This window comes from Leucoraja erinacea, chromosome 4 (genome assembly GCF_028641065.1).
Source record: "Leucoraja erinacea ecotype New England chromosome 4, Leri_hhj_1, whole genome shotgun sequence".
Taxonomy (NCBI): Eukaryota; Metazoa; Chordata; class Chondrichthyes; order Rajiformes; family Rajidae; genus Leucoraja; species Leucoraja erinaceus.
Window position 1 is genome coordinate 62,064,745 of NC_073380.1, and position 72,089 is coordinate 62,136,833.

At 41.6% G+C, this 72,089-nt stretch overlaps 1 protein-coding gene across 4 annotated transcripts; it reads left to right on the forward strand.

Moving 5' to 3' along the window:
• The first annotated feature begins 10,466 nt into the window (after positions 1 to 10,466).
• On the forward strand, positions 10,467 to 48,693 carry LOC129696487 (uncharacterized protein C8orf34 homolog). 4 transcript variants are annotated; one of them, XM_055634436.1, is made up of 4 exons: positions 10,467 to 10,921; positions 12,054 to 12,532; positions 30,913 to 30,992; positions 48,446 to 48,693. In XM_055634436.1, the coding sequence occupies exons 2-4, from the start codon at positions 12,101 to 12,103 to the stop codon at positions 48,456 to 48,458; spliced, it is 525 nt and encodes a 174-aa protein (XP_055490411.1). In that variant the 5' UTR covers positions 10,467 to 10,921; positions 12,054 to 12,100; the 3' UTR covers positions 48,459 to 48,693. The 4 variants fall into 4 exon arrangements, with proteins under 4 accessions (XP_055490411.1, XP_055490412.1, XP_055490409.1 ...); XM_055634437.1 differs by having other exon boundaries at positions 10,475 to 10,921; positions 30,913 to 30,988; XM_055634434.1 differs by having other exon boundaries at positions 10,478 to 10,921; positions 30,895 to 30,992.
• Positions 48,694 to 72,089: the final 23,396 nt, after the last annotated feature.

Genomic DNA, 72,089 nt, shown 5'->3' on the forward strand with positions numbered 1-72,089 from the left:
ACTGCCCAGAATTCTCCACATACATCATCCCAATTTGGTGTTTTCAACAAACATAGACATTGTATTTTTGATTTCAAAGTTAAAATTCCTAATGTACATATAAGTTAGTATTTAGTCAGCACTGATAATTGGGGGAACAAACATCTCTAACTTTAGCTAAATTATGTGACAACTACTGCTACTGTTTTCTATTTTCAGACGGTCATTTTGTTACTTGGCTCTTGACTCCAATGCCTCTGATCTTTCACTTTTGATTATTATGTAATGTTATTAAAGACCTTTTAAAAATGTACATTTGTAGATAGGCACAAAATGCTGGAGAAACTCTGCGGGGCAGGCAGCATCTCTGGATAGAAGGCATAGGTGACGTTTTGGGTCAAGACCCTTCTTCACACTGAAGAAGGGTGTCGACCCAAAACGTCACCCATTCCTTCTATCCAGAGATGCTGCCTGCCCCACTGAGTTACTCCAGTGGTTCATGTCTATCTACAATACACAAAACTACTTGTGCTATTGCCTCTAGTGAACTTGGTGAGATTGATCAAACAAACCTTTCTGAAGTGAATCTTTGAAAATACTGAATTATTTGAAACATGTGTTGGGGAAATAAAAGTGGACTGAATACAAACCATAGCAAATTTGTATTTTCTCTTTATGTAACCACTTTTGTCAACCGCGTTAATGAACTGTGAGATTTCTGCTGTTAGATGCAGAATGTTTTTGATAATGTAGAACTTAATATGAGTAATTGAGGATGAAGAGGAAACCAGTCATGTGGTAAGGATCTTTTATCTTTCTTTTCAATTTTGTTTTGAATTTGTAATGAATTATATAACCATATAACCATATAACATTACAGCACGGAAACAGGCCATCTCGACCCTTCTAGTCCGTGCCGAACACGTATTCTCCCCTAGTCCCATACACCTGTGTTCAGACCATAACCCTCCATACCTTTCCCGTCCATATAACTATCCAATTTATTTTTAAATGATAAAAACGAACCTGCCTCCACCACCTTCACTGGAAGCTCATTCCACACAGCCACCACTCTCTGAGTAAAGAAGTTCCCCCTCATGTTACCCCTAAACTTCTGTCCCTTGGTTCTCAAGTCATGTCCCCTTGTTTGAATCTTCCCTACTCTCAGGGGGAAAAGCTTATCCACGTCAACTCTGTCTATCCCTCTCATCTTTTTAAAGACCTCTATCAAGTCCCCCCTTAACCTTCTGCGCTCCAAAGAATAAAGCCCTAACTTGTTCAACCTTTCTCTGTAACTTAGTTGCTGAAACCCAGGCAACATTCTAGTAAATCTCCTCTGTACTATCTCTATTTTGTTGACATCCTTCTTATAATTAGCCGACCAAAATTGTACCACCATACTCCAGAATTGGCCTCACCAATGCCTTGTACAATTTTAACATTACATCCCAACTTCTATATTCAATGCTCTGATTTATAAAGGCCAGCACACCAAAAGCTTTCTTTACCACCCTATCTACATGAGATTCCACTTTCAGGGAACTGTGCACAGTTATTCCCAGATCCCTCTGTTCACCTGCATTCTTCAATTCCCTACCATTTACCATGTACGTCCTGTTTTGATTTGTCCTGCCAAGATGTAGCACCTCACACTTATCAGCATTAAACTCCATCTGCCATCTTTCAGCCCACTCTTCCAACTGGCATAAATCTCTCTGTAGACTTTGAAAATCTACTTCATTATCCACAACCCCACCTATCTTAGTATCATCTGCATACTTACTAATCCAATTTACCACACCATCATCCAGATCATTGATGTGCATGACAAACAACTGTGGACCCAACACAGATCCCTGTGGCACCCCACTTATCATTGGCCTCCAACCTGACAAACAACCATCCACCATTACTCTCTGGCATCTCCCATTCAGCCACTGTTGAATCCATCTTGCTACTCCTCCATTAATCCCCAACCATTGAACCTTCTTAACCAACCTTCCGTGAGGAACCTTGTCAAAGGCCTTACTGAAGTCCATGTATACAACATCCACTGCTTTACCCTCATCAATTTCCCGAGTAACCTCTTCAAAAAATTCAAGAAGATTAGTCAAATATGACCTTCCAGGCACAAATCCATGTTGACTGTTCCTAATCAGACCCTGTTTATCCAGATGCTTATATATATTATCTCTAAGTATCCTTTCCATTAATTTGCCCACCACTGACGTCCTTTCGTCAATTACAGCCTCCTTTTCCAGCTCCCCACTGATTTGCTGCTTCTCTTCCTCTCCCTCCTGGGAAGAGAGCTTATTCAGAAGAAAATGCAGCAGAATGTTCAATAATTTTGAATAATTATAACCTCAGTATTGGTATCAACCTTCTAATCTTTTTGGCACTTTCTCTGTAATCATTTTAAAGCTGGCGGCTAACCTATAGATTGGGGTCCAAGATATTGGCAAATTTAACAAAACCTTTATTTTTTTCACTTCTATTCATCTAGAATTAGACACTTACTTTGTATTCATTTTTAAGGCTTAATTAACCTGTTGTTTATAATAATTTAATAATTAATCCTTACTTCTAATTTCATAGCAGCACTATGAAATTGTAATTTTCAAAGACTAATTCTTATTTTTACCAAACTGTGCCATCTTGCTCATCATTAAATAATTGAATGCTTGTCGCAAATTGAGGGCATTCAGCCTATCATGCCTATTCTGGTCAAAATAATGCTATTTTATTCCAACTCCCCAGCTCACTCTCTTGTAGGTTATGGCTTTTCAAGTGCACACTTGGGTATCTTTGACATGTGAACGAGTTCCAGACTTGTCTATTGTCTATTGACTTGTATTGCTCTGTGTGACGGATCTGTAGGCGCGTGGATGCCGCAGATTATTGACAAACAACATAGGTAGAACCATCAACAAAATCTCTTTTATCGAAGGCAGTAAATTCTCAACAACAGTCACTGACATAACAATATATGGTAATATACAAAATCTCATACCGCATGGCGACTTTAGTTCTCAAAGACACAGTTATAACCCATTAGTTGAAAATATTTTATTCCTCAATTCTCATCGACCCTATAAATGAACTGTTCTTAACTATAAACATAAATGCCATAAGGAAATAAATCCTTCATATTTGCCATGTCGGCCTTCATTATATTGACCACTCTAATGTCTCTCCACCTCTCTTTCTTTTGTTCTAAAGAAAAGAGCATATCTGAGTTGAGCTCTCCCCATGACTAAAATTCTTCAACTTTGGCAGCATACGTTTCAATCTGCCCTGTATCCTCACTAGTCTAGCAAATCCTTCCTCCAAACAGAACTACATAAAGCACTCTAGATTCAGCTTCATCAGTGTTTGTGTTTAGATTGTTTTTCCATTGGAACACCCACACTGTAAATTTATATATATTTTTTGTTTTTGCCTCAATTGCAGTTGTACAAGTTATTTGTAAGTCTGCACTTAGAGTATTATGTTTAGTTTTGTTCAACTTGCTATAGGAAAGATGCCAATAACCTGGAAAGTGTGCAGAGAAGATCGATGCGGATGTTGCTTAAGTTATATAGGTTGGGCAGTCTCTAACTTTATTCCTTGAAGTTACAATTTTATTATTTGGAGCATAGGTGGCTGACGGTTGATATTATTGAGATGTATACAATTGTGAGGGGAATAGATAGGATGAATACACATATGCGTTTTCTCAGGATAGGGGAATTCAAGGTTTCAATATCATTTTATTGTCACCTGTAACAATTAAGTTACAGTGAAATTGGAATTAGGATAGTTTTACAGACCTGTTGTGCTGCTGCAATAGGAATTTCATTGTTCTGTTACTACAATTGACAATTAAACACTCTTGAATCTTGACATAAGAATGAGAGGTGCAAGTGGAAATATTTACTAGGAACTTGAGGGGAAACCTATACCCACAGTCAGAGAGTGGTGGGTGTATGGAACAAGCTGCCTGAGGAAGTCATTGAGGCAGATACTGTAACAACATTTAAAAGGCATTTGGACAGGTATGTGGAGCAGAAAGATTTCGAGGAATATGTGGCAAATATACGGGAATATGGAACAAGCTTACATGACACATCTTGGTTGACATAGATGGGTTTCCATGCTGTATGACGTATCCAATCATTTTTTGGAGGAATTTTGCTGGTAACATTCTACAGTAGGATCTGGAAGGAGGCAGAAAATGGCAGTCCTACTTTAAGATGAGAAAGCATAAATGTATTGCTTACAGTATATTTGCCATTCCCTGGATATTCTCACGGGTTCTCTGTGTGAACTACTTTAACCCTACTACAATGACGGTGTACCTTCCAGGTAGTTGAATAAGATCCCTGTTGGGATGTGTTTGTGAAGAAATTTTATATGAACACTGACCAGACTTTATGGAGCTATGACAGTTTAGTATTCCTTTAGTATTCTGTCCAAAAGAATTCCATAGTTTTGATTTTATTCCTCTACTTTATTTGCTTTCTGTGGGAGTATCTCAAGTTCCCCATGTGAAATATGGTAGACGACTCGGTTGTAACTCGGCAGGTAGTGCAGGAGTCCCCTGTGGTCATCTCCCTCCTAAACAGATATACCATTTTGGATGCTGTTGGGGGAGATGGCTCATCAGGAGAAGGCAGCAGCAGCCAAATTCATGGCACTGTGGGTGGCTCAGCGGCACAGGAGATGAGGAAAAAGAATGGAAGGGCTATAGTAATAGGGGATTCAATTGTAAGGGGAATAGATAGGCATTTCTGCGGCAGGAAACGAGACTCCAGGATGGTATGTTGCCTCCCTGGTGCAAGGGTCAGGGATGTCTCTGAGTGGCTGCAGAACCTTCTGGAGGGGGAGGGTGAACAGCCAGTTGTCGTGGTGCACATTGGCACTAACGATATAGGTAAAAAAATGGATGAGGTCCTACAAGGTGAATTTAGGGAGCTAGGAGATAAATTTAAAAGTAGGATCTCAAAGATAATAATCTCTGGATTATCTCTGAATTACTACCAGTGCCACGTGCTAGTCAGAGAAGAAATAGGAAGATATTTCAGATGAATATGTGGCTTGAAAAATGGTGCAAGGGGGAGGGATTCAAATTTCTAGGGCATTGGAACCAGTTCTGGGGGAGGTGGGACCAGTACAAACAGGACTGTCTGCACCTGGGCTGGAATGGAACCAATGTCCTTGGGGGAGTGTTTGCTAGTGCTGTCGGGGAGGATTTAAACTAATGTGGCAGGGGGATGGGAGCATGAGCAGAGAGACAGAGGGGTGTAAAATGAGGGTAGAAGCAATAGGTAGCAAGGTGAAAAGTAAAATTGGCAGGCAGCCAAATCCAGGGCAAAAATCAAAAAGGGCCACTTTTCAACATAATTGTATAAGGGGTAAGAGTGTTGTAAAAACAAGCCTGAAGGCTTTGTGTCTCAATGCAAGGAGCATTTGTAATAAGATGGATGAGTTGAATGTGCAGATAGTTATTAATGAATATGATATAGTTGGGATCACGGAGACATGGCTCCAGGGTGATCAAGGCTGGGAGCTGAACATCCAGGGATGTTCAATATTCAGGAGGGAAAAGGAGGTGGGGTAGCGTTGCTGGTTAGAGAGGAGATTAACGCAATAGAAAGGAAGGACATTTACTTGGAGGATGTGGATTCGATATGGGTTGAGCTACGAAACACTAAGGGATAGAAAATGGTAGTGGGAGTTGTGTTCAGGCCACCTAACAGTAGTAGTGGAGTTGGGGATGGCATCAAACAGGAAATTAGAAATGTGCAACAAAGTTTAAACAGTTATAATGGGTGACTTCAATCTACATATAGATTGGGTTAATCAAATTGGCAGGGGTGCTGAGGAAGAGGATTTCTTGGAATGTATGCGGGATAGTTTTCTAAACGAACATGTAGAGGAACCAACGAGAGAGCACGCTATTCTAGAATGGGTATTGAGTAATGAGGAAGGGTTAGTTAGCAGTCTTGTTGTGCGTGGCCCCTTGGGCAAGAGTGACCATAATGTGGTTGTTCTTCATTGGGATGGAGAGTGACATAGTTAATTCAGAAACAAAGGTTCTGAACTTAAAGAAAGGTAACTTTGAGGGTATGAGACGTGAATTGGCCAAGATAGACTGGCAATTGATTCTTAAACGGTTGACGGTGGCTATGCAATGGAAGGCATTTAAAGACTGCATGGATGAACTACAACAATTGTTCATCCCAGTTTGGCAAAATAATAAATCCGGGAAGGTAGTGCTTCCATGGATAACAAGGGAAATTAGGGATAGTATGAAAACAAAAGATGAAGCATACAAATTAGCCAGAAAAAGCAGCCTACCAGAGGACTGGGAGAAATTCAGTCCAGCAGAGGAGGACAAAGGGCTTAATTAGGAAAGGGGAAATAGATTATGAAAGAAAACTGGCAGGGCACATAAAAACTGACTGCAAAAGCTTTTATAGCTATGTGAAGAGAAAAAGATTAGTTAAAACAAATGTAGGTCCCTTGCAGTCAGAAACAGGTGAATTGATCATGGGGAACAAGGACATGGCAGACCAATTGAATAACTACTTTGGTTCTGTCTTCACTAAGGAAGACATAAATAATCTGCTGGAAATAGCAGGGGACCACGGGTCAAATGAGATGGAGGAACTGAGTGAAATCCAGGTTAGTCGGGAAGTGGTGTTAGGTAAATTGAATGGATTAAAGGACAATAAATCCCCAGGGCCAGATAGGCTGCATCCCAGAGTGATTAAGGAAGTAGCCCCAGAAATAGTGGATGCATTAGTGATAATTTTTCAAAACTCTTTAGATTCTGGAGTAGTTCCTGAGGATTGGAGGGTAGCTAATGTAACCCCACTTTTTAAAAAGGGAGGGAGAGAGAAAACAGGGAATTAACTAGTAGAGTGGATAAGGGAGAACCAGTGGATGTGTTCTATCTGGACTTTCAGAAGGCTTTCGACAAGGTCCCACATAAGAGATTAGTATGCAAACATAAAGCACACGGTATTGGGGGTTTAGTATTGATGTGGATAGAGAACTGGCTGGCAGACAGGAAGAAAAGAGTAGGAGTAAACGGGGCCTTTTCAGAATGGCAGGCAGTGACGAGTGGGGTATCGCAAGGCTCAGTGCTGGGACCCCAGCTATTTACAATATATATTAATGATTTGGACGAGGGAATTGAATGCAACATCTACAAGTTTGCGGATGACACGAAGCTGGGGGGCAATGTTAGCTGTGAGAAGGATGCTAGGAGGCTGCAAGGTGACTTGGATAGGTTGGGTGAGTGGGCAAATGCATGGCAGATGCAGTACAATGTGGATAAATGTGAGGTTATTGTATTGTATTGTATTCAAATTTATTGCCATTGTCTCAATTTGAGACAACAAAATGAATAGTTTCTTTAGTGTCATTGTAACATGAACCATGTACAACGAAATTTAAAATGTCAGCCAGTCAGTGCAGCATTCAAACATTTCTAAAAGCTAACGATACATACAAGGTAAAATATTAAAAGATAAACAACTAAATAAATATCACGAACAAAGCACGCATACAAACCCAACCCTCCATCCTTCTGTCGATTTCACAGTTACCACAGTCCCTTAGTCTGTATCGCCCCTGCGTTCCTTGGCGGCTACATTTAGTGCTTTTATAGCAGTGGGGTAAAAACTGTTTTTTAGTCTATTTGTCCTTGTCCTTGTAGATCTGTACCGTCTGCCTGACGGCAACAGTTCAAACAGGGAGTGTCCGGGGTGGGAAATGTCCTTTATGATATTCTGGGATTTTTTGGTGCAGCGGGAACTGTGTAAGTCCTCCAGGGTAAGGAGAGGGCAGCCAACAATCCTCTGGGCGTTGTCAATGGCCCTCTGGAGCGCTTTCCTCTGAGCCGCTGTGCAGCTGGTGTACCACACGCATACACAGTATGTTAGTATGCTCTCAATGGAGCACCGATAAAAGGACAGCAGCAGTCTCTGAGTGATGTTATTCTTCCTGAGCACCCTCAGGAAGTGCAGTCTCTGCTGGACCTTTTTCAGCAGCGCAGTGGTGTTCACGCTCCACGTCAGGTCCTCCTCAATATGGATTCCCAGGAAGCGGAAATCCGCCACCCTCTCTACACAGTCCCCTCTGATAGTCAATGGTACCATGTCCGTTTTATTCTTCCTGAAGTCTATTATTACTTCCTTTGTCTTTAAGGTGTTAAGGAGCAGGTTATTTTCTTCACACCACACTGTCAGCTGCTCCACCTCATCCCGGTAGGCGTACTCGTCCCCCCCGGAGATGAGTCCCACCACCGTAGTGTCATCCGCAAATTTGACAATGGTGTTGCTGTGGTGGGCGGGGGTGCAGTCATGTGTGTAGATGGTGTAGAGCAGGGGGCTCAGTACGCAGCCCTGTGGAGAGCCGGTACTGAGGCTGAGGGCCGTGGATGTGTGATGGCCCACTCTGACTCTCTGGCTGCGACCCGACAGGAAGCTATTGATCCACGTACAGGTGGAGTGTGGTAGTCCCAAGTCCCCCAGTTTGTCCACCAGTCTGTGGGGAAGGATGGTATTAAAAGCAGAGCTGTAGTCCACAAAGAGCATCCGCACGTAGCTCCCCCGCTGCTCCAGGTGAGACAGTGCAGCATGGAGAGCTGTGGCTACAGCGTCCTCTGTAGATCTATTTGCTCTGTACGCAAACTGGTGGGGGTCAAAGCTTCGGGGCAGAAGTGATGTGATATGACCCCGGACCAGTTTTTCAAAACACTTCATCACCACTGGTGTGAGTGCGACTGGCCGGTAGTCGTTGAGGCTGGAGATGTTGGTTTTTTTGGGCAAGGGGACTATGGTGGAGGACTTCAGACAGGGTGGGACAGTGGACTGGGCCAGAGACTGGTTAAAAATCCTTGTAAAGACTCCAGCCAGCTGGTCTGCGCAGTCCTTCAACACGCGTCCAAAAAGACAACAAAATGAATTTCCCTTACAGGCAGTATCATAAAAAAATAAAAATAAAAATAATAAAAATAAATAAAAAAAATAATAAAACATTAAGAATAAAATTGAAATTGAATTAAAAAAAAGCACAAACACAGAAAGTCCACGACACAACATAACATAAATGGCACCAAGGTGAGGATGACACCATAGTCCAGCCAGCCTCTCCTCCGTGTTCATCCGTGGTCGGGGCCTTCCGAGCACCCGCAGTCGCCGCCCCGGTTGGCCCGATGTTCAGGCCCTCACGCCGGGCTGGTGGAACGCCGACGCCGAACCCTGACGGTGAACATCCTCCTCCTCAGCGGCCCGGACCTCCTGATCAGCCGCCTCCCGCTGCCGGAGTCTGCAGCTCCTGAGTCCACAGGCCGAACCGGGCAGAGTCACAGGACCCCGCGCTGTCCATCAGCGCCGCCCGCGTTGGGAGCTCCGCAAACCGCAGCTCCAGGTGCAGTAGGTCCAGGTCCACTCCGGGCTCCAGACGGCGAGCCCCGGTAAGGCATCGCCAGCCCCGCGATGTTCCAGTACTGTCCCGCCGCTGCTGGAGCTCTGGTCGATCCCGGCAGGAAAGGCCGCGCCAATCCAGGTAGGTAGGCCACTGTGGGGGGACGGTGGGGGACGAGGACGCGACTCGAATAATAGTCGCGTCCTCACCAGGAAGCGGCTGAAGGACGGTATCCCCCGCACCGTGCCCTCTTCCCCCACATAAAAACACCAAAAAAACACAAGAAAAAAACACACTTTTTCATAACTAAATAAACAAAAAAACAAAAAGATACAGTTTATCCACTTTGGTGGCAAGAACAGGAAAGTAGACTGAATGATGGCCGATTAGGAAAAGGGGAGATGCAACGAGACCTGGGTGTCATGGTACACCAATCAAATTGAAAGTAGGCATGCAGGTGCAGCAGGCAGTGAAGAAAGCAAATGGTAGGTTAGCATTCATAGCAAAGGATATGAGTATAGGAGCAGGGAGGTTCTACTGCAGTTACTACAGGGCCTTGGTGAGATCACACCTGGAGTATTGCGTATAGTTTTGGTATCCTAATCTGAGGAAAGACATTCTTGCCATAGATGTAGTACAGAGAAGGTTTACCAGACTGATTCCTGGGATGGAAGGACTTTCATATGAAGAAAGACTGGATAGACTCGGCTTGTACTCGCTAGAATTTAGAAGATTGATGGGGGATCTTATAGAAGCTTACAAAATTCTTAAGGGGTTGGACAGGCTAGATGCAGGGGGATTATTCCTGATGTTGGGGAAGTCCAGGACAAGGGGTCACAGTTTAAGGATAAGGGGGAAGTCTTTTAGGACCGAGATGATAAAAAAAAAATTCACACAGAGAGTTGTGAATCTGTGGAATTCTCTGCTACAGAAAGTAGTTGAGGCCAGTTCATTGGCTATATTTAAGAGGGAGTTAGATGTGGCCCTTGTGGCTAAAGGGATCAGGGATTATGGAGAGAAGGCAGGTACAGGATACTGAGTTGGAAGATCAGCCATGATCATATTGAATGGCGGTGCAGGCTTCAAGGGCCGAATGGCCTACTCCTGCACCTATATTTCTATGTTTCTATGTTTCTAAATGTGTGGGACTTCAGTGTGGCACCGAAGATAGACACAAAAAGCTGGAGTAACTCAGCGGGACATACAGCATATCTGGGGAAAAGGAATAGGTCAGTGTGGCACTGTCTAGCCTCATGTATAGGTAATGTGTCATGTGGCATGGTTTTGTATTCCCAAGGTAAATCTGTTCTGTTATGGGCAGATGATGAAGTAAATTCTCTGAATATTTAAGGGAACGTAGTAAACTTCCAGTTAAAACATGTTCACTATTTTTTGCACATGTAGCGCCAACCATTCTGGGAGTCCAGCGTATTGTCCAGCCAAAGTGGAGGTTCCTTGAACCAAAAACAACCAAAAGATTATTTGGCCTCAAAGGAACTGTTAACAGTGGAGAATCATCTCAATGGTAAGTTTCCCCTTACTTAGCTCCTTTAAGAGAATACCTTTATAAGAATGTTAAATTTGCACCATGAATGCTGGATGTTTGTACAAAAACAGGAGGATTTAGAAACCGCTCAATCAGCAATGAGGTGGAACAGAATGTGGTGGTGTACGTTGACATACATTATCATGATGGCACAAACACTCTGATATGATTGTGTTAACTCCCCAAGTGGGTAAAGTTTCCTCCACTGGGATTCCGCACGTACAATGTAATAGATATGATGTACCCTTGAGTCTCTTCCATGCACCTCATGTCTTTCCCTGCGCATTGCACAGGAAGTTTCTGGCAACAGTAAAGCAGATGTTAAAAGCCAACCACAGTGCAGCCTCACACTATACACGGCTGTGAAATAGTCTAGTCTTGAAGAAAAGATGTTTAAATGCTTAGGCATGTACAAGTAGAGGTGTACTTCCAGATATGTTTCCATTTTCTGTTACCATCATGGCATTACACTGAAATGAGTAAAACTTAACATTGAATCCTTGTGTTCCCTCACCGTCCCTGCCCCACCCTAGTTTTCCAACTAGTTTCACTGTCCTGATTAATTTTCCTATTTCTATGCCTCTTTGTCATCATCCCTTCAGCCACCAATGAACCACTCTACATTTCCTTGAACAGCATCTTCTTTGATCTGTCGTTTTCACAGCATGCCCATATCTCTAGTTTCTCTCTCCTCTGACTCTCAGTCTGGAGAAGGGTCTCGACTCGGAAAAGTCACACATTCCTTCTCTCCGGAGATGCTGCCTGTTCCTCTGAGTTACTCCAGCATTTTGTGTCTATCTTCGATGTAAACCAGCATCTGCTGTTCCTTCCAACACTCAATGTGTATTTAAAGTTCTACCAGTCAGTAGGGAGCAGTTGAATCTAAATTTGTTTAATCTCACCTGACATATTGTGAAACTTCCTACTCACTTTCAGTAATGTTTCAAATTTATTTTTGCTTCTAATGATTTTCTATCTATCTGCCCTTTTGTTCCTCTACCATTGCAGTGAATGTAAACTGGAAAATACTTCACCACATTCGCTTACATTTGAAATGTTCTGCTGGTATCTGGAGCCAAGACTAAATTAAACAAATCTGTTCTTATTACAGAACTTGACAAGGATCTTGCTGCTAAAGCACTAACAATTGAATCTGAAATGCCAAGGGTTTCCAACATTCAAAGCAGATTAAGTATGTCAAGTTACCATGGAAGTCTGTCACAGACATTATTGAGCCAGAATTCTAGACCTCAAACACCATCAAGTCTTACTGGGAAAGATATTCCACAGATCCAAGGAAACAAATTATTGCAGAGTTCCAGTAACCAAAACAGTAGGACTGAGATTCCAAACAGTCAGCACAACAGGCCTCGAACGTCATTATCTCAAGGAAGCAGGCCTACAACTCCGAACAGTCAATTGTTTCAAAGTCCACTTTCGAGCAGCCCCGTGACCCAAGGAGAACCATTCGACAATCCAAAGAACAAACTGGCAACATTTACCAGCCAAGCTGTGAGACCTATTGGTTCTCCAATTAGTCAGACTGGAGTAATTGCTGGGAATATTTCACAAAGGAGCTATTTTTCTGAGGTGAGATAAATAGATTAACATGATAGTTGGTTATGAATGATTAAACGGGTGAAGAATTAAGTAAAACACATTTGGAAATTATATTTTGCTTCTCTGTAAATTAATTAATAACCATGTTACCATATATTAATTCATGCTTGAGAAAGGATTCAATGAGGGTTTCAGTGTGTAGTTTTGTTTTTCAGCGTTACAGTTAAAAGCAATTGAAATTTACGTGACCAAGGAGAAACATAATTGTCCTGCAATATTATTAAGGAACTCCTTTTAAGGTCCAACCGTAAACTAATAGTGCAGTCCGCATGTTGAATTTCATTTGGTACATGAAAAATAACAGCTTATTTCATAAAAATCCAATTGACCTTTTTATTTTTGTTTCCATTGTCAGTCTTTATTCATTTGCAGCAAAAAGGTAACCTGTGCAAGAGTGACAGGTTGTTTCTGAACTGGAGGGGGACTAATATCTTTGCAGAGAGGTTTGCTACTGCTGCTGGGGACAGTTTAAATTAGAGAGGCAGTGGGATGGGAAGCAGCGTAATAAGTCAGCAATGGGAAGGAATACGGGGAAGGTAGAGTTTAGGACTGGTATGGAAGGACACACAGGGAGAGGTGAAGGAATCTGGTAATTCTGATGAGCTGAAGGGTGTTTATTTCAGTGCAACGAGTATTGTGGAGAAAGCAGATTAATTTAGAGCCTAGATCACTGATTAGGAATATGATGTTTAAGAAGGAACTGCAAATGCTGGAAAATCGAAGGTACACAAAAATGCTGGAGAAACTCAGCGGGTGCAGCAGCATCTATGGAGCGAAGGAAATAGGCAACGTTTCGGGCCGAAACCTTTCGGCCCGAAACGTTACCTACCTCGTTTGCTCCATAGATGCTGCTGCACCCGCTGAGTTTCTCCAGCATTTTTGTGTACCTTGAGAATATGATGTTGTGGCCATTGCGGAAACGTGGTTGCAAGAGAGACGCAACCGGCAGATTAATGTTCCAGGGTTTCGATGTTTCATACGTGACTGAGAGGGAGGCAAAATAGGTGGAGGATTGAGCTACAAATCAGGGAGACTGTCATGGCTACACTCAGAGTGGGCATATTGGAGGGTTCATCCACGGAGATGATATGGATAGAGCTTTGAAAGAAGATAAGTGCAAGCACTCTAATGGGATTGTACTCAGGCCCTGCAATAGCAAGTGAGAGATAGAGGAACAGATATATAGACAGATTACCAAAAGACAACAATGCAACAGGGTTGTCTTCGTGTATGTTTTTGACTTTCTTCATATTGACTGGGACTAGCTCAGTGCCAAAGGCTAACACGAGGCAGATTTTGACTGGTGTATCCAATAGGGTTTCTTGAAACAGTATGTGGATAATCCAACCCAAGAAGGGAACATACTGGACCATGTGTTGGGAAATAAGCCTTGTCAGGGGACTAGTGTTTTAGTGAAACAGTATTTTGGGATAGTGATCACAACTCATAGAGAGAGAGTCAGAGTTTTTGAGTCACACAGCATGAAAACTGGCCCTTCGGCCCAGCTTGCCCATGCCGACCAAGGAGCCTCATCTACAGTAGTCCCACCAGCTCAGATTTGGCCCATATCCCTCTAAACCTGGGCTAGGCAGTGGCTTGGGCGAATCAGAGTAAAGAAAATCCCAGAGATTTTTTCCCCTTTATTAAAAAGAGAGTAACCAGGAAGTAGGTAGGACCACTTGAGGAAAAAGGAGGGAATTTGTGCTAAAATCAGGGGATGTAGGTGAGGTGCTAAACAAGTACTTTGCACTTGTCACCATGGAGAAGGGCATGGAGGACAGTGAGATCAGTGTAGAGAATATAATATGCAAAGGCAATATGAGATTAAGGAGGAGTTGGTGTTAGTGGTCTTCAGAAGCGTTAAGGTCAATAATTCCACAGGATCTGATGGGATGTATCCCAGGTTATTTAGAGAGGCAAGAAAGAGAATACAGGAGACAAAGAGCTTTGCATCTTCCCTAGCCACAGGCAATGTCCTCAAAGACTGGAGAGTAGCTAATATTGTACCTTTATTTGAGAAGGGAAATGGAGAGAATCCATGAAATTATAGGCTGGTGAGCTTCACATAAGTGGTAGGGAAGCTGTTGGGGAGGATTCTTCGGGATAGGATTTACTACCATTTGGAAGAGAATGGGTTAATTAGGGACAGTCAACATGGCTTTATGCATGGCAGGTTGTATCTTACTAACTTTATCAAGTCTTTTGAGGAGGTGATGAAGGTGATCAATGAGGGTGGGACAGTGGATGTTGTCTACATGGATTTTAGTTAGGCCATTTGAAAAAATAATTCCCATGGTAGGTTGATCCAGAAAATTAAAATGCATGGGATTAACAGTGACTTGGTTCTATGGATGTTGAACTGGCACACACACAAACACACATACACACACACACACACAACACACACACACACACACACACACACACACAACATAGACGGGTCGGTTAGTAAGTTTGCAGATGACATCAAGATTGCTGGTGTCACATACAGCGAGGAGGCTATCAAGGTAAACAGCGGGATGCAGATCAGATAAAGCAATGGGTGGAGAACATGGCATATAAAGTTTAATCTAAGAAAGTGTGAGATGCTGTACTATGGGAGGTCAACTATAAAGGAAAAATATACAATTAATGGCATGATCTTTCACAACATTAATGAACAGAGGGATCTTTGGGGTCTTAATCCTTTACTCCCTAAAAGTGGCAACATGGGCAGATGGAGTGGTAAAGAAGGCATGTGGTATGCTTGCTTTCATGGGTCTTGGCTTTGAGTAGACCAATCAGAAAGTCATTGGTTAGGTCGCATTTGGAATATGGAGTGCAATTCTAGTCACTCCATTACAGGAAAGATGCGGACCTACCAGAATGACTCCTGGAATAGAAGGGAGAGATGGGATATACTTGGATTGTTTACTCTGGAGTGGCAGAGTTTGCAGGGAAACCTGAAAGTATGTAAAAATTATGAGAGGCATAGATAGGGTAGACAGCAGAACATTTTTCCCAGTATAGAGAAAAAAAAAACTTGAGGGCGTAGTTTTAAGGTGAGAGGGGCTGTTTAAAGTTGATGTGCAGGGAAACCTTATCACACATGAGTGAGTGCATGGCCAAGTGTTGTTGAGGCAGATACGATAGTGGCATTTAAGTGGCTTTTGGATAGGCAGATGGATATGCAGGGAATCAAGGGACATGGATTTGTCGTAGATAAATATGAGATGGCCTTGGGCTCATGTTCAGTGCAGGCATTTCGGACTGAAGGGCTGTTCTTATGCTAAGTGTTCTTAAGTGTAAAGTGTTACATATAGAAACAATAAAAAGTCCTTTTTTTGTACTATTTCAGTTTCCACTAGCATTTTTGCATCATTCAGATATATTTCATTAGCTATATTTATTGATTTATTGTGTGCTTATTATTCACTCTATGAGCCTCATACAAACTAGTAATGTCATTGCACCCTGGTGCATATGACAATAAACTAATCCGAATATGTGTATTCTCCATGAATGCTTTTGGAAAAGCTTAGGTAAAAAGAATGAAGGCATTCAGCACTGGGTGCTTTATCTCGACATTTATTTGAACTTTCCAAGGTTTGAGCTAAGAGGCAAAATTGGAGAAATATTCTTAAAAGGAATGATTGAAGGTAATTGTTTTAGGTAAATACATATTCCATACATCAAACAGTGGCAGCTATTTTGAAGGTGAATAACTTGAAAATGTAACAACAAAATGGTTGCTGCTATGTGGCTGGTGCAGTGAATATGTATACATCTATAAGGTTACTCGCCAATCAAAAACCATTCATGAACAATACACGCAACACATGTTTTTGTTTCTATACGTAGCACATTATACTTAAGAGCATTAAATTTAATTAATATATATTTTGTTTAGCCGATTACACAATCTTTGAGCTGCCTTCTGTAGTTTCATTGGCTCCTGTATTGTTAATAATCGAAAATAATGGACAATTGAATAACAATTGAAATTCAGATTTGAAGTAGATTTCTCGATTTAAATTAGACATATTCATAGTTCTATTGATAAATATTAAAGTACCCAATTATCTATCTACATCGCAACAATACAGAACAACTTGTATTTATACAGTATCTTCAATGTCATAAAATGTCCAAAGGAAATTGGCAAATAAAATCTCACACCACAATCATATAACCATATAATAACCATATAACAATTACAGCACGGAAACAGGCCATCTCGACCCTTCTAGTCCGTGCCGAGCACGTATTCTCCCCTAGTCCCATATACCTGTGCTCAGACCATAACCCTCCATTCCTTTCCCGTCCATATAACTATCCAACTTATGAGATGTTAAGGTAGGTGATTAAAACCACAACTTTAAGGACTGCAAGAACTCGCATGGTACAAAATCCAAAGAAAGCACTGCCAAGATGATGAAGCAACTTGAAGAATTACACAATATTGAAGGTGTGTAGGGATTACATAGTTAGAAGAGGCATGAACATAGAGCTGGTTATGCCTTTTTTTGATTTGAAAACAAGGATATGAATTTCAACAATGAGGAGCTGCCTTGTGTGCATGGTGGTGTTTGATAAATACAAGGATCGACTGTGTTAACTGTGCAGGACTATGAAGAGTTAGAGTTCACATCTGGATTGTTATATGTAGTTTTAACCCCATACTTGCCTTGAAAGAAGGACAACTATTCTTAGAATAAAGAGATTAACCTTTGTGGGGAGATTGCGGAGTGGGCATACATTCATGAAAATAGAAGGATAAGAGATGCTCTCAATTACATTGATGGAAATTACATTGGCATTGACAGGGTTGATGCTGGGAGGCTTTCTTTTTCTCTAGCTGAATCTAGAACTGAATATTGTCATGATAAGGAAACAGCCATTTTGAACTGAGACGAGGGGACTTAAAAAAATTCAGATGGATTTCTCTTCAATCAATGATTGTGATTGAGTATTTGAGTATACACTGTTATTTGAGTTAATTCAAAGCCAAGGTCGTAGAGTCATAGAGTTATATATTGTACTATTGTTTCAGTACTGACCAAATTAAAGGATGCAAGGACCAGACAGGAAGTAAATTGTTAAGTATGATCCTTTACCTTGCATGTTGAAGCTGCATGATCAATGCTGATCTTAATTTTTAGGTTCATTTGGTTGAGCAAAATCATGAATGAGTTATGAACTGATGTTTTGTGAACTGATGTTTTGGATGAAGTTAGACTGATGGAGTTAGTTGAGTACGAAGTTAGCAGGAGAGTTTTGTAGTGTTTGAATCTGATGGTAAAATGGCGTGGTTGGTGATTTATGAACAGGTGAAATGAGATGGTGACTGGGTCAGCCAAAGTTATGGAAATGAAAGAAAGCATTGCTTGCAAGTTCAGTTTAAATTTCTCACTTTTGTGCTTCAACTCCTTCTTGGTCTTAGTAAACATCGAAAGCTTCTTGCACATGCTTTGTAATTTTTCATCCATTTGCAGTTGAAGTCCCACTTATCAGGAAATTTGTCCCAGGCGCCCATATCCAGAATTAATACAAATGGAGGTTTCATTTCCCATGGTGATTCATAGGCATGAGGACTACCTCTGGACCAAGCTTTTAAATCTGATTCCATTTTTGCTCGACTACATTTCTGGAAAAGTTTTGAGTTCTTCTCGACATGAAAGGCACTTTATTAATGTGAGTCACTATGCTGCATGACCTGTTAGGTGGAATGCTGGCTAGTCTTTGTAGAGTCCATGCCTGGGTCAAAGCAAACTTAAAACAAAGTGTCATCGTCCCTCTGCATAGTGGATCAAGGGTTTCAGGATGGTCTCCAACGTCTACTTTGCTGGTGCACGCCTGCCACAGTGTGTGGACAGACATCTGCTCCAGATGTGCTCCGAGTAGTCTTGGTATTTTTCGGGCTATTCAAATGAAGGATGGCTCCTTTGGCCTCAGACATCACAAGGCCAATGCCGGAGGTCTACGATAACTACACCTGCTTTGTATGTCTAGATTCAGCCCCTGTGAATTGTGTCCTCATTAGCAAAATAACCTTCATTTGTTTCAAACAAAACTTTTTGTTGGTTTTACTAAAATCCTCAATTCGTTTAGTTGAGTGAATCAAGTTTGACGCTTGTCAGAAATTGTGTCTATGAAACAAAAGCATCTGAATGGTTCCCGTGAATCGATGCTTTTTCTGCAGGAGGAATGCATTGAAAATAAATCTGCTATTGTGTTTCACTTTCAGAAAGAATACAGATGTGCATAGCCCTTAAGTATGCCTGTCAGATAATCAATAATTATTCCCAGTCAGCATTTTGGCACAAATTGCTTTAATAAGAAACAGCCATGCAACTTCAAGCCTCCAAGAACGTACAAATATCTTAACTCAAACCAATAAATATTTGTGGAAATAAATTCAGTAAGGATTATTTACATGTTTGGGAATATATTCCCCACATGTAATAATTTATTATGTAGAAGTTCTCAGAAGAAAGTTCTATTGCAATCAGAACCTTCTGTTCCTTGTGCAGTGTATGGAAGCAGTATAATTCCTTCCTCTCCAGGTAAGATTGCGAATGCTGATCTTGTTTCAATTTATGCATTATGTGGGTTGGTTACTTTATTTCCATTTAAGCAGTGGACCGTTCTTTATTTCTTAATTTTAAAAAGATCAGAGCCAACTCGGTCCTCTATTCATGTTATATTGCTTCCAGCAGGGCTTCAGCTTACATTCGCAAGTGACCTTATCACACAATATTTGATGTGGGCAGAACATAGTGAATTTGTTGAAAGCAGAAACGTATGTGTTGATTTGTATGGAGAAAGGCATTCAGATGTGATATTCTCTGAGAGGTTTGAGCGATATAGGTGCCTGTTTCTAATTACATATATAGACCTTGGTACTTTAACCCTGTAAAAGCAGCACTGAAACTTTTGCACTTTGACCACATTGCAATTTGGCTGGTCAGTTTGAATAAACAATGCAATATGAGCAATGCATCCTTTATCACAGATGGACAGCATAATAAGTAATGAGATGTGTGGGCAAAATGATATTCACGTTATAAGGCCTCCAAAACAAAATCAGAAAATATTGGAAATATCCAACAGGTTAGACATTTGCAAAGAGACAAAGATTGAGTTAATGTTACATGTTGATGAACTTTCATTGGGAATAGAGATTTCTGACACAAATTGGGAAGACTGGTTATTACTGATATTCCTTTTGTTTTCTCTCTCCCTTCTCCACAATTTAAAGCATGCTTGTTTTCTAACCTTTTCATTTCTCTAAATTGCCTTGCCTGATCCAGCACTTTCTGTTTTTACTTCAAATATCAGTACCTGCAGTTGTTTGCTTTGTGGTCACTAGTCTTCATCCTTGTCTCAGCCCATCAGCCACCAAAGTCCTTATCCATGCTATTTGCTTTTGTGTCCCCCATAAACTTAGATTGATCCAAAATTCCACTTCTCATTCTCGGGTGACAGAGGAACTGAAAGAAATCCACATTAGGCAGGAAATGGTGTTGGATAGACTGATGGGACTGAATGTTAATAAATCCCCAGGGCCTGATGGTCTGCATCCCAGGGTACTTAAGGAAGTGGCTCTAGAAATCGTGGATGCATTGGTGATATTCCAATGTTCTAAAGACTCAGGATCAGTTCTTGTGGATTGGAGGGTAGCTAATGTTATCCCACTTTTTAAGAAAGGTGGGAGAGAGAAAACAGGGAATTATAGACCAGTTAGCCTGACATCGGTGGTGGGGAAGATGATGGAGTCAATTATAAAAGATGAAATAGCCGAACATTTGGATAGCAGTAACAGGATCGGTCCGAGTCAGCATGGATTTACGAAGGGGAAATCATGCTTGACTAATCTTCCGGAATTTTTTGAAGATGGAACTAGGAACATGGACAAGGGAGAAGCCAGTGGATGTATTGTACCTGGACTTTCAGAAAGCATTTGAAAAGGTCCCACATAGGAGATTAGTGGACAAAATTAGGGCACATGGTATTGGGGGTAGAGTGCTGACATGGATAGAGAAGTGATTGGCAGACAGGAAACAAAGATTAGGGATTAACGGGTCCTTTTCAGAATGGCAAGCAGTGACTAGTGGGGTACCGCAAGGCTCGGTGCTGGGACTGCAGCTATTTACAATATACATCAATGATTTGGATGAAGGGATTCAACGTAACATTAGCAAATTTGCAGATGACACAAAGCTGGGTGGCTGTGAACTGTGAGGAGGATGCTATGAGAATGCAAGATGACTAGGACAGGTTAGGGGAGTGGGCAGATGCATGGCAGATGAAGTTTAATGCGTATAAATGTGAGGTTATTCACTTTGGTAGCAAAGACAGGAAGGCAGATTACTATCTAAGTTATGTCAAGTTGTGAAAAGGGGAAGTACAACGGGATCTGGGGTCCTTGTTCATCAGTCTATGAAATTAAGCATGCAGATACAGCAGGCAGTGAAAAAAGCGAATGGCATGTTGGCCTTTCTAACAAGAGGAATTGAATATAGGAGCAAAGAGGTCCTTCTGCAGTTGCACAGAGTCGTAGTGAGACAGTTTTGGTCCCCTAATTTGAGGAAGGACATTCTTGCTATTGAGGGAGTGCAGCGTAGGTTTACAAGGTTAATTCCCGGGATGGCGGCACTGTCATATGCTGAGAGAATGGAGCAGCTGGGCTTGTATACTCTGGAGTTTAGAAGGAAGAGAGGGTATCTCATTGAAACATATAAGAGTGTTAAGGGTTTGGACATGCTAGAGACAGGAAACATGTTCCTGATTTTGGGGGAGTCCAGAACCAGGGGCCACAGTTTAAGAATAAAGAGTACGCCATTTTGAACGGAGACGAGAAAACACTTTTTCTCACAGAGAGTGGTGAGTCTGTGGAATTCTCTGCCTCAGGAGGAGGCAGCTTCTCTGGATGTTTTCAAGAGAGACCTAGATAGGGCTCTTAAAAATAGCGGAGTCAGGGGATACGTGGAGAAGGCAGGAACGGGGTACTGATTGGGGATGATCTGCCATGATCACATTGAATGGCGGTGCTGGCTCGAAGGGTCAAATGTCCTACTCCTGCACCTATTGTCTATTGTCTATTGCCAATAACCATTGCTGACCTGCATGGACTTCCAGTTTAACCAATTCTTCATTTTTTAATTACCTTCCAATCTGGGCGCAATGCCTCTCCTCGACTCCATAGCTCCTTCAGCTTCACAACTCACACAATTGAGTGTTCCTTCTAATTGTGTCTTTCATGCATTCACAATTTGAAATTGCTCTACAACAGGCCTTCAGTTGATAGGCTTGAGTTTTTTGAATGAAAACATTCCTTAAACAAAGGACTAATTTTACAAACTTTCTGATTTCCTGCACTTATCTCTGATTCAGTCACTTATCTCTGCTTGAGTACATTCCTGTGAAGTACCATTGGATTTCTGATTATGTTAAGGGAAAAACATAAATTCAAGATGTGGTAGTTGGATTTTAATGCACAAATGGATGCACAACCATTAAGAAAGCAAATTGAATGTTGTAATTCATATATATTTGGAATATTAAAAAGTGCAAATGTTTAAGTGAATATTAAAAAGTGCAAATGTTTAAGTGAGCACCGATTATGAAATAATAGTTGACACATCTCGAATACCATAACAGGCTAGGCTTATTATAGTCAAAGAAGAAGAATATTCTTGAAGAAATAATAACGTACCACTATATTATCAGAAACAGCCCGAATCCGAGATTGTTTAATCTTGAATAGAGAAAATTGATGGGAACTTGATAGCTGTTTTGAAAATTATAAAGAAATATTAATTTAGGAGTTCATGGGATAGAAAACCAACAACAAAGTATCGGAATAAAATTGTTAAGCCGGATAAGGAATTTTTGTGAAAGGTAAAAATAACATGAATTTATTCTTGCCTTTTAGACTGATGCAGCAATAATGGTGGGATTTGTCCTTAGATAGGAGAAATATATGAAGTGTCTGAAGTAGATTTGGCAGGTAATAGTAAGCTGATTATCAGCACTGTGGTTACACTGATGGATATCCTCTCCAGCAGTCGGTGGGGGTGCTGTAAGCCGGCAGCCCTGACAGCAGCGTGTTAGTTTCTTCAACTTTTTTTGTTTTTTTAGTGTGTCTTAATGTATGTTTTTAATGTTTCTTTGTGTGTCTTGTGTGGGGGGCGTGTGGGGGGGTAAGGGGGAAAATGCTTCGACTTTTTCCATGTTACCTCCCCCGTGGCCTAACATTTGGATTGGGTGCGGCCTTTCCCAGAGACGTACCTGGGGCTTCAGCAGCGGGCACAGCGCGGACTTTCATCGCAGATTGGGCGAGCCCACGCCGGGGGTCGCTAGAGGGGAGCACTCCGTTTGCTGGCCCGCGGCGCAATGTCTGCAGCCTGAGATCCCTCGTTGGGGACCCACGTGGAGAGGAGCCCCGACCGTTGGCCCGCGGTCAACTTCTACCGCGGGCGCGGCGGGGACTTACCATCTGGAGCAGAGCCCTCGCCGGGGATCCCTGGAGAGGAGCTCCGACAGCCAGCCCGGCGGTCTGTGGTGCTTCTGGCTGCGGCGCGGCGAGTACTTTAAATCTTCAACCGCCGGCCTGCGGCCTACACCATCTCGAAGCCGCAGTCTCCGGTGGGGAGGCACCGATTCAGGACCTATTCAGGACTTACCTGGACTTACCTTGTCTGTACAACTGGACACCCGCAGTGGTGACTGCGGAGGGTTGTGGTCCCGACCACGGGGGAAAATGGAGAGGACTGGCCAAATTCTGTGCCTTCCACCACAGTGATGAATGCTGTGGTGGATGTTTGTGTACATTTTTTTAATTGTGTATTTGTGCATTGTTCTTTTTTATTGTACTGCTGCTGGCAAATTCATTTCACTTACACTTTATGTGTAAGTGACGAATAAAACTTGATGGATTGATTGATTGATTGATTGATTGATTGATTGATATATAAGGTCGACAAAAATGCAGGAGAAACTCAGCGGGTGAGGCAGCATCTATGGAGCGAAGGAAATAGGCAACGTTTCAGGTCGAGAACCTTCTATATCAGTATCCACAAACTCTGTACAGACAACACCCATACTCAGTATCGAACCTGTGTCTCTGACCCAGTATACCAGCTAATCTATCGTTGCACCGTTATGCTCCATAATATATAACTGCTTTGGGTAGAGGACATTGTGGGACTCAATAAGGCTTCACAATATTTAATTGAAATAAATGCTTTGTATAGGCAGCAAGGAAATTGCTGATATATAGACGGAAACAAGCATTTGATGGCATTGGTCTTTTTTTGGATGGAATGATAAATTGCAACAGAAATGAGTTAAGAGGTGAGGAGGTTCTAATTGAAATGTAAAGAAGCAAAAAGCTGTGATATTAGAAACAATAGCCCCCCTCATGTTATCCCATTGGGATATATGGAAATATCAGACATTCCAGGATTTAGGGCCATATCCTTTCTCAAAGTAGGATGTGAAGAAGAAGGGAATATCATAATTGATGCAATTGGATGTGTTTTGTTTTAGTGAAGCAGTGTGCAGAGCACATTGCTATGATGTGAATGTAGCCAATGTTAGACTCATATATACTACTTCATGCTGACACCAGATAACTGAAATGGGAATTTATATTGAAAAAAGATTAAGTGCCTATCCATTGAGCATTAAAGATGCCAATTTCTTTCCATTAAGCCATTCAACATGCATGCATTTTTGTGCTGGTATTGAATGCATTGGCCAATGTACTCAGAAGTATTGTGAGCAGTTCTGGTTGCCACATTGCAGGAAGGATATGAAGGCTTTGGAGAAGGTGGAGAAAAGGTTTATCAGAATGCTCCCTAGATTAGAGGGTGTTAGCTATAAGGAGAGGTTGAACAAAGCTGGATTGTTTTCCGTTGAGGGGGAGAGTGCTAGATTATATATAAAATTGTGAGAAGGACACATAGAGTACAGTAGTCATTTGGAACTTATTACCCAAGGTAAAAATGCCAAGACTAGAGGACATGTTTCACACAGTTTACACACAGAATGGTGGGTGCCTGGAACTTGCTGCCAAGGGTGCTTATAGAAACAGATATGAGAGTGGTGTGTAAGAAACTTTTAGATTGGACCATAGATAAACAGGGAATGGAGAAATATGGATCACATACAGGTAGAGTTGAGATTAATTTAATTTTGAACTATATTCAACATAGATGAAGGATCTGTTCCAGTGCTGTACTATTCTATGTTCTATGTTTGTATCTCTGCTGTAGACAACAAGGGTAGAATAGGGTTGTGGTGAGATGAAGGGCAGAGGAAAATGGTGGACAGTTAACTGCTGCACACCTCCAGATTCAGAGACAGTTTCTTTCCAGCTGTTATCAGGCAACTGAACCATCCTACCAATAACTAGAGATCAATCTTGAGCTACTATCTACCTCATTGGAGACCCTCAGATTATCTTTGGTTGGACTTTACTGGAGTTTATCTTGCAGTAAATGTTATTCATATTATCCCCTTTATCATGTATCTGTATATTTGCTGCAACTCCTTGTTATCTCTACCTTGTCTTACAAGAGGGTGGGTAGGATTGTTTCTGTGTGTGATGCTTAGACCTAAACCTTAACTAACAGAAGGACTGCATGCAGGTCCTGGAGTTTTGAGCATTGGTCACCATGGATTATTCCTCCCAATGCTTTTGATCCATGTTTCTGGGTGACCACTTGGCTTTCTGCAAATCAGAACATCACATCCTTCCCCTTTCCTCCACTCAGGTTTCCTTTGTAACATTGAAAAAACAGGGAGATTGGTATTTCCTTTGTTCTGCAGTTTATCTACAGACTCATTGCAATTAACTCCTTAATGCAGCTTCTCTTTTAGAAGTACAGGCTAGCTTTAAGACTATTATGAACTGGTTTGTTATTCACAAAATTGCAGTGGAATATCGAGACAAGGAACAGAGCAGTAATGCTATAATGGCACTTAAATCATGATAAAAGCAGGCAGGATAAGTGTGTGTTTCTTGCACCAAAGTGTGAGTTAATCCTTCATTGGCCTCCTTGTGCCCATTTAACATTTTCAATTTCTGAGCACTAATTTCCTTCATTTGATTTGTAACTTGATTATTCGATTTCTAAAATAAGGTTGCTCATGGTCAATTGTCAAATACACTTGCCAGCTGCACTTTATGAAATCTCCATTATTTGGACTGCTTTCTACTACAGTATTACTGATGTTTCAGTTGGCATAGTTGGTTATTTTTGATGCAAATGTAAAACAATAAAAAACTGGGTGTCGTTACGAGATTGTCCTCTTAATGAAAGTGACATCTTTGTCTCAGAGGTTTCTTAAGTCTGCATCTTGCGTGTTTTCAAGCTTGGCTGATATTTCGGTGCGAGATTAAAGGATGTGAAATTTCTCAGATTGGAAGTAAAACCAGGGTCTTTATCTGCCCTCTTAGATAAAAGATGCATGACAAATATTCTGCATATTTGCTATGTATCAATCTCATTTTTATTATTTGGAAAAACGTTAGTCTTTTGGGTAATTCCACATAAAAGCAACTTCCACCTCAACATCACCCAAATAATAAATGGATTCAGAGATCTTAAATTGAATTTAAAAACATGAATCTGATTTTAAAGACTTCAGCAAGTAATTATTGAAGCTTTCATAAACAGTTATTTTTCAAACAGTTTGTGCTGTTCTCATAAATCTATTATTTCTTATATAGAGAAGCCACAATTCCAAAGCTCAATTTGGGGTCCTCCATTATCTGAGATAATGATACTAACTACGTATTTAGAAGGACCCTTCTTCAGATCTCGACCCGAAACGTCACCCATTCCTTCTCTCCACAGATGCTGCCCGTCCCATTGAGTTACTCCAGCTTTTTGTGCCTATCTTCCATTGAACTATCTGAATAATATGTAAATAATGTAATTCATTTTTATAAATGTCATATTGTTTTTAATGATCAAGTGGGTGAAGACAAGGAGATGTGAGAATCCTAGGAGTGTACTGAACAAACTGACCTGGAAACCTACACTCAAAGATGCTCCGAGCCCAAATGATAGTCATTGCTTTACAAAGGAATCTTTCACCTACTAATGCAGTAACCATATCTAAAGCCTGCCGTGGCTGGAGTGTCATTAAAGATCCTATCTACCTTGAACTTTCTGCAGTAGAATCAGGCAGCAATTTCACACCATGGGAGTTTCTTTTTGTGGAGGGAAAATCTTCAAGTGCAGGGAGCACTCTGCAACATTCTGGTGTTGATGATAATCTACTTAAGCACTTAGTCACAGTGTGACAGAGAGATCATTGTCTGTCGCTTGAATTGAAAAGAAAATTGGGTGCTGTGTAAAATGGTCTGCCAAATGACTCTGAGGCTGTTTTGTGCAACTGGCAAAGATCAATTTCACTGGCCTCCCCCTGCCTGCCCAAGGGTTTCCTCCTGTTCAGCTGTTGCAACCAACATTAATAAGACATTGTGATAGCCGCAGCTGATTAAACTTGAGAGCAATGTGATTTTCATGTTGCAAAAGCAAGTCTGCACTGATAGTTCAGTAGATATATGTGTATCAGTGTAATGTGCATTTGAATGCTTCCCCCTGCTGTGATGTGAATTCCAAGATAGTATTTATTATATCATGGACTCAGTGCTATTTATTCATTTAAATATCTATTTTAAATATTGGTAAATTGAATTACTTACTAAGCTGACAGGATGAAATGCTAGGTATTGAAATATTGCTCATTTTCCACTCTTAGCATAAATAAATAAAAAATGAGTCTCGGGTCAGCCTGCTTTGGAACAAAGCTCTCACTTTTCATCATTCAACTTTAACCTTGGCTTGCAAAAAATTAGAAAATCTGTTTCAAGGTTGTCAGCATTCCACATTAGATCCCCATTTAGCTAATGCAAGCAATGTTAGCAATTTGTATCACTGACTGTGGAATTATCACTGACTGGAAGATTTGTGTATTTTTGGAACCGTCAGTAGGGGAAGTGTGGGGAGTAGTTGGGTAATTTTTTTGTTGTACAGGACTTACATTCAACAGAAAGCAGAAGACCTTTAGCCAAATGACTTGTTTGGTTTAAATCCCAGTATCACAATTGACTGTCCAGATATCAATCCACAGTGCCATTAAATATCCATTAAATACAAATTGATTTGTTTATGGGTGTTTTAAAATGTTGCCATTAATAGAATTCATCCTTTTATTCAGGATTCAAGCCATCCGTGCTTTCATTTCATTGTCTCTTTTAGTTTATTACTTTTTTTTATCACAGTTATTTCTTAATCTATTCAAATTTAGTGAGGCAGATAACTAACTAAATAAAAAATAATGTACAAGAAAATGAAAGGCAAAATTTCTTAAAAGTTCTTAAAATTGTAAAACAGCTTTTAAAAATTATTGATTGATAATATAGAGAGAGATGGGTGTGTTTCTTCAAAGATTTATAAATGTAGTACAATCAGGCTGCTAATGCAGCTGCGTGGAGCATTAATGGGATCGCATGTTAGCAGTATTTTGCTCTTACAACAAGGTACGTTTCGAGCTTTATTTCGAAGCTAAACCACACAATCTGGATTGTTAAGTAGTTGCAATGCTGAAGTACTGCATTGTCAGAGGTTCAGTCTTTCATATGTTAAACTAAAGGGCCTAACCCACTGTGGCGACCTAATTTGCGAGTTTAGAAGAGTTTGCTCTCGACTCAAACTCTCAGCATGGTCGACACGTGGTCCTAGGAGGTCACTAGAACTCTCCTTCATGCTCGAGGGAAGTTCCCGCATACTCACGGCCTCAGTTTATAAAAATTGGTTGGCATGGTTCTTTTGAACGTAGTGCAGTGGAGTGGGGTCACTAGGCAGTCGAGGTTGTCGTAGGCAATCTCCTTTGCATTTTAATTGGCTCATTGGAGTTTTCAGGACCAAGGAAAACCGACCGGTAATGTTAAATGCCCGCTAAACTTTATTAAAAGTTGTCTGGCTTCTTATAAGTGTCTCCACCCCTTCTCTCCCCTTCTCTCCCCTTCTCTCCCCCCTTTCTCTCCCCCCTCCGCGCTCTTTAAAGGACTTACCGTACAAGTCAAGTCAAGTCAAGTTTATTTGTCACATACACATACGAGATGTGCAGTGAAATGAAAGTGGCAATGCTCGCAGACTTTTGTGCAAAAAGACAAACAACCAAACAACCAAACAAACTATAAACACAATCATAACACACATATACCTTTACATAATAAATAATGGAAGGAAAAACATTCAGTAGAGTTAGTCCCTGGTGAGATAGGCGTTTACAGTCCGAATGGCCTCTGGGAAGAAACTCCTTCTCAACCTCTCTGTTCTCACCGCATGGCAACGGAGGCATTTGCCTGACCGTAGCAGCTGGAACAGTCCGTTGCAGGGATGGAAGGGGTCTCTCATTATAGTGTTGGCTCTGGAGTTGCACCTCCCGATGTATAGTTCCTGCAGGGGGGCAAGTGAAGTTCCCATAGTGCGTTCGGCCGAACGCACTACTTTCTGCAGAGCCTTCTTGTCCTTGGCAGAGCAATTCCCAAATCAGATGGTAACGTTCCCGGACAAGATGCTTTCCACCGCCGCTGCGTAGAAGCACTGGAGGATCCTCGGAGACACTCTGAATTTCCTCAATTGCCTGAGGTGGTAAAGGCGCTGCCTTGCCTTACTCACGAGTGCTGAGGCGTGTGATGCCCATGTCATATCCTCGGAGATGTGGACTCCCAGATATTTAAAACAGTTCACTCTATCCACAGGATCCCCATTTATACTCAATGGAGTGTACGTCCTCGGATGATGTGCCCTCCTAAAGTCCATGATCAGCTCCTTCGTTTTTTTGATGTTCAAGAGGAGGCTGTTATCCTGGCACCAGAGTGCTAGATCAGCCACTTCCTCCTGGTAGGCCTTCTCGTCATTGTCTGAGATCAGGCCCGCCACCACAGTGTCATCAGCAAACTTAATTATTGAGTTGGAGCTGAACCTAGCCCGTACACTGTGGCAGCCGTCTTTTACCTTCCTGTTCATCGTGGGTGTGAATTTCAGAAAGCGTCCCCACTTTCCCTAGCCCCGGCCTTTGCGAATGTGTGTTGTGTGTGTGTGTGTATGTGTTCGCGGTTTCATCGCTGACAGTCGATCCAGCTCGAGGTTTTTCAGGCGAGTGCCCTCGAGCTTGAAGGTTGAAGACAGTCGCTTAAAAGTCGAGTTAGTGGGACAGGCCCTTTACATTGCTTATGAAATAGACGAGAATGGTTACATGACACAACTTAAAGAGGAGAGGATTACTTTCAGCAACCTCAAATTATAAAACATAAAATATTAACTAATATTAATTTCATTGGTATTGTGGAATCTTTGCACTTAGTAACTAATTGTAACATTTTCAATATCCTGATAATTTGATAGATATTTCAACTGTCAACTCTGATGCCCTCTACAAAAAAGGACAGAGCAGACTCTTTTTCCTCAGAAGGCTCAGATCCCTCAATGTGCGCAACGATATGCTGTACATGTTTTACAATACTTTAGTTGCAGTGTCATTTTTTACGCTGTTGTCTGCTGGGGTAACAACATCAGTGCTAAAAACAGCAAGAAGTTGGTCAAGCTGGTAAAACGAGCTAGCTCATTGCTGGGGGGGAGAGTGGACTCTGTGGTGGATGTGTTTGAGAGGCGTATGAGGAGCAAGGTGCAGGTCACCCTCAACAACTCCGGGCACCCCCTCCATGAAATTCTGGAGGGTCAAAAGAGCATACGGAGCAACAACCGGCTCCTCTCCCTGCGCTGTAGAACGGAGCGGTTCAGGAGATCCTTCACCCCTGCAGCCATTAGATTTTATAATACTGACCGCTAGGCTGTATGGGGATGCTTTGCATTTTTAATAGTTAATTATTGGGTCTTTTTAAGTATTTATTGCTTTCATGTATTGTCCATATTGTATTTTATGTATTTTTTGTCTGCTTTCGTTCTGAATGTGTGGGTTTGTTGGTTGTTGGCTTCTGGACATCTGAATTTCCCCGAGGGGATCAATAAAGTATTTATTATTATTATTATTATTATTATTATTATTATTATTATTATTATTAAATGAATGTATTTCCTCTCAGCATTTGTAATAGTATCATTGCTATCTATTGAATAAAGGTGAACTGAATATTGGTGAGGTAGATGTTATGGATGATTCTCCTGCATTTTCTTTAGTTTTGAATTGGTCAATTAAATGTTCTATACAGTATTCAATTAAGATGAAAAGCCAATGTTTTGATGTTACTGGAATTTACTTTTAAATTGTACACACGTTCTAAGGTATATTTTAACTTTTTCTAGGATGAATCTTTTTCACAGTTGTTAGCTACTCGCCAACCATGGACTCTACCCAGTAATGCAAATGATGAAGGTGTGGATCGAGATCAAGACAAACGTGAGTATGTATTGAGGTTGATGGCCTGGAATACATATCAACATAGACGCTTGTTTACATTGCTATGAATGCTAGTGGCTCAACAACTTATTTATTTATCCATTTATTTATTTATTTATTTGTTTGTTTGTTTATTTATTTATTTTATTTTTCCGAACAAGTAAAGACATTAAAGACATTAATAGTAACAAAATCGAAATTATCAAACAATTGGACATTACAATCAATATTTACAAGCCATGAAAAGAACAAAAAGCAAATTTCCAATGTCCAACTGTGTCTGTACAAGCTCGAAAAGGAGTGAGAAGAAGAATAACTTATTAAATCTCACCCCTTTTCCCCAACACTTTTACCATATTTAAAAATCAATTAATTAATAATAATAATACTACCCCAGGCAATTTCCCATAATACCTACAGACATATATACACATACAACTATTATACATATACAAACGTCATATATGAAGTAACCAAACATAAGTAAACAATTGTAAAGCAATAGATAAACATTAACCCCCACTTGTCAACCATCCCCTCCATCCCGGTACCCCTTGAAAATTATTTCAACTTAATAAAGTTGTCGAACAGCTTCTTTCCGGCGGCTGTCACTCTACTAAACAACGTACCTCGGTGACTGCCAATCACCCTCCCCCCCCCCCCCCCCCCCCCCCGGACACTTATTATTTATTTTTTATTCAAATCGTTTGCTATGTCGCTCTTCAAGGGAGATGCTAAATGCATTTCGTTGTCTCTGTACTGTACACTGACAATGACAATTAAAATTGAATCTGAATCTGAATCTGAATCTGAAAAATGTCCATGTATGTGACCTTGGACCTTACAAGGAGGACCAAATGAGTTAATGAAACAAACAAAAAAGCTAAATCTAAGGCCACTGTGCAAAGAAGCAGGATTTACAATATTCAACAAGAATCACTCTTTCAGCAGCCACCCTCACCACAATTCACAAGCATTGTACAGCAAATTTGAGTGCTGTGCCCAAACAACAACTGTCCGGACATATTTCAAATGAAGCATTATATTAAGGTCCATTCTCAGTGTACTGATGATCACAAAAGCTCTTTCCACACTCCTCATATGATCAATGGGTCTGCCCCACTTGGGCGATTTTTCAGCAGACTGCCGGTGACTGTCAAGTTGCCAGCAGTCACCTGAAAAACCGGGAACTGGGACGGTGACTGTCAGAGTGGAACACACACACACACACACACACACACACACACACACACACACACACACACACACACACACACACACACACACACACACACACACACACACACACACACACACACACACACACACACACACACACACACACACACACACACACACACACACACACACCCACACACACACACACACACACACACACACACACACACCCACACCCACACAGGCAGTCGGGGCCAGGGAAAGCGGGGGGAACGCTGTCTGAAATTCACACGGTGCAAAGCCAAGGTGATACAGACACACACCGCGATGAACAGGAAGGTTGGCGCTGTAATTAAGACGGCTGGCATGGTAAGTGCTTGACTGAATAAAACATTTTCAAGTGTCTCTCCCATCTGTGACAAATGTGCATCTCAAAAACGCCACTATAACACACTCTTTTGTCTCCTGTACAACACTTCAGAAATTCTGGAATTTAATTTTTGGAACTTTTACAAAACTATTTAACACAAAACTGAACCCCAATATAGAACTGATTATCTTCGGATCAATGGAAGACGGATGTAAACTAACTCCGTCTCAAAAATCTCTTCTTAACTATGGTTTAATAATGGCAAAAAAACATACTTAAATTTTGGAAAAATGCAGCCACACCAACACTCAAAATGTGGATTACAAATGTTACATCTTGAAGAAATGAGAATCCTCCTTTTAGGCAAAACAGACCAATTCTTAATGATTTGGTCTTCTTTTATTGACTTTTTACAAGCATTTGGTGCAACACACCCTTAGAAATTAAAAGTTTCAGAACCGGGTGAAGGGTGGATAAAGATATTAAATAGGTATATCTCTTTCAATCTCTTTATTTTTATTCACTTCCTTTCTCTCTATCTCTTTATTTTCTCTTCTCTTTTTTCCACTATCCCCTTCTACCTTTTCTTTGGGCTTTCTTTACTATCTCACAAACTAACACTATCACCACGGTTTATGATATTCTTTTCTTCTCTATCTTGGCTTGTCTCATTTTCTGTTAAATTTGAAACACAAAGTTGTACATGAACTATAATATCTCATTATGTATTAGACACTTATGTACTACACTATTGTACTTCTAATAAAATAAAAAAATAAAAAAATAAAAAGAACAGGAAGGTTGGCGCTGTAATTAAGACGGCTGGCACAGTGTATGGTAAGTCCTTTAAAAGAGTCCTTTAAAAAAAAGAAAAGGAGTGGAGACAACTTTTAAGAAGCCAGACAACTTTTAATAAGCAAGTGATACACAGCTGTGAAGTTCGGCGGACATTTAACATTACCGGTCGGTTATCCTTGGTTCTGAAAACTCCTGCTTACTTTTTTTTTCCCCAATGAGCCAATGAAAATGACCGGTCAGCAAAGGCGATTAACAAAAACTACCTACGACTACCTCGACTACTTACCACTACATGGCGACCCCACTACAACTGCATCTACGACTACAGGATTATAGATTATCTCCGTTTATAACAATTTTGGTCGCAGAAAATGTTTCAACATGTTGAAACATTTGCGGTGACCATACTGAGGCCGCGACTAGTTCCCAGAATGCGGGAACTCCTCACGACCATGAAGGATACTCACCACAGACCACCAGTGAAAATGTGGCGAGCGCATAGTCTTCCGTATTCGCCTAAAATGTCGCCTAAGTGGGACAGGCCATAATGGGTTTTGCTGGTTAACATGACTCTTCAGCAAACACCACTGAGAGAGATCAAATGGTGATCAGTCTAAAGCCCCTGTCCCACTTTCACGACCTAATTGGCGACCTCTGCCGAGTTTGCCCTTGACTCGTACTCGCAGCATGGTCGTCACGAGGTTTTAGGAGGTCATACGAGGTCTTCATAACTCTTCCTCATGCTCGTGAGTGGGACTCCGCTACTCGTGGCCTCAAGTAGGTCACGGCGTTTTTTCCAGCCTGATAAAAAATGTCCACGAGTAAAAAAAAGGTCGGCATGGAAAAAATGGACACTTTTTACTCGTAGGTAGGTCGTAAGTAGGTCTTAGTAGGTCATGATGGTAGTCGTATATAGTCATAGGTAGTCGTAGGTCGGTAACTGGCCCGAGAAAAAAAAATGCAAACATGACATCATTTTATCATGTGAAAAATTTCCACTCGTAGCTAGTCGTAGTTGGTCTTAGGTGTGGAAGACTGAGGTCATGGGGTGTCATAGGAGGTCGTAGACATAATCGTAGGTGGTCGTAGACATAGTCGTAGGAGGTCGTAGACATAGTCGTAGGTGGTCGTAGACATAGTCGTAGGAGGTCGTAGACATAGTCGTAGGAGGCCGTAGGAGGTCTATTACTCCTGCGAGTCAACACGACCTTGACATTTTTTTCAACTTGTCTTGGGTCTTCTAAACACGTGGAATAGGTCGTCCAAGTGGAACAGGCCCTTAATATGGTATTCATGAAACATTTTTCAACTTTGCTGCTACATTCTCTTAAATAGCAGGTGATTGCACTTAAAGGCAATTCATTGCTGGTATTTTTTGATGCAACATCCCAAGTGCACTATCTAAATACAACTTAATTATTTCTTATAGTCATTTGTACAATAATTTTAGAAAAATGACATTAAACTGGAGAAGGAGCAAAACAAAACATTTTCAGAAGAAGGGTCTTGACCGGAAACGTTGCCAATTCCTTCTCTCCATAGCCTCACCAGCTGACATTAGACAATAGACAATAGACAATAGGTGCAGCAGCAGGCCATTTGGCCCTTCGAGCCAGCACCACCATTCAATGTGATCATGGCTGACCATCCCCAATCAGTACCCCGTTTCTGCCTTCTCTCTGACTCCACTATTTTTAAGTCCTATCTAGCTCTCTCTTGAAAGCATCCAGAGAACCTGCCTCCATCGCCTTCTGAGGCAGAGAATTCCACAAACCTGAGTTTCTCCAGCATTTATTGTCAACCTTAAAATATTTACAATGGTGTTACCAGTTCTAGAGGATTTGAGTAATAAGGAGAGGTTGCAAAAGCTGGGTCTTTTTATCCCAGAAATGTATGAGACTGTGAAGAACTGCGAAGAGGTTTATAAAGTAATGGGGTAAAGGTCGGGTAAATAGCCACAGTTAACCCAACCCCCCTAAAGTTGGGGAGCTCCTACTTAGAGGACATAGATCTAAAGTGGGAGGAGAAAGATGTAAAAGGGACTTGAAGGATATAATTTTCCCAGAGAGGATAGTTCGTGAACCAGAATGAGCAGCAAATGGAAGTGATACAGGCGGATACAGTTATGATATTTAAAATAAAAGCATTTGTAAAGGTTCATGGATAGGAAATATTCAGGGGGAAATGGGCCAGGCACAGGCAAGTGGGATGAGCGTGGTTACTCAGCATGGTTGACATGGATTAACCATGGTGGCGCTGCAGTAGAGTTGCTGCCTTACAACGAATGCAGCGCCGGAGACACGGGTTCGATCCCAACTATGGGTGCGGTCTGTACGGAGTTTGTATGTTCTCCCCGTGACCTGCGTGGGTTTTCTCCGAGATCTTCGGTTTCCTCCCACACTCCAAAGACGTACAGGTTTGGAGGTTAATTGGCTTGGTAAATGTAAAAAATGTCCCTTGTGGGTGTAGGATAGTGTTAATGTGCGGGGATCGCTGGTCGGCGCGGACCCGGTGGGCTGAAGGGCCTGTTTCTGCGCTTTATCTCTAAACTAAACTCAACTAAACCAGCTGTATGGCTTTTTTTCTGTGACAAGAAGAAGGTTTTGGGAACATCTTACCTTATAATCAACATTATCACCATCACTGAAATCTCCAGCAACAATATAATTTCTCATTAGCAGAAATTTAACGATATCATAGATGCTGTCTCCATCCTACAAGTCATCTCCTGATTATGTAAAGCTCACCATCTAACAAGGTACAGGTGCAGAGTATGTTGGAATAATCTCCAATTGCATGGCTGAGTATTGGCGCAGTTACTTCATCACACCTTCACTTGCTGCCTTACAAAAGTGCAAGTCTGATTGATGGTTTGCATTACATTTCTGTTAGCAATGGGAAGAGTCAGTAGATAGAAAATGAAAGTTGTTTTGGGCCTGCTCCATTGTATGTCGTATTGTTGGTGATGTGTTTATCTCACAGTGTAAATGAGCATATTTCAGGCCAGTGGGAGACATTTCAGATTGCAGAGCATTTAGCATACAAGTACAGTGCCCTCCATAACATTTGGGTCAAAGACTCATCATTTATTTATTTGCCTCTACTTCACAAGTATTGAGATTTGTAATAGAAAAAAAATCATGTGGTTAAAGTAATTGTCAGATTTTAATAAATGCCATTTTTATACATTTTGGTTTCACCATGTAGAAATTACAGTAGTGTTTATACATAGTCCCCCCATTTCAGAGCATCTTAATGTTTTGGACACAGTAGTAAATAAAAGTAGTCATGTTTAGAATTTGGTTGCATATCCTTTGCATGCAATCATCTCTGGTGATGCTCTGCCAGGCATGTATTACAGCCATCTTTAGCTTATGCTTGTTTTGGGGGCTAGTACCCTTCAGATTTCTCTTCAGCAAATACAAGGCATACTCAATTGGGTTCAGATTGACCATTTTTTAGCTTTGAAAAACTACTTGGTTGCTTTAGCAGCAGTGGAGCAAATGAGCCATCGGCCAATGAGTTTTGAGGCATTTGTTTGAACTTGAGCAGATAGGATGTGTCTATACACTTCAGAATTCATTATGCTACTACCATCAGCAGTTGTATCATCAATGAAGATAAGTGAGCCAGTACCTTCAACAGCCATACATGCCCAGGCCATAACACCCTCACCACCTTGTTTCACAGATGAGGTGGTTTTGCTTTGGATCTTAGGCACTTCCTTCTCTCCTCCATACTTTGCTCTTGCCAGCACTCTGATATGTTAATCTTCATCTCATTTGTCCACAAGACCTTTTTGCCAGAACCGTGGTTGCTCTTTTAAGTACTTGGCAAACTGTAACCTGGCCATCTATTTTTGTGGCTAACCAGTGGTTTGTATCTTGCAGCGTTGCCTTTGTATTTCTGTTCATGAAGTCTTCTGTTGACAGTGGTCATTGACAAATCCACACCTGACTCCTGAAGAGTGTTTCTGATCTGTCGGACAGGTGTTTGGGGATTTTTCTTTATTATAGAGAAAGTTTTTCTGTCATCAGCTGTGGAGGTCTTCTTTGGACTGCCAGTCCCTTTGCGATTAGTAAGATCACCAGTGCTCTCTTTCTTCTTAATGATGTTCCAAACAGTTGATTTTGGTAAGCCTATGTTTGGCTGATGTCGCCAACAGTTTTATTCTTGTTTCTCAGTGTCATAATGGATTATTTGACTTTAATAGGCACAACTTTGGTCCTCATGTTGATAAACAGCAATATACCTTCATTAAGGAGGCAATAATCACACCTGAGCAATTACAAATTCCCAAACATTATGGTGCCCTGAAATAGGGGGACCAAATATAAACACTGCTGTAATTTCTACATGGTGAAATCAAAATGTAAAACTATACCCTTTAATAAAATCTGACAATGTGCACTTTAATCACATGTGATTTTTTTCTATTACAAATCTGAAATTGTGGAGTACAGAGGCAAATAAATAAATGATTGGTCTTTGTTCCAAACATTATGGAGGGCAATGTAAGTCTATAGTAAAATGTTCTCATAAAATCAATAAGTGTTCTTCCCTGTCTTACGATATTGATACTTTTATCATTTTCCGTGTGTATTTTGCAAAGAATCTTATGGTTTAGTGAGGCTCATGTAATTTTTGTTTAATGGAAAAGGAAATTAACCATTCAATAATGTATTTAATATCAATGTGATTTATCCACATTTGCTGCCCAAGGACCATCTTACCCGCTGAACGATGGTGTTGAAAGTGAGCAGGAGTACATGTGCTGCAGCCTCCAGAATAGCAATTAGTAACTCAAGTTGCATCTCACCACATCCAGCATGTTAAATGCCTGTTACCTCCAGACCCAATCATTCCAAAGCTTCTCTGGATGCCTGGTGATTATAACATTTTACATACTTCAGCTCTTTCTGTCTGGGACTGGAGCAGTGCAGTCTCCAGGTGAGCTATGACAGGATTGAGTTGCAATTTGTCCCTAGCCTTTGAATGGACTCGTTTTCACTCTAGGGAGGGCAGATTGCACTCTGCCCAGTGTTATGTATGATGGGATTTATTTCCTAAATTTTCCTTCCTTCTCTTTGGAAATCTATCCTCGTAGGAGCACCAGTTAGATCTAAACCCTCCCAGTACAGAGAAAATTGGGCATAAGCCAGTGATTCCATTTATTTTAATTCCACGGTTGACCAGGTGTAGAGTGGATATGAGTGATTAGACTACAAATCGAGTGCACCTCTTGCATATTCTGCATAAAAATATCTATCAATTAAAGACCCAGCTGTTGGCTGCTCCATCACTTGCCCATTACATTTTAAATAATTCCAAACCTTCCATTTGTATGCTCCCCACATGTTGTCAATTAATTGTACAATTGAACAACTTTTTATACTATTCTGACAAGATTGCTGATAAACTGTCGCATCAAGATTAAAAAAAAATAACCCTGCATTTATACCAAAAACAAAAAAAAATAGTAGAACTATTACATTGTAAGTCTGGTACTTATTACAGCCAATTATCATGGTAAATAGAGCAATATTGAGCATTAAAATGTATGTGCTTGTGCAGTAAAATATTAAGCACACTGCTTCTTTATTTAACTGGATTATTCGGAGGAGGCATTGAATGAAACCTCAAAGCTTTCCGAATCAGTGGGAGGAAGTCAGAGGGAGAGACACCTTGATCCACGTTAGCCTCAACATACCACAGAACCATTTACGCTGAAGGAACTTTGGAGATTGTAAATCCTTCCATCCACCCTGCTGTTATTCCCAGTCAGCTCATTAACACGTTCACTAACGTGCCAAAAGTGCAGCTTCTATGCATCAAGTGAATAAAAGGCTTACCGAATGGTGCTGGAATTTACGGCTGTTGAGAGGTTTTTGAATGAAGGTTGTGACTGCAGGGACTTTCACCCAAGGAATCCAGAGAGAGTGAAACTTGCAGTAACTGACTTATGGTGCATAAGGCAACCGGAGAAAAGAGCAGAGAAAAGAGCAGATGAGTATCATTTTTCTTCCAGTCAAGACTTTGGAAATGCTTTTTTGTTTTGACTGAGAAACGTCTGGATTCCCATCTCATGGACCTGGCTATGAAAAGAAGGATGTTCAATTAGCAGCACCCCTATGAGAGACGGTGACTTCTCTGCCAATCCAAGATGTAGAAGGGTTATACAGAAGGGAGCTTCCGTCATATGCAGTAACATCATGGGCATCTTTCCCTGTTGAAAAATAATTAGAAAACCCAGAGGTTGATAGCTATAACCATATAACCATATAACAATTACAGCACGGAAACAGGCCATCTCGGCCCTACAAGTCCATGCCGAACAATTTTTTTTTTCCCCTTAGTCCCACCTGCCTGCCCTCCCTCATACCATAACCCTCCATTCCCTTCTCATCCATATGCCTATCCAATTTATTTTTAAATGATACCAATGAACCTGCCTCCACCACTTCCATTGGGAGCTCATTCCACACCGCCACCACTCTCTGCGTAAAGAAGTTCTCCCTCATATTACCCCTAAACTTCTGTCCCTTAATTCTGAAGTCATGTCCTCATAGCTCGGCCCATGTTGCAGCTGTGCTTCACTTTGTTCAGCTTTGTAGCTATACATTCATTCGGGACAGTGCTGTGCCAGAGGTGCCGCAGGCCATGATTACCGTTCTAGACACAGTAATCAGCCACAGCTCGGCTGAAGCATGTGCACTGCACCTGCCCAGCGGTGTAAAGAGGAAGCCAGGAAAACCTGTACCATGATCTCATAAGGATTTTGGAAATGGGGTTCAGCTCACAAAACTGGAATTAGCTCAACGTGCATTCTTGTTGTTCCAAAAATGTTTCTGAGAGGAAATATCTGGCATTTCAAAGAAATTGCTCAGAATGGAATAAAATTTGGAACTTGGCATAGATATCACATTGTTCTCACACGAGGTGAGATAAGAAAGGCAATATTATGAATAATGATTCCACAAAATGTGGCTTGATGAGAGGCACCCCACTCCACTGCCAACAGTGATTAATAATATCTGATTACTATTTGGGGAATGTACAAATGAATATGGTTTCATGGCATCTTAGTTGGTATATGTACAACGCTGGTTGCCGACCTCATGATGTATGCGGATGCCAGGAATAATGCTTCCACTGTATACCTTGAAATCATGATATGAGACTTGGTCCATTTCAATTTTTGGAACAAATTGTATGATTGCATTGATGTGTTGGGTCTAGGACAGATCTTCAGAGATATCCATGCCCAGGAATTTGATGTTTTTTTACTCTCTCCACCACTGCCATTAATGATGGCAGGCTTGTAGATCCTCGGTCTACCTCTTCTGAAGTCAACAATCAGTTCCTTGGTTTTACTGACGTTGAGAACAAGGTTTCTTGTTCCGCAGCCGGGAAGCCGGGCCCATTCTTCGCTGTGAGCATCATGCCCACTACTCGGTAGATAGGGGTTGGAGAAGGTATATGGCATGCTTACATTCAAACGATGGTCAGACTGTGTAAAAGTTGGGAAGTTATGTTGCAACTTTACAAAATGCTAGTTTGGATGAATTTGGATTATTGTGCACAGTTCTGGTCACCAGACTATGTGAATGATGTGGTAGAACTGGAGAGAGTACGGGGAAGATTCACCTGGATGTTGCCTGGATTGGAGGAGTTTAGTCATGGGGAGAGATTGGATAAGTTGGGTTTGTTTTATATGGATCGAAGAAGGTTGAGGGGTGACCTGAAAGAGGGATATAAAGTTATAAAAGTAGGAAATGGAGCAAATAGTTTGAATTGTTTTGCCCATGGAAAGGTATAAAAAGCAAGAGGTTTAAGAACAAGGTTTGAGGTTTAAAAACAATGTGTTTAAGCTGAAAAGGAGTTTTAAATGAAATCTGAGGGGAAAGATTTTACATACTGTAGAGTGTTTGATGTCTGGAATATGATTTTAGTTTGGAGATACAGCGCGGAAACAGGCCCTTCGGCCCACCAAGTCCGCACCGACCGGCGATCCCCGCACATTAACACTATACACTTGCTCTTACTTAATTTTTAAAAGACTTTGTCTCTGAAATTCCATGGTTAGCTGTGAATAATTTATAAACTTAATTTATTAGCTGCTTTCACACGTGGATGGCTTTCTTCCAGCAATTTCCTTTGCATCCAATTTACACTGATTATTCTCCTTTTATTTTTTAATATAATTTCTAAGGACAATTTACATTTATACCAAACCAATTAACCTACAAACCTGCACGTCTTTGGAGCGTGGGAGGAAACCAATGATCTCGGAGAAAACCCATGCGGTCATGGGGAGAATGTACAAACGCCGTACAGACAGCACCCACAGTCAGGATCGAACCCGCGTCTCTGGCGCTCAAAGTGCTGTAAGGCAGCAACTCTATTGCTGCGCCACCGTGCCGCCCTGATGCTGGAGGAGGTGGTGGAGACAATCAGTCTTTTTTTAATTTAGTTATTTACACAGGCATTTGAATAGGAAAAGAAAGGCAGAGAAGGATAAGGATCTAATGCAAACAAGTGTAGATGGACAAAAATAGTTGGCAAATAACCTATTTCTGGACTATGACTTGAATGCCCGAGTGTGCATTATATTATATATATGTAATATCCAGATCCAATTTAGCAATCAATATTATTCCATGATTCAGTCACATTAAACATTAAAAGCATGCAATGTACAATCAAACCTGTATAACCTGAAGCTCATAATTTACAGCTACAGATTTTTCTTAGGTACCACTATAAAGAATCACATTTAATACAGTGACACTTTGTCATAAATGAAATAGCAAAAAACCTGAATCCAATTTGTGCTCCAGGTGATTCAATTTCTGTCTAAGGAAGTGAGTGAAATTAGTGGACTATTCACTTGTTAGAAAGCAATTATGTTTCGTGATCACAACTTAATTTGTGATTGAAGAATTCTGCGCACATCTGTTAGGTTTTAAAGGAAGTGGGTGTTTTGTTCAAATGTAATGCTCAAGGTGAATACTGTTTTGGACAGATTCAATCATTGTGGAAAACTAAGGTAATATGTATGAAATGTTCATATTGAGTGCTTGTCTTCCATGATTGTTTTCATATAGCTATGCAAACATAAAAAATAATGCAAATTACATACGGCGGCATAAGATTGGTCAAAGCAAGGGTTTGTGCCATGTGTAGCACTAATGTAGTTTCAATGGCGACGGACAGGGCGACACGATGGCGCAGCGGTAGAATTGCAGCCTTACAGATGCGGGTTAGAGATGCGGGCAGTGCCAGAGATGCGGGTTTGATCCCTACCATGGGGTCTGTCTGTATGGAGTTTGTACGTTTTCCCCGTGACCGTGTAGGTCTACTCGGGATTTTCGGTTTCCTCCCATGCTCCAAAGACGTACAGGTTTGTAGGTTAATTGGTCTGTGTTTGTATACTTGGTATAAGTGTAAATTGTCCCTAATGTGTGTAGGCTTGTATTAGTGTGCGGGGAATGCTGGTTGGCGTAGACTCAGTGGGCTGAAGAGCTTGTTTCCATGCTGTATCTCTAAACTAAACTAGACAGTGTGAGTTCAAGTTTCACATTACATCTTTCTGATGTTGGAACCAAGTCTTAATATGATCCCATGGCTTTATGGCCAATAAAGTTGACAATAACGTTTTTAGAATTCACTAGACCAAGTGGGACCTGTTGTCACACGGCAGGACTGGTCCTCCAACGCAACTCGTTCCCCAATACAATATTCCACCACACACCCGTTCCCCCCAACGAAATATTGCACCACTCACACATAACCCCCAACTGCGCAGGCACGGCTCATTTTCCCTCATCTCCCAGCACTCCATCCCCCTCCTCTTTACCCTCCCTCTTCTTTCCCCTCTCCTCCTCCCCTCCCCAATCCCTCCCTCACCTCTCCCCTCTCTTTTCCCCTACCCTCAGTCACCCCCTCTCCCTCCATCTCCCCTCCTTAATCCCTCTACCCCCCTCCTTACCCCCCCTATCCCTCTATCCCCCACTCCTCACCTCCCCCCATCACCCCACCTATCCCTCCTGACCTCCGCCACTGCCCTCCTCTCCCTATATTTCCCCACTCTCTACCTCCCCCCTCCTCCCTCTATTCCCCCTCCTCCCCCACTCTCCTCACCTCCCCCACTTTCCCCACTCTCCCTCCCTACCTCTTCCTCCCCCTCAATCTCCCCACACTCCCTCCTCACCAGGATCTTTCCCCTCTCCTCCTTCCCTCCACCAATCCCTACCTCACCTCTCCCTCCCTCTCCTTTCCGCTACCCTCAGTCACTCCCTCCCTCTCTCCCTCCCTCCATAAAAAGCAGCATCTGCAGTTCCTTCCTCCACTGGTCATTCATTGTTAGCTGTGGATTAGATCCCGTTGACTTGACAATTGCAGTGTGTGTGTGTGTGTGTGTGTGTGTGTGTGTGTGTGTACGTGTTTGCGTGTGAGGTACTCAAACTCAACGCAAACTGCTCGGCCACCCTGCAACCCAACTCTCCCTCCCATCCTCTGCCTACTCCGGCTCAGCCCCCGCTCAGGCCATGGGGGGGGTTGGAGTCGGTGTTCGTCACGGTGGGCACCATGAGTTTCGATGAGCTGGTGGAGAAGAAGGCCGTGAGGGTGAGTTATCTGCGTAATGCAGACTGAAGGAATCTGTGCACGCACATTTTTTAAGACTTTTAAACCTCGATAACATTTACACTATACCACCAATCGGAACGTAATTTGTTGCACTCGCAGCATAGAAGAACGGCGAGTAACATGGCGAAAACTTGTAGCGCTATTGCGTACCATTTCTGCGTAAATAGAAAAAACCCGCAAACCGGAAGAGCACAAGATCAGAGTATTAGTTATGTATGGATAGATAGATTGGTGTTCTATTATTCTCCAAGGTTAACATTTATGTTGTGCCTTAAATGCAAATAGTTTATGCTTTCACATCACAGAGGCTAATTGAATAATATTTTTTTTTTCTTCATTCATGAGATTTGGTTGTTGATGGCCAGGCCAGCTCTCATTGCCCATATGAAATAACCCCTTGTGAAAACTGCAGTTGAGATGCCTACTGAACACACTTCATTTCATATTGTGAAGGTACTATCCACAGTGCTGTTCCTCGATTTTAACTTGGTGTTGATGAGAGGTGACAGTATTTGTCCGAGTCAGTGGGGTGCATGTTTGGAGTGGTCCTTAGAAGGAGCAAGGTGGAAAAGGTGGAGGAAGGATTATTTTAAATGGTGAATAAGTGCTGAGTCTTGTGGGAGTTGTTAGAGTTGCATTCATCCAGGAAAGTATTCCATCAATTCCTGACTTCAGCCCTGTCAATTATGGAAAGCCTTGAAAAGGCAGAATGCAGAGCCCTAGTTTTATACAAAATATACTTGGGCCATTTCCCACATTGTCAGATGGTTGTTGGTGTTGTGATTCTACTGAAATAACTAGAGTGGTTCTGGAACATAAATCTTGAACACTGCAGCAGGTTATTTTCTGTGCGCCTTATCTGTGCCGTATCAGTGTGTTCCTCTGTTTAACATCCTCCTATTCGCTGTTTGCTTTCCCAACATGATTCACAATTGCATATGGCAAGAGGGCAGAACTATGTTCTGTACTGTTGGTTGTGGGATTATGTGGCTCCAAAAATGGATTACTGCCACCACTGATTGGTATCCATTTGGTTCTGGTTGTGCCTTCTCCACATAGGTGGCTCATTGTTATACCCGGTTCTTCACCCAAATGTTTTTTTACACATCATATAGCCTGATTTGATGGCTAGGGTCGTGTGGGGTTGTGCTGGTTTGGAAGGACACATTGTGGTCGAAGGGAATGCTGCTGCATTTAATGGTCCACATGGCTGCCCAGTTACTTGCTGTATCAACTCTGACATTAAGGAAATGTAGCAATAAATTCTAGGATAATGATTCTGTCCGGTGTAATATAATTCAGTAAAAAGATTAAAGCAGTTACTCATCGTGGCGTATACAGTACATGTGTGTGGTTTTGAATGCAGGGTTTACCAGGTGGTATGATTTTTGATGCAGAGTTCTAGACATTGCTGTCAATTGGCATTTGCTATATTTCAATTTAAAAAAATTCTGCTGAGAGCTCTGTCTGTGCTATTTCTAATAAACAGAAACATAAAGAGCTGACTGATACTACGTTAGTGTTAAGTTTGAAATTTCACTGCTTTGGGGAATAGCAGGGCAACATCTAGTTTGAAGTTAATAGAAAACATGATTCTCTAACTAGAGCAAGATGAAGGAAGACACAGGGCATGGTGAATGTGTTAAGGGCCTGTCCCTCGAGCATGCAACAGCATGCGGCAAGCATGACCAAACTGGAAGCGAGGGCCGCGCGGGGGTTGCGCGGAGGTCGAGTGATCCCCGTACAGGGCCGGTGCCACCAGCATGCGACTGCATGCGGCGAGCGCAACCAAACCAGAAGCGGGGGCCGCGCGAGTGACGTGAAGTTCGAGCAAAGTCCGCGGGAAGTTCGCGCGTGACGTACAGCGTCAAGACGCTGCGTATGCCCGTCGAGGCAGTACGTACGGCCTCAATGTGGCTGCGGGCCGGCAGGTCGTTGCCTCGTGGAATTTTTGAACACTGTCAGTTTTCCAGAGCCCCGCGTGACGTCGGGACCAGCTCCACACAACTCCATACGACTCCAGCGATCGAAGTGGGACTGGCCCCGTGAGGCTGTATGGCTCAAGCGACCACGTTAGGTCGTGCTTGCCACATGCAGTCGCATGCTCGTGGGACAGGCCCTTAAGTGAGCTCAAGATATATGAGCAGTTACAACATTTTGGCCTGAAAATAGAATGAGGAGGAATATTCCAAAGGGTAAATGATATAATTGATGATTTGGGTAAGGACAGGGAATATAGTACCATGGTTATGAGCAAAACAAGGAACTGTTGCTTGAGGTGGAGCTGGAGACATAGGAGACAAAGGTGAGCTTACTGGTACCGCAAACTACAGACAAGGTTTCACATGAGGACATAGGGAAACCAAAATAGATATGTTTTAATTGGTAAGTATGCAATTATAGCCTAGAAACGGACAGAAAACTGGTAAGACTGAAGCTATTGGCAAAGAGGTACAAATTCCATCACTTCATAAAATGATAGTTCCAGGATTGCTGCGTGGGTGAACTGATGAATGAGAGAAGTCGGGTGAAACCATTTGATAAGGGTGAGCATTCCAAATAGCTGCCAGCATGGAAATGATGCGTAAAATGTGAGTCTTTACTCAGGGCACAATTCCCAGGGGCAGTCAATAAACAAAAGCCCACAGAGCATGATCACCGCCTTCCCAACATAGGGAAACTATAAATGGTTACATGTAAAGTATGTGAAGCTTATGGGAAGCATAAATGTTATGGGAACATTTATGCCTCAGTAATTGACACAGGGTAGGTGCATGTTTCTGAAGAAAGTATCTGTTACTAATGACTGCGGTCCCCATTTTCCTGTGATGGGTCAATCCTGCAGGAGTACTGTACATGTGTGGAATTTATTAATAAGGGAGTGGAAATATATGTATTGAATAACTTTTATTGAATGCACCAGGAAAATGGTCAGGACAGTACATTTAAGGGCACTTTATAGATTAAGAAGACAACTATAAGTATATCCTTATGTTTGTGTTACAGTCTCCAGCTTCTGGTTACAAGTCATTTGAACTCTCCTTCACACTGCCACACTGACCTGTCTGTGTTTGGCATTCTCCACTGCTATAGGGAGGCCAAATGCAAAATCATATTCTGCTTGGGTAGCCTGTGCCCCAATGTTCTGAACTTTGAATTTTCCAATTTCATGTAACCTACACCACTGATGTTCTCTCACACACACACACACTGTACAATCCACACAATTTTCTTCTCTTTTTGTTCACCTTTCCCAACTGCTCTCTCCTCCCCCTGTCTGACACAAATCCATTAGCCCATTATCCCAGTCCCCTCATCTAGGTCAACATATCAACCAGGAGCCTCTGATAGCACCCCCCTCTTATCCCAGTCCCCTCTTTCTAGGTCAACATATCAACCAGGAGCCTCTGATCCGCACCCCCTCCCCCCTCTGCCCTCTGGTCATAGTTTCCCCTTCCCTCTCTTTCTCAATGCAATATCTCAACCTGAAATATCTACATCTATTTTTTGCCTGTGCTGATGCCACTTCACCAGCTGAGTTTTTTCCAACAATATGTTTTTGTTCTAATTGTGCACCATGATGTGAATCAGAAATACCTGAACAAAGCAGTGTCAGATATGTATGCATGGGAACAATGATTCCCCTTCACCCATGAGTTATGAGGAAGGTTGACTGTTGGGCTGCCTGTAAAGGCACATGGACTCTTATTGTTATAAGCCAGAGGTGTGCATCTCATTGAACTATGGCAGCAGGGAAGGCCCACCTTACCTGGTTATAGTGGAAAATCGGCAATAACAACACCATTTTTATTAAAGCATTATAAGGGGAAAAAATCAGCATCTGCATGGAAGGTAATGTTTACATTATAACGTTTAGAGGTCATTCAGCCCATTGGGTCCGTGCTGGCTCTCAAACCAAGCCCATTCCACACTAATTTTCCCTGTAATCCCATCTGTACGTCCCTCACTCCCCCCACCGTTTGACTACTTACTTTTACATTATAAATAAGTCTAATGTGTACTTAGAAATGGCAGTAATCTATCAACCTTCATGTTTTGAGGATGTTGTGATGAAACTGGAGCACCTGGAGGAAACTCATGAGGTTTCAGGGTGAACTAGATTTCAAGGAGAACATAGATCGCTGGTGCTGTGAGACAGTAGCTTTATTATCTGTGCCATGCTGCTGGGATATTGTGCTACAATGCTTCTAGATTTTAAAAGTTGTAAATCGATATGTAATTCTGTTGTTTGGCTGAGATAGAAATTTTCAGCAGAATAGCACAAACAAAAATCCCAAAACATGCAAATGAAGTGTTGTCTTTGACACTCCAGCTTGGTCAGTTCTAGATATCACCAAGCAATCCTAGTATAGTTGTGATTGGGTCTATGCCTCTTTCAGTTCAACATTATTACATATTTAGTACAGTACAAATAATCTGTGCTTTCTGTTTTTTTCCAGGTTTATGACCTGAAAGAGTGACTTCCAGATTTCACACATGTTACACAGCAGAACACAAATGGAAAGCCTGAATGCCTCTGCATTGAAGTGAAACAACACAATATTTATATTTTTTAAGGACAATGGTTGCAATGAGAAATTATAGGAATATAATAGAATATTGCTTTGCACCATTACTATTGTAGCTTGTTTGCAGTGAATCATTTAAAATAATTCTGACAAAAAATAAAGTTATGTTATGAAGGTCATGCATGTTTCATTGAAAGTATTATATTTTTAGTGTATTTTTATCAAACATTTGTTGTGAATCTTAGGCAAATCATCTTAGGCAAATCATCAGTTTGCATGAATACCTGTTAGACAAAATAGAAGGATTCTTGCTTTCGAGCATTTACAATACACTGGATTTTATTGCAGCTTTCTGATTGTTGTGATGGGTTTTCTCTTTGGCTTGGATCAAAAATAAACAATTACTTTTACATGATTAAAAAAACTTTTAGGAAAACATTGGATTTTATTTCATCAATAATGAAAGATTTCTAAAAAATCATATAAGCAAAATTGATTGAAATATGGAGACATTTAATGCAATATCCTTCATCATCAAGAATAACATGATGAAAATTCTTTTCCCTTATGAACTTGTCGTGTCACAAACTTTGTAAGTGCTTAATGCTGTCTATTATTACTTTATTTTCCCATTTATTATAAAATAGGTCCATATCTTTATTGACTCCCTAATGGTACTGGGGGTTCAGTATTGATGTGGATAGAGAACTGGCTGGCAGACAGGAAGCAAAGAGTAGGAGTAAACGGGTCCTTTTCAGAATGGCAGGCAATAACTAGTGCGGTACCGTAAGGCTCAGTGCTGGGACCCCAGCTATTTACAATATATATTAATGATTTGGATGAGGGAATTGAATGCAACATCTCCAAGTTTGCGGATGACACAAAGCTGGGGGGCAGTGTTAGCTGTGAGGAGGATGCTAGGAGGCTGCAAGGTGACTTGGATAGGTTGGGTGAGTGGGCAAATGCATGGCAGATAATGTGAATAAATGTGAGGTTATAAGAACAGAAAAGTAGACTATTGTGAGGTTGTAAGAACAGAAAAGTAGACTATTATCTGAATGGCGGCAGATTAGGAAAAGGGAAGATGCAACGAGACCTGGGTGTCATGGTACACCAGTCATTGAAAGTAGGCATGCATGTGCAGCAGGCAGTGAAGAAAGCGAATGGTATTTTAGCATTCATAGCAAAAGGATTTGAGTATAGGAGCAGGGAGGTTCTACTGCAGTTTTACAGGGTCTTGGTGAGACCACACCTGGAGTATTGCGTACAGTTTGGTATCCTAATCTGAGGAAAGACATTCTTACCATAGAGGGAGTACAGAGAAGGTTCACCACACAGAGTCATGGGATGGCAGGACTTTCATATGAAGAAAAACTGGATAGACTCGGCTGGTACTCGCTAGAATTTAGAAGATTGAGCGGGGATCTTATAGAAACTTACAAAATTCTTAAGGGGTTGGACAGGCTAGATGCAGGAAGATTGTTCCTGATGTTGGGGAAGTGCAGAACAAGGGGACACAGTTTAAGGATAAGGGGGAAGTCTTTTAGGACCGAGATGAGAAAAAAAAAATTCACACAGAGAGTGGTGAGTCTGTGGAATTCTCTGGCTATATTTAAGAGGGAGTTCGATTTGGCCCTTGTGGCTAAAGGGATCAGGGGGTGTGGAGAGAAGGCAGATACAGGAGACTGAGTTGAATGATCAGCCATGATCATATTGAATGGCGGTGCAGGCTCGAAGGGCCGAATGGCCTACTCCTGCACCTAATTTCTATGTTTCTATGTAAGTTCAAATACATCAAAGGAGTGACCTCATGGGATCCCTCTGGGTGCTCCAGTTTTCTCACATGTTCCAAAGACATCCTGTTTTGTGATTTAATTGACTTCTGTTAATTATCCCTAATGTGTAGGGAGGGCTTGACAAAGTAAGATAACACAGAACTAGTGTGAATGGGTAATCAATAGTCTCCATGGACTCGATGGGTTGAAGAGTCTGTTTCCTTGCTGTATCTCTAAACTCTAGGTGAGTTCAAGTGTTTCCAAGAAGTAAGTACTTTTTTTGTTTAACTGCTATATTGAGCTAACCTTCTCCTTCTGCTTGCAATCAGAAGCAAATCAATAGACACATCTGACCTCTCTCCTGATAGTCTGATCTCCTCCATACTTTCAAACTCTTCCCCAACCTTTCTGATCACTTGTAAGTCTCCTATTTCCTCTTCACATTTCAATATATCTCTGGGCATATATTGCTGCCACCAAATCTTAAAATCTACCTTGCCCTTGAGAACACCACGCTAGGCTCCAATTTCACAACCACAACGTCACATCATCCTCTTTAATATTTATTTCCTCTTCTGCTTCTGACCGATGATCTGCCACTAATTACTTACTCATCCATTAGTCAGTGAGTCTCTCATGCATTGGGCAGGAATTAGACATAAAATATTAATCAGCTTCTGGCATTTATCTAAGAAGTATTAATTTGGGTTTCATGACTGCAAAAGAGAATCCTGTCCACATTAGCTTTGGAACTCATATTATGAATGCTAAACCAAAGAGTGCTGTGGGTTTCAACCTAGTCGGTTGTACACATTTAAGTGCACTGGGATCAGTGACGTGCAATTAATACCTACAAATAAGATGAAAGGGAAATGATCATATTTAATGTGGGCAGATGCTTTTACCATAAGTAGGCTTTTTTTGGATTGAAGCCAGCTCCCAAAGCTTTGAGAATCCCGTACCAGTTTTCTTCTCTCCTTCCCAAAGGTAGGCATGCATTATTACAATATCAGACCTGTATGGACTTTGTTGTGTCATCATTAATGAGAAGCTTTCAGAGCTAACTTGCCTTTGGAACTCAGATAATTTACCTGGCTTGGTATTCCAGGTGGGCCCAATTTGGTTGGCTCTGTCCCAATTGGTTCATTTGTCTTTAAATTTTACTAGATTACCTAGAGATGTATGTGATGTTTGGCAGCACTCTGACCCCTCCCCATTCCCGTTCTGTTTGTCTATTTGTTTGGAACAAGAAGAGTCAATACATTATCAGACATAACAGGTCACCAGAAACATCATAATAGAGGCATTTGCAAATGCTTTACTGAATAACCAGACAAATCTGCTTCTGGAAGTGTTTTGAACTGGTAGATCTGTACATGAAGTTATAGGAATCAAAAGATCAACTGGTTCAAAGTCCATTTCCTTTATAAGTTTGCCCGAGCACAGTTGAAGGCTGACAACTTAGGACAGAAGTTCTGGCTCCTGGTTTGAGCAGCAGTGTCTAGGACTTTGTATGGGGTGGAGCCTCTTCCCAGGACAGGCATGTGTCACAGGCATGTGTCACAAGTGGCTTGGGATGAGACAATCAGGGATAAAGGTAATAATCAGACATTTCCAGAAGGGGCATTTCGCTCTAAGAAGAATTAATTTTATGACATGTTCCTGTTTGGAGTCTCACAGCTTTAAACTGAATTTTGGTAATTCAGGTGTGCTACATCATTTTCCATGTTTCTCAACTAGAGAACCTAGAAAAGCAGATGCATCGAAAGAAAACGTACAATAAAATCCTCGTGGGAAAAATAGAATAATAGCTTTGAAATGTATGAATATACCCAACTCCTGCTTATACAGTTTCTCTGTGTTTTTGTATTTTATTTGCAATTCATTCTTTTTGATGGATTGAACCATACCTTTTTCATGGCTCAGAGCTGGAGAACTGATGGTGAACACTCAGGTACTGTGAAAATGAAGGAAGGAGCCTAGGCAAAATTGTTTATTACGGCTGTATCAATGCTCCACGAAGTGTTCTTCATGTTTTCCACATTCTGTTTTAAAAAGTTACTTCAAGTGGTTCTGTTTTTGGGTTAAAGAAAAGCTCCTTCTGATGGCCACTGGTTGGAATTACTCAAGATTTAAATCAATGCAATTTTAGTTCTTTAGCTGCCCTCATCTACCCATCAGCTTTACAGAACAAACTATTTTTGAACTGAAAGATGAGTTAAAAAATCATTTCATCAAGGTAAGTTTCAGAATTCATTTTCAGCAAAAGCATAGCCATTATGTTAAAATTTCAGGGTTTTGTCAGGGCTATTTATTGACTCACTGTTTCAGTTTACAACATGGAACTGGTTTTCATCCAAGCACTTTGTGGTGAGAGAAACCAGCCAAAGAACATTCTGTACTTGATGAAAGATTCAAAGTTAAAGCAACTTCCAAGCTCCTATATACAATGATATTTCACAGCTTTCTGAATAAACTTGCCTTCCATGATTGTCATGTCCCTCAACTAAAATACTTTTGATGACGCACAAGCCTGTTATTAAGTTTTGGACTAGTGAGTCCTGCTAATTGACATGCCCTAAAGTGTGACATATTGCACTTTGGAAGATCTAATGTAAATACTGCCTGGATGAGAGTGTATTGGGTATAACGATAGGTTGGACAAACTTGGATTGTTCTCTTTGCACTTTCAGAGGCTGAGGGGAAACCTGATAGAAGTATATAAAATTATGGAGGCATAGAAGGATTCTTCCCAAGGAGGAAATGTGAAGGACTAGTTAGCACAGCATAAAGTAAAAAGTGTAAAATGCAAAGGAGATGTGCTGTGGCCAGATTTTTGCACAGAGTGGTGGAGGCCTGGGATGTACTGCCAGGGGACGGTGGTGGGGAAAGATACAATAGTGGCATCAAGAGGTTTTTAGATAGGTATATGGCTGTGGAGGACAATGCAGGCAGAGATTAGGTTAACCTAGCATTATGTTTGACATGCACATTGAGGGTCAAGGGGGCTGTTCCTGTGTTGTACTGTTCCATGTTCTAAATATCTGTAATAGAGCTGATGCAAAAACTGGTGCAAGACACAAATTTGTTAAACGGGAGAAGCTGGATGTCAAGTTGTGACCAGGCACTCATTTGTGAAGAGTTCAAGGGGGCAAGTTATTAGTTTCTACTTTCCCACTGATTAAATTGAAATTGGATTGCTTAACTGCCTTTGTTTGGGTTGAAAAGCCAATGGTAATGATGACCATATGTATTCTGTCAATGAGTCATGTGTCTGGTATGTCAAGTAAGATAAGTTCCGAAATGGGCTGTCCCACTTGGGCGACCTAATCGGCGAGTTTAGAAGAGTTTGAAAAAAATGACATGTTGAAGACCTCCTTCGACTATGTAGAATACCTCCTTCGACCTCCTTCAACTATGTTGAAGACCAGCTTCGACTAGCTATGACTAGCTATGACTAACTTTGGGAAAATTGGACACTGAATAGTGGAGAGTGAAGACGGCTTCCTTCGACCTCCCTTCGACTATCATGAAGACTATCTACGACTACTTCCGACTACCCTTGATTACCTACGACTAACATGCCGACCTACTAAGACCTACTACTACTATACCTACGAGTAAAAAAAGTATCAATTTTTTCCATGGCGACCTTTTTTTACTCGCGGGCATTTTTTAACATTGAAAAAGAGGCCTCGAGTACATGGAGACCACTCTTGAGCATGAAGGAGAGTTATGAAGACCTTCTACGACCTCGTGTCGACCATGCTGCGAGTATGAGTCGAGGGCAAACTCGCCATAACTCGAGGATTAGGTCGCCCAAGTGGGACAGACCCTTAACAATGACTGTGTAAAGTCTCACAGATGGTTTGATTTGGCCAATGATGAAATAGAAAATCTCACATTGGCTGAAATTTATATTCTCACCTCTGTTCAAGTTTCCGGTACAGCCGCCATTTCAACACATAAGATAGAGTCTACTCATACCAAGCAATTCTGCATTGACAAACGCAATATCCATTAGCAGAGCCACACAGCTGAGGTTACGTCTCTATTCAGATGAGTCTGAGGTTGTTGTCGAGGAACTGAACTGAGTCCCACTCCTGTGGCCAACTCTCATTCCTGAACCAATACCATCTAAAATAATTTAAATGAATTATCTGGTTAGTTAAGTATTTGTACTTTGTGGGAGAATGCTGCAATGTTTGCCTCAACATCAAATAAAAGTGTTCCTTGTATCTAACTTGCGCCCTCTGAGAAAATAATAGGTTTGTGCTTAAATCCAAATTCTTTCATTTGAAAAGATAGATAATAAAGGGCGGTTTAATTTAAAGTGAGGTTTTAGATGTCAAATGATTGAACTGAATCAAGCTTCCATCGCAAAATCTGGGATCTAAATACTTGAGCAATCAATTTACAGTATTTCAGAGCAATGTTGATGAATGACCTGTCAGTTTGGGTCATAATGGGATCTGACAAATTAACCTGTCAGTCAGAGCTTGTGTTATTTCCATTTAGTTCTAGGAAAGAGTGCAAATCAATGCCCTAAATATTTGGATGATTTCAACTGGAAGAAGAGAAGGATGTGCATCAACAATTGAACAAAACAATCAATACAAACTAATAAATATGTATCTATCATAAAACTATGGCAGAGACCATACACTCTAACGCCAATCTACACCTAAAACCTCTCGATTCCAAGAAGTGTGATTTGTGTCACCAGAAGGACTGTCGGTACGTAATCATCTACATTATATTAATGTAAAATCACATGAAACGTGGATACAAATATTTGCTCGCTGTTTCAAGTTGGTACGGTTCACAACCTCACGTCTAATATACGCACTCAATGTACTGTATGCAAGGTCAATCAGAGCCATACTTTAGGTGAAGGTAGATGGTTGAGGTTATTGCAATTCTACCATCCCAGCCCAGGACATCACTAAGGGCAGAGTCTGAGGCCTGAGGATTGCTGGCTGCTTCAACAATGATCATGAGGGCATAAGTGGGATTGTTGTAGATTAGGACATTGGGCACAGTTCCATTCACAACTTCTTAGTGAATGAGAAGTGCACACCTGCATCCCACTAAACTGAAGTCTGGGCTGCCCATTGATAAGTAACAGGAGCACCATAAAAAGTGGTTTCTCCAACTAATGGAAATCTATTTGCCTCACCTTGAGGTTCAATATCATTACCAGAGACATATCTCTCACCATCAACATCTGGGGTAATCATTTCCCAGGAACCTATCTGGAACGACCATATTAATGCCAAGGCTGCAAGAGCAAGAGGCTGCTTGCCTTCAGGCTCCCCAGAGCCTTTATAGCACCATCACCTCCATCATTTGTTCTACCCCCAGCACCAACTGGGTCCCCTGCTAAGTACGAGGAATTTACTACATTTTCCACCAGCAAGGTAAAGAACATAAGAACGAATATTTCCCCTCCCACCCATGACCTGGCCGTCTCATTGTCTGTTCCTCAAAATTAGATTGTTTCCAACCTGTTACTCTACCCTCCCTTGTAAAACTGATCACCACCATGAAACCTACTACCTGCCCCCTCGACACTGTCCCCTCTGCCCTCCTAAAGGACATCATTACAATAACCTGTCCCAGCATCCTCGCCATCTTCAACAGTTCTCAACAGGCCACTGGCACTGTACCTACCTGTTTCAAGCATGCGGTGGTCCAGCCACTCCTGCAAATAACTAACCTCGACCCCACCTTGCCAAGCAACTACAGACCCATTTCTAAACTGCCTTTCACCCCAAAAGCCCAAAGGTCCTGCTCCTTCTCGACCTCAGCGCAGCATTTGACACTGTCGACCACACCATCCTAATTGACCGTCTCCGGTATGGGGTTAGTATTGATGGCACTGCCCTGAGATGGTTCATTTCCTACCTCAAAGGTAGGACTTTCTCTACTAACATAGGCAACTCTTTCTCCTCCCCAGTTGGTCTCTGCTGTGGGGTTTCACAAGGTTCCATCCTTGGCCCCATTCTCTCCTCCCTGTATATGCTCCCCTTATATAAGTCATTGAAAGGCATGTCATTTCCTTCCATTGCTACACAGATGATACACAACTCTATCTCCCCCTGAAGCCCAAAAAACAATCAAATCTGCTTAACCTTACCCGCTGCCTCGAGGATATAAAGCGTTGGATGGCCCAGAACTTCCTCCAACTAAACGAGAGTAAGTCTGAGGTCATCTTTCTCGGCCCCTCAGGCTCAATCAAAATGATAGCAGGCAGCCTTGGAAGCCTTACCCCACTACTCAAACCTCACGTCAAAAACCTTGGCGTGATATTTGACTCAGCACTGAAATTTGACAAACGAGTCAATGTTGTGGTAAAAGCTAGCTTCTTTCAGCTTCGGACGATAGCTGAAATAAAACAATTCCTCCAGTTTGATGACCTCGAAAAGATCATCCACACATTTATCTCCTCCCGCCTAGATTACTGCAACTCCCTTTACACTGGCATCAGCCAATCTTCCCTGTCCCGCCTGCAACTGGTCCAAAACGCCGCAGCGAGATTCTTGACGGGCACCCGAAAAAGGGACCACATCACCCCGATCCTGGCCTCCCTCCACTGGCTCCCTGTGCTGTTCCAAAATGAATTTCAAGATCCTCCTTTATATCTACAAAGCCCTCAATGGGCTTGCCCCCACCTACATTAAAAGTGGCACTAAACGCCTGTGGTGATGAAGTGCTTCGAGAGGTTGATCATGGCGAAAATCAACTCCTACCTCGACAAAAACCTGGACCCACTGCAGTTTGCTTACCGCCACAACAGATCAACGGTGGATGCGAGCTCGCTGGCTCTCCACTCCACTCTGGACCACTTGGACAACAAAACACTCATATGTCAGGCTGTTATTCATTGATTACAGCTCGGCATTTAATACTATCATCCCCTCCAAGCTGGTTACCAAACTCGCAGAACTGGATCTCTGCGCATCCCTCTGCAATTGGATCCTCGATTTCCTCATCCACAGACCACAGTCTGTTCGTATTGGTGGAAATGTGTCAGATGCGATAACAATCAGCACGGGAGCACCTCAAGGCTGCGTGCTCAGCCCCCTGCTGCACTCACTCTATACTCCTGACTGCGTAGCCGGTCATAGTGCAAACTCCATCATCAAGTTCGCTGACGACACCACTGTCATGGGACGTATCACTAATGGGGATGAGTCCGAGTATAGAAGAGAGATTGAGCAACTGTCCATATAATGCCAGCACAATCTGGCCCTCAACACCAGCAAAACCAAGGAACTGATTGTGAACTTTGGAAGGAGTAGGATGGGGACCCACAGTCCCGTTTATATCAACGGGTCAATGGTTGAAAGGGTCAAGAGCTTCAAATTCCTGGGGGTGCACATCTCTGAAGATCTTTCCTGGTTCGAGAACACTGATGCAATTATCAAGAAAGCACATCAGCACCTCTACTTCCTGAGAGGATTACGGAGAGTCGGTTTGTCAAGGAGGACTCTCTCTAACTTCTACAGGTGCACAGTAGAGAGCATGCTGACTGGTTGCATCGTGGCTTGGTTCGGCAACTTGAGCGCCCTGGAGAGGAAGAGACTACAAAAAGTAGTAAACACTGCCCAGTTCATCATCGGCTCTGACCTTCCTTCCATCGAGGGGATTTATCGCAGTCGCTGCCTCAAAAAGGCTGGCAGTATCATCAAAGACCCACACCATCCTGGCCACACACTCATCTCCCTGCTACCTTCAGGTAGAAGGTACAGGAGCCTGAAGACTGCAATGACCAGGTTCAGGAATAGCTACTTCCCCACAGCCATCAGGCTATTAAACCTGGCTCGGACAAAACTCTGAACATTAATAACCCATTATTTGTTATTTGCACTTTATCAGTTTATTTATTCATGTGTTTTGTAGTCAATGTCTATTATGTTCTGTGTGCTGAAGCAAAGCAAGAATTTCATTGTCCTATCAGGGACACATGACAATAAACTTGAACTTGAACTTGAAAGTCTGCTCACCCACCACACCACCTCCAGGTCCCTCAGATCGGCCGACTTGGGGTTGCTGAATATCCCGCGGTCTAGGCATAAGCTCTGGGGCGACCGCGCCTTTGCGGTTGCATCTCCTAGACTGTGGAACAGCATCCCTCTTCCCATCAGAACTGCCCCTCCATCGACTCCTTCATCTGTACTCTCAAGACTTTCTTGACGTCCTCTGAGCGAGGGCTATATGTATGTAGTTTGTTTGTTATACTATTCTTATACCAATGTAAAGCACTTTGGCCAACGAGAGTTGTTTTTAAAATGTGCTATATAAATAAATGTGATTTGACTTAATTTGGCTTTCCACTATCTGCAAGGCATGGAACAGGATGTTATGGAGTATTTTCCAGTTGCCCAGATGAGTGCAGATCTAACAACATTCAAGCATTTCATCACGAATCCGGTCAAAACAAGGCACTTGACTGGTAATTGGAGTGTGAAGCTTGCAATGCCGCAAATCTGAAACAGAAACAGAAAATGCTGGAAATGGTCAGAAGCCCAGGGGACAGTGGGGAGAGAAGCAGCTAACCTTTTGGGGTCAAGAACCCTTCATCAGAACTGGGAAATATTAAAGCCTCTTCTGGCATTTTAATCTTTGTTTCCATTTGACTGATTCTCCATGCACAACTTGAAAAAACACTCCCTTTATCACTGGTTCCGAGATGAGAAGAACTTTTTTTCACACAGAGAGTGGTGAATCTCTGGAACTCTCTGCCACAGAGGGTAGTTGAGGCCAGTTCATTGGCTATATTTAAGAGGGAGTTAGATGTGGCCCTTGTGGCTAAGGGGATCAGGGGGTATGGAGAGAAGGCAGATACGGGATACTGAGTTGGATGATCAGCCATGATCATATTGAATGGCGGTGCAGACTCGAAGAGCCGAATGGCCTACTCCTGCACCTAATGTTTCTATGTTTCTATGGTTCATTGTAGCTGCAATATGTACCTTTAAGAGGCTTTCTCACAGGGTGACTTGACGCAAGAGGTAACCAGAGTTGAACATCATGGGAACCTCGTACGATAATCGTACGGCATTCGTGGACCACCGTGGCGCTAACGGCAGGTACTCGTGTAACTTGTTGACTTGGAAGAAAATTCAAGCAAGCTTGAATTTCTCCAAGAGTGACTTGTACACTTGTGGTTGAACATTGAAACATTATATGGACGTAGTGGCCAGTGCGATATCCGTAATAACTTGTGCGTTTACCGTGGGAACTCCTGCGAACGGTGAACCTGGAAGCTGGACAGAGGGGACAGAAGGTGAGTAAAAAAGGTGGTCTCAATGTATGTTAATGTCTGTTTTTTTTTAACTTTTGGGCATTGCTTTGTTTCTGTTGGAGGCTCCACATTTTATTATAGCCTGAAGTGTGATAAAGCTTTTAACTCAGCAGTTTGATTGTCAGTGCTTGTTTACCTCATTGTTAAATAAATATATTTTTTACTATCAGATTGATATCTGCAATTCGTCATTAACACATCACTACAAGATGAATGTCTCTAATGTTATAATCCCTCTCATGCTGAAACACAAAATAGTTGAATGGAGGTGATATAATCACATTTTCATTCTTTTTCATTTTTGAGTGTTCAGTTCCCTCAATAGCTGAGCTATTTAAACGTTTGAAAGTTTCACCTCTCAGTAGATAATAAAATAAGACAATCATCACGGTCAATGTGAGACAAAGTCTTTATTCCTATTTGACAATATAAAAAGACGACTTCTTGCACATATTGAGAGAAGGTGCATCACACCAAACACCATTTGTCTAAAAAAGGGCTTCGCAATCAACAAATGAAGCACGCTAGATTTTTTTAAAACAGATTCTATTCATTAACCTCCGCAACAAGCCTAAACTCAGGCAATAAAAGGGAGTCAACCAAGGGAGGATATTTATAGTGTGTGAAAAAAAAAAGTGACATCATTTGTGCCACGTGATGATTTAACAACACTTCACAGTTCACAATGTTCATTCAAGATTTAACGGGAAAGCTCGGGAGACGGACAAGTCACTCGCACAAATAACAGAAATGCTGAGTACCCGTGGGAACTCTTTATCTACCCCCCGTTATATTGTGTGATATCGTGCTAGACCACGACCACTTCACTCTGGTTACATCTTGCGTCAAGTCGCCCCGTGAGAAAGCCCCATTACTTTTTATTTTAGACTGTAGAGATACAGCATGGAAACAGGTCCTTTGGCCTACTGAGTCTGTGCCAACCAGCAATCACCCCATGCACTAACACTATCCTACACACTACGGACAATGTTTTTTACAACTTACCAATTAACCTCCAAATCCATACGTCTTTGGAGTGTGGGAGCAACTCGGAGTAGAGAAAGTCCACATTGTACCATCTACAATATGTATAGCAGTTGCACACCTGGACTACTGCAACTCCCAATTCTCAATTCCACAGCTCTCCCGGCAAAAAGACAGAACTGTCAAACATATAGGAACACCACCACCTGTGGGTTCCGCTCCAAGACTCACCCCAGCTCTTCTAAATACTAGAACCCCCCTCCCAATGGCTTGGTGAAAGTACGCTCACCAGAAGGATAGGAAGAAAATTGTGGATTGAGCATGGGGTGGTTATGGGGTGAGGAGACTATTCTTGATGAAGGAGAGGAATGTAAAGAGGATTTTGGGGATCAGGGTCAGCATGGGGACAGTTATTAGTAAGATGATTGGGGGCATTGGGAGAATATTGGTGAGGGCTTGAGTATGATGGGAGAAACGTAGGAGAATAGAAGTTTGAATCTGAGGAAATTTGGCGGATGATTGGAAGTGTCGGGAGAGGATCATTCATCCTGGGGAGAAAAAAAAAGTAGTTATGGATGGCACAGTGGCAGGGCTAGCACAGCTGCCTCCTCACTGCTCAACTGGAGATGTTATCAAATAGATATGATAATGTCAATAGTGCATGTAAGAGCCTGGTCCAATTTTCAAGACTTTGTTTCAACCTTGACAATAGTGTTCAGTTAGCATATTGTCCTTGCAATTGTGTCTCTCTGTGTTCTTATATTCCAAAGATACAAAGGTTGGTAGATCAATTAGCCATCATATATTTATCAATGTGTGTAATGTAGTGTTGTTGGGAATGTGGGGAGAATAAAACAATGCAGTTAAATATCTTTAATACCCTTCTATGCAAAGTGTCAGACATTGTCCCAAATTAATTGCCCTCCTGTTGTGAACTATGTAGGTTTCATTTTGGCAGTATATTTCTGAGTGTAAACCATCCTGTTTCAGATGGTTTTTTTGGCCAATTTTACAATGTTTCTCATAAAATGATGTTAGCCCAGAAGCTAGTTTTCATCCTAATTTCCTGCATTGTGTTTTGCATTGATGCCAATATGGTTGCCCTGATGGAATAGGTCTTCTAAAGCCCATAAATGTGCTTAAAAAACACACTTACTGGATGGAATGTCGGGACTCCTGGATGCCGGATCAGGTGCTGCCTTCTGATCCAGCTGGGAATATATATGTGGGCTCCGCTGGTGGACTCCTCAAGGGGTCTGACAGGGCAGGCAGACCACTTCAGAATATAAACCAGAAAATCTGCTGATTGAATCTGGCACAAATCCAGTAGCCATATTAAAGTGAGTGGGAAGAAACAGCTGCAGGGAGAACAGTAAATAGACCCTTCGATTTAATTTGCTTTAAATTTACTTAATTGCATGTGTGTACTCTGGCGTTCCAATTTTTCCTTAAAAAATTGCAGTAATTGAATCTTTTAAAACGTTATTTTTTGCAATAGTCCCCAGGTGTTTTTGAATGTTTACGAATGTCAAACACAAGTACAAACATCCAATCTCAATGACAGATTTGATAAATGATAACCGAGGGGGCAAGGGCTCACTGGCTAACTCAAGTGAAGTACTGCTGAGCTTTGAGAGGTCCTGCAATGCACTGAGCTCTCACTGATCAGCTCAGAATGACTCCCAGTGGAAGATTGCACTCAGTACCAATCTGAAGTAAATAACATTGTCAAAAACTACGTAGCAGTGAACCAAATATCCAATCCTTTTCTGGGGTTTGAAGAGCACTGCTTTCTATGTTGTATGTGAAATATTGAGGAGTAATTCGAAAAGGTAAAATGAGTGCATTAACAGTCTGTTGTAATTTTTTTAAACAAGAGGCTGGAAGTCTACTGCCAATATTTATGTGATTAATTAAGTCTTACAATGTTAGTACACAAAGTGCAGCGGCTAGCACAAAAGATAACTTGTGTGCCAATGGATTTAAGAGCATTTTGGAAAAAGTCAGACCTTTAAATTTATTTTGATGACTGAACTCAATATATTTCCTCGAAAGAGAAGCACACTTTATACTCAACAATTCCATGTGAAAAAAAAACGTTTTTTTTTTGACAATCTGCTCACCCCATAAATTCAGACTATCAGAAATCAAAGGTGTTGCTCGAAGAACCCTGGCTGTTTTCAAATATAGTATTAAATTTCCCTTAAAAAAAAAATTGAAATGTTGCCAAGTATCTGCAACACTATTTCATGTGTCGACCACGTACATTGAGTATGACAAGTTTGCTGTCTATGGAACCGTCAAATGGTTTTCTTCATCCTTGCACACTAAATGCATACATTTCTTTTGGCTGTAATGGGGAAAGCCATATGTGTGTTATTAGCCTGCACACCACAAACACACTCATCAAAATTATTTTCTTGAAAGTTTTAGCACAGGTTTTAATCCATATTAAATAAATCCCGTTTAAGAAGGAACTGCAGATGCTGGAAAATCAGAGGTTGCCTATTTCCTTCGCTCCATATATGCTGCCACACCCACTGAGTTTCTCCAGCACTTTTGTCTACCTTAAATAAATCCCATCATCATTTGTAGCAATATTGGTTTATTATTGTCATATGTACCGAGATATGGTAGACAGTTAGAACCTTTTACTCAGTATTGAAATATCAAATACTGGTGGCACGTCTTCAAGGTGAGAGGGGTAAAGTTTAAAGGAGATGTGCAAGACAAGTTATTTTTTACAAAGGGTGGTAACTGGAATGTACTGCCAGGGGCACTGGTGAAGGCAGATTAGTGGCATTTAAGAGACTTTTGGATAGGCACATGGATATGCAAGGAATGGAGGGTTGTGAATTACATGCAGGCTGATAAAATTTGGTCTTGGCATCATGTCAGCATAGACAAAATATTTCTCAACTGTTGATGTTGTTGTAATGCAGAAAATGGGGCCAGCAATTTTCACCATCTTGGGTCTCCAAACTGCAAGCTGACAATGATTAGATTCTTGTATTATTGAGTGAAAGACAAATATCAGCCAGGAGGTTGAGTGCAGCTCTATTTCTTGTATAAAATATTACAGATTTTACACAGGCTTGAAAAAGAAAACAAATCAATTCACCTTCTCACCTGAAAGGTTTAGCAAGATTAATGGTGTTGTCTCACTTCCTCTTTATTCCATTTAAGCATGGCCTACATTTTTGTGTTCCCACTGGTGGGATTTGAACCCACAACCTTATGATTAGGAGCCAAGAATGCTACTAATCAAGTCACAGCTGAATGCCTGTGGAAGCATTGCTGCACTAACATAACAGAGGAGTCAAAGTCAATCAGGTTGCAAAGCATACTCATTACTGCAGAAGGACAAAAAGCACAGGGCGTATATAACATGGTGTGATTGAGGGTGTGGTAGAAGGTAATTCACAGAGTATAATTATGTCATGAAAAACAGTCCCTGCAGTGAAGCCGTGCTTACCCTAGATTTCACTTTGGTGGGGAAAATCAGCATAGATTGTCACAAGTAAGACCTAGGCTGTCTTGCACATTGACAACAAAAATCATGTTCCCAGCTTCACCTGTATCTGTTCAAATGCTAAGTATGACTGATCCAATTTTGTGTCAATCTCATCGAGTAAAGAATGAGTTTTCTCCTTCCAATTTACGCATAGTGTCTTGAGAGTGGAAGTTCAGGAAATGTGGCACTGATGCTTGTCTGATATTTACATTTATAGTAAGTCAATAATAGTGGATTCAGGGAAGGCTTATAGTTAAATAACAAACTTGATACCTTGTGCAGAGGTTGGAAAACTGGTTGTAGAAGTTATTTAAATTTGTGGACATCTTACTGTATATGTTTCCTCCATTCTACAAAGCTCCTGAATTTTCAAGAGCACTGTCTCGGTATCTTTTTGTTTTTCACTCACGACAACACAGGAAGATAACTAATAAAAATAATATTTTATTAAACAAACATAAAGAGAGCCAGGCTACCTTTCTCAATTGAGTGCTTATTCACACAAGGACAAGCAGCTTTGGCAAGTTCTAACCTAAAACCGAATGTCGTGAATGACAAAATCACAAATGCTGCTTAACCTGAGTATTACCAGCCTTTTCTGTTTTGATGGAATATATCTGGCTGCATGAGCTTGCTAGATCAAGAGTCAAGAGGGTTTAATTGTCATTAAGTACTTACAACAAATTCTTGCAATTCAAGAAAAGTTTATTCGTCACATCACATACACATACGAGATGTGCAGTGAAATGAAAAGTGGCAATGCTTGCGGATTGTACAAACAAACAAACAAACAAACAAACTACAAACAGAATGGAACAGAATCACATATTCACATATTTGTGGGAGGGGAGAAAAAGGAAAAAACAGCAATTTTAAAAAGACACCACACAACAGTAAAATGGTACCGTAAAGTTAGTCCCTCGAGAGATAGGAGTTTACAGTCCTGATGGCCTCTGGGAAGAAACTCCTTCTCAACCTCTCCGTTCTCACCGCACGGCAATGGAGGCATTTGACTGACCGTAGTAGTTGGAACAGTCCATTGCTGGGGTGGAAGGGGTCTCCCATGATTTTGTTTGCTCTGGAGTTGCACCTCCTATTGTATAGTCCCTGCAGGGGGGCGAGTGAAGTTCCCATAGTGCGTTCGGCTGAATGCACTACTCTCTGCAGAGCCTTCTTGTCCTTGGCAGAGCAATTCCCAAACCAGATGGTAATGTTCCCGAACAAGATGCTTTCCACCGCCGCTGCGTAGAAGCACTGGAGGATCCTCGAAGACACTCTGAATTTCCTCAATTGCCTGAGGTGGTAAAGGCGCTGCCTTGCCTTACTCACGAGTGCTGAGGCGTGTGATGCCCATGTCATATCCTCGGAGATGTGGACTCCCAAATATTTAAAACAGTTCACCCTATCCACAGGATCCCCATTTATCCTCAATGGAGTGTACATCCTCGGGTGATGTGACCTCCTAAAGTTTATGATCAGCTCCTTCGTTTTTTGGATGTTCAAGAGGAGGCTGTTATCCTGGCACCAGAGTGCTAGATCAGCCACCTCCTCCCGGTAGGCCTTCTCGTCGTTGTCTGAGATCAGGCCCACCACCACAGTGTCATCAGCAAACTTAATTATTGAGTTGGAGCTGAACCTAGCCACACAGTCATGTGTGTACAGGGAGTACAATAGGGGGCTGAGGACGCAACCCTGGGGCGATCCTCTGCTCAGGGTGAGGGACTCCGATGTATTCCCTCCCATCTTGACTACCTGGGGCCTGGTGGTGAGAAAGTCCAGGACCCAGGCACACAGGGAGGTGTTGAGCCCCAATTCTATTAGCTTCCCGGCCAGTCTGGTGGGGACTATCGTGTTGAAGGCTGAACTGTAGTCTATGAACAGCACCCTCATGTAGCCCCCCTTCTGGCTGTCCAGATGGGAGAGAGCGGTGTGCAAGACCTGGGAGACCGCATCGTCCGTGGACCTGTTCGGACGATATGCGAACTGCAACTTGTTGTTGGGAAGAAGCTATTCTTGAACCTGGTTGTCATGGTTTTCAGTTTCCCATACCACCTTCCCGATCATAGGAGTGAAATGGGAGTGTGGCCAGGGCAGTATATTTTATTAATATATTTTTCTATTTTTTCCAATGAATGCAAGACACAATCACGTATTAGATAGCTGACTTCCAATCAATCAGTAAGGCCTTTCTGAGCCAATCTAATACTTGTGGAGCCTCTGAATTGCAGTTCAGTTTCATTACAACATGTGTCTGCGTTCCTCATTTTTTCAGCGCACCCTTCAATTTTTTTCAAAGTAACATAATTTATTATTTAAACCAGAACCACTTCCCCAGAAAATTAGCATTTAAGTATTTATATTAGTATGCTAGACATTAGACTTTTGAGATACAGTGCAGAAACAGGCCCTTCGGCCCACCGAGTCCATGCCGACCAGCGATCACCCTGTACACTAACCTATACACATTAGGAACAATTTTACAACTTACCGAAGCTAATTAACATACAAACCTGTTCCGCTTTGGAGTATCGGAGGAAACCGGAGCACCTGGAGAAAACCCACACGGTCACAGGGAGATTGACAAACTCCATACAGACAACACCCAAAGTCAGGATTGGAACCGGGTCGCTTGCGCTGTAAGGCAGCAACTCTACCATTGCGCCACTGTGGTGCCCTAATGTCACTTCCTAATCACTTACTACAAAGAAACAATGGGTTTTTGAATTGTTGAACTTTTTTTGTGTATTTATCATATTGTCCAATGGGTATTGCGTTTACAGTGTAAAAGTATTAAATTGTCATTTGTACTGAACAACGGAACAATTAAACTCCTACTTGCCGCAGTTTAACAAGCCTGTAAATGCAATGACACATAGACGATATATAATAATCAAAAATACAATAGATTAATAAGCACCAAGACAAAAGAGGAGGAATGTATAAAGGTCTCTGTCCTTAAAATAAGCTGCCAGTGAGATTTGTGCATGTTTAGGGCATGCACTGTCTGCAGATATTGTGACGCATCAAATTAGCAGTAAAATTTAATCAAGGCAATATCGTTGATTAAGAACAATGCCTAGCAGTTAAGTTCTACTGAAAAGCCTCTCCACATTGAAAGCGCGCTGAAGGGGCAGTCTAGGTTATTACTACATATATGAAAGGTCCGTGAGAAATTCTAGGCACATAAAAAGTTGTTATGCTGAAATAGACAAGATTGCTGCCAAGGTGAGGGAAAGGCATATTCAACGTTGCAAAGTCAATGGTCTAATTTACTGCATTAGCTCTGAAAAGTATTTCCATAAATACAGTCAGGGAACCCAACTATTGTAGGCTTTGAGTTCCAAGCTCTGTCTTTTGACTATATGCATCTCAGGGACTTCAGACTTAGCAGCAAATCTGATGCAAAGTAATTGCCTACTTTGTGTCCTTTTGAATTAGTCTAGACTTTTCAAATTAAATAAAGGTTTCATACAAATGGAAGTGCTATGCATTCTAAATGAGACCTCTTTTGTGTTTGCATGTGGTAGTTTTGACAAAGATGAATAATTTTGTTGATCCGGCTAAGAGGGCATCTTTTCATTGCGGGCACTTACTGACATGCTGAAGATGCTTTTTCATCGAGTCAGGGTTGTCTCCATGGATAGAAGGGTCTGTCTTCTGGTAATGAATCTTTACCGTCTGGTGGTGAGTGGATAGGAAAACAAATAAGAGTTAGATTGTAAGGGTCTTCCATAGACTTCAAATCCTAGGAAACTGTTTCCCTTTCTAATAACCAAGCTGGGTGATGTGTCTTGCATTGAATAGTGCGGCACTTCCAAAAGACGAGAACATTCTCAAAATGGTCTACCCTTCAGAAAGGTGCAGACAGCACACAATGACCACAGGTTAAAATCTGTACTTTTTTTTCTTCTTATGGGGAAATAATGAATTCTTTCATCTGAGTTGGGGTGTGATTTTTGTTATTTTTGAAATGGTGAGTCTGGCAGTATTTATGGATTATTATTAAGTGTTACTATGATTTGTGGCTTATGCCTTGGAGATCTTTATCGAGGGAAGACAGAAATCTACACTATTTCTGCATTAATAGACTTTAGAACCAGCACTACTTTGAAAATGTTGATCCTGTTGGGAGTTTATGCAGCTGGTGTTCAGAGATATAATAAAACAACCCCTTTCTGCTTTTATTTTTCTCAAAGGAGTAATTCTGACAGGACTGAGTTGCGACAGGAACCATCACTCATAAAGTCAATGTTAAAGGAAAGTCATGTCAAAAAACAAAATGCCCTTCAGAACACCTGCTGTTCTCAGTGAATTCAAACACAGAGCAATGGCAGATGGACCTGGCTGCAGATGCCTGGATACTGAAATGAAAGAAAATTCCTGGTGGACCGAGTTCCCACCTGTAGCAGGCAGGAGCCTCATGAATGTGTGTGAGCCTGGTTATATGATGTCATTATAACTCTGATGTCATTTTCCAAATTTGCCAACAGGCTATAAGCATTTCTTTCTCTCTTCCTCAAAGTATGATTGATAGGAATCTGAGGTTATCATCTCAAAGGTGATTTATAGAGATCCAGTGTTGCTCTTGTATAGCGCTAAATGAAGCATTTGGAGACGTTTGGTAAGTATTTAAATGCAAAAGCAGTTATTGTCAGCTCTGTTTATTCCAATAATGACAAGAGTTGCTGCCTCAAAAAGGCAGCCAGCATCTTCCGATAAGACCCACACCACCCTGGCCACGCTCTCATTTTACTCCTGCCGAAGGGAAGAATAGGAGCTTGAAAACATTGATGTCCAAGTTCAGAGCAGCTTAGACACAAAAATACTGGAGTAACTTAGCAGGACAGGCAGCATCTCTGGAGAGAAGGAATGGGCAACGTTTCGTGTCAAGACCCTTCTTCAGACTGGTTTTGACACGAAACGCCACCCATTCCTTCTCTCCAGAAATGCTGCCTGTGCCGCTGAGTTACTCGAGCATTTTGTGTCTATCTTCGGTTTTTAAACCAGCATCTGCAGTTCTTTCCTGCACATTCAGGAACAGCTTCATCCCTCCAACCATCAGGCTATTAAACACCACCTTCTCCAAATAGGCTCCCAACTATATGGACTTGTGGGCATAATTTTTGACTTTGCACTATTATTGTTGATATACAGTATCTGTCTTTTTTATATATATATATATACACTGAACTTGCATGTCTTCCTCCTCCAATCACCGCACTCTATCCTCAATCCCACCTAGCCCCCTACATCCGCCTGTGACTGACACCTCCCTCCTCCAATGATCGCTCTGAATCATCATGTCCCGCCCCCATTGCCTGCTGACCAACGTCTCTCTCGTCCAATCGGCGCCCTCGATCATCAGTCCCACCCCCACTGCCACGCGGAAAGTGGAGATTACACTGGAATTTAAAATCCGGATTACAAAAAATGGGGGGATCGTCCCCCACCTCTCAAAACAGAGCGGGGACATGTCCCCCCTGCCCCCCCCCCCCACGGATTTCCGCCCCTGCCTCAATGGAAGGGAGGTCAGAACCGATGATGGACTGGGCCGTGGTTACGATGTTTTGCAGCCTTTTCTGCAGCACCAAGCCACGATGCAACCGGTCAGCATGCTCTCTACTGTGCACCTGTAGAAGTTGGTTTATAATCTGTACATTTATTCAATACAATCTTAACTGATTCTATATCTCAATACAATATTCTTGCTCTCTTTACAGTATCCTTTGTGCCAAGAAATCTAGCTATTACATAAAGTTAAAACTTCATACACATAGATTCATACAGCACGGAACCAGGTTCTTCGGTCCACTTCATCCATGATGTTCCGTTTACGCTGGTCCCACCTGCCCAAATTAGGCCTATATCTCTCTAAGCCATTCCTTTCCATGTACCTGTCCAAATGTTATCCTGCAGGTTCTTATTAAATATTTCACCTCTCACTTTGAACCTATGTCCTCAAGTTCTTGATTCCCATGCTCTGGGTAAATTGTACACTATACTCTAGGGAAACACATGGATAAAGTGTAACCTCTGTCTATGCCTAACTTTCCACATGTTTTTGTTTCTATTAGTGGTCTTACAGTCACAATTAACCATAAGTTCTCCACTGGATAAAGACAAACTGCCTGGCATACTCATTGCTCCTTCTACATAATATATATTTATATTTCCACTGTATCTTGTGAGGTCTTAGCAACACAATAAATTCAATTCAATTTATTTGTCATTTGTGTGATGGAAGGCCAAAAAAACTTGAAGCAAAATTTTTAAGTAACATAGAAACATAGAAAATAGGTGCATGAGTAGGCCATTCGGCCCTTTGAGCCTATTCAATATGATCATGGCTGATCATCCAAAATTAGTACCCCATTCCTGCTTTCCTCCCCATAGCCCTTGATTCCGTTAGCCCGATAAGAACTATATCTAACTCTCTCTTGAAAACATCCACTGAATTGGCCTCCACTGCCTTCTGTGGCAGAGAATTCCACATTCCTCACCTCCACCAGTGAGTACGAGATAATTGCAGAGTCCACAGTGGAAATTGACTAATTTACACTGACAGAAAGTTGAACCAACAGCGTTGTATTAGAAACATAGAAACATAGAAATTAGGCGCAGGAGTAGGCCATTCGGCCCTTCGAGCCTGCACCGCCATTCAATATGATCATGGCTGATCATCCAACTCAGTATCCCGTACCTGTCTTCTCTCCATACCCTCTGATCCCCTTGGCCACAAGTTCTACAGTATTGTTCTACAATAAATTATTCCATAAAGACTGGATGCATTTGGATTGTACAAAGTGCAGGAAAAAAGTTGGATCCTAACTTCCATCCATCCCGAGAAGGTATACCATAGATAAACAGAACCATTCCAGAAATATTGTCAAGGTCTTAGCATTCTTGATGAACTGTGCAGGGATTCCTGCACCAACATTTGTTCATTTACCAAGGTATTTCAAATGTTTTGGTAATTGCTTCAGCATTTCTTTCATCAATCCAGGGCTGCAAGCCAACACTAATGTTTGATTAGGTCATGTCTTTTTCTCAGCAGTGAACATGAGGTATTTGATCCGAGTGCAGATAAAATCTGGATATTTTTTTAATGGTAGGTTGCATAGCCACACAAGAGATCAACTTCCTGCTTATTATTGTTCTACTGGGCCCAGCAATCCTTGTGGTTGGTGCTCCTTTCAATATGTTCATAACTTGCGAAACCAAGTTATGTTCAAGCAGACCAACTTGTACTTTACGGTAAAATGCTAATCTTTCATTTAGGCACTTCATCGCCTTCTGCACTCCATATTTCTAGACAGCAACTCTTTGGTAACCTTTCTCTTATTGCAGTTTGGAACTTTTCAGACTTTGCCTTTTATTTCATCTTTTATTTTACACAGCCACTCCCTACTGCCATTTGTTCTTCACTGCCATCCACCCTCCTTGACAACTTCTCATGAGACTCATCCTCCACTTTGCCCTTTCTCTAACTCGTTGTTCATAAATTGTCACATCTGTATGATTTTCCAGTTCTTTACCCAAAACTATTATGCTGGATCTCTCTTCACTGATAATACCTGCTCAAATGTAAATTTGCAGTAATTCCTACATTTATCTCAGCTGATATTTACATTTCATTTTCCCATGACTTATCCAGTATTTTAATAAATCAGACGATGTATGTACAAAACTGAATTCATTTATGTGTTATTTGTAGCAGGGATATCACCACCTAGTGTTTTTTTCTGCATTAATTAAATCTTTTGAGACTGGTGGATGGAATATACAGGATGGTGGAGAGTGGTTACAATTCAATGGTGTGAGAGGAAGGTCGGATTTCTCCTTTGGGTTCACTCAACCATTCATTTACAAATTTTGCCCCAACTAGCAAATGATCCAAATAGGTTTCATCACCCTGCGATTACACTTGTTCATATGAGCAAATATAAACCTTTCAGTGAACAAATAACATTGGAACAGCATTTTAAAAACTGT

What these genes read in the sequence shown, in the direction of transcription:
- LOC129696487 (XM_055634434.1), top strand. Translation starts at nt 12,101, where the DNA reads ATGCCAAGGGTTTCCAACATTCAAAGCAGATTAAGTATGTCAAGTTAC. An exon ending in AAAGGAGCTATTTTTCTGAG is followed by an intron (nt 12,533 to 30,894) that starts GTGAGATAAATA and finishes AACTTTTTCTAG; the next exon opens with GATGAATCTTTTTCACAGTT.